Source organism: Canis lupus, chromosome 28, assembly GCF_003254725.2.
Source record: "Canis lupus dingo isolate Sandy chromosome 28, ASM325472v2, whole genome shotgun sequence".
Lineage (NCBI taxonomy): Eukaryota > Metazoa > Chordata > Mammalia > Carnivora > Canidae > Canis > Canis lupus.
Window position 1 is genome coordinate 13,232,828 of NC_064270.1, and position 66,354 is coordinate 13,299,181.

General features: G+C 41.7%; 1 protein-coding gene, 1 long non-coding RNA gene and 2 pseudogenes across 2 annotated transcripts; 2 read left to right on the top strand and 2 right to left on the bottom strand.

The window, feature by feature from the left end:
- Positions 1–292: 292 nt before the first annotated feature.
- On the top strand, positions 293–16,689 carry SCD (stearoyl-CoA desaturase). The gene is made up of 6 exons (XM_025466898.3): positions 293–773; positions 1,266–1,551; positions 5,832–5,962; positions 7,831–8,036; positions 9,487–9,719; positions 12,622–16,689. The coding sequence occupies exons 1-6, from the start codon at positions 747–749 to the stop codon at positions 12,819–12,821; spliced, it is 1,083 nt and encodes a 360-aa protein (XP_025322683.1). The 5' UTR covers positions 293–746; the 3' UTR covers positions 12,822–16,689.
- A 12,595-nt stretch (positions 16,690–29,284) lies between these two features.
- On the top strand, positions 29,285–34,314 carry LOC112672196 (uncharacterized). Its single transcript, XR_003144096.3, has 3 exons — positions 29,285–30,186; positions 31,735–31,793; positions 32,520–34,314. It is a non-coding gene; the product is annotated as an uncharacterized LOC112672196 (long non-coding RNA).
- A 1,909-nt stretch (positions 34,315–36,223) lies between these two features.
- Positions 36,224–36,918, bottom strand: LOC112672588 (60S ribosomal protein L23a-like; annotated as a pseudogene).
- Positions 36,919–45,616: 8,698 nt separating this feature from the next.
- On the bottom strand, positions 45,617–45,988 carry LOC112672639 (40S ribosomal protein S25-like; annotated as a pseudogene).
- Between the last annotated feature and the right edge of the window lie 20,366 nt (positions 45,989–66,354).

Consider the following 66,354-nt stretch of genomic DNA (forward strand, 5'->3'; position numbering starts at 1 on the left):
GCGGCCGAGCGCGGCGGCCAGGCCCGGCCGGGGCCCCCCGCCGCCCCGCCTCCCGGCCCCGGCCCCGGCCCTCGCCCGCGCGCGCAGGGACAGCTCCCGAGCGCCCCGAGGCCGCGGGATGCCGGGCACAGGCCCAGCGGCCGGTGGAAGCCGAGCGGAGACGGAGAAAGAGAGGGGAGGGGGAGCGAGCACTCGCGGCTGAGGGAACAGCAGATTGCGCCGAGCCAATGGCAAGGGCTGGACGAGGTGGCACCAAATTCCCTTCGGCCAATGAGGCGCCAGATTCTACAGGAGCCCATTAGCATTTCCCCAGGGGCAGGGGCTGGGGCTGCGGCCGCGGAGCCGCGGGGTGTCTGCAGCATCCTGTTTTCGCGTCCGCAGCCCGCCGCACGCCTCGGCTCTGTCTCCTCCCCTCTCCCGCCCAGGCTGGTCTCCCACGGCGAGCAACTCCGCGCACTTTGCCCCTTGTTGGCAGCGAATAAAAGGGGTCTGAGGAAATAGGGGACTCGGTCACCCACTGCCAGCTCTAGCCTTTAAATCCCCAGCCTGGGCAGGTCCGGGCACGGCGGATCGGATCCCGACACCGAGCCGGCACGCGCGGCGCAGGGAAGGTTCCGAGAGCGGCGCCGCGGGTCACCGCGCAGAAGCGGGCTCGGGAACCGAAGTCTACTCCGCGGGCGGGCTGTCCCGGACTCCGCTGTGCAGTCTCAGCCGCGGGAAGGTGATCCCCGCCTCGGAGAGCCCAGATGCCGGCCCACTTGCTGCAGGAGGAGGTGAGCTCCAAGCAGTTCCCCCCAGACCGCGGCTTCGCGGGCGCTGGGGGGACGAGAGCGTTGCGACCTCGGACTGTTAGCCATCTTTTGCGAGTTGCACTGCCTTCAGTTGGTTGGGAGTGTGCATTGTAATTTGAGCACTTGATTCCTCAACTTTTGTTTCTTAAGCTTTAAAGAAAAACCCGGTCGTACTTTATGTCCGTGTGCATGCGGGATTTCCTTTGTGTGTTTTTAGGAGTGTGAGTATTTTACTCTTCCTTGCTATACTGCGCCTTCACCTTGAGGTTGCACCACCCTTCGCAACCTACCCGCCTAGTTTCCGGGGACTTCCTTCCCTTCCAGCAGAGATACCCGGCTCTCGGTTAAGGAAGGCTTGGGGGGCAGGGTCTGTGTCCACATGCCACCCTTCCCCCAGCGTGATTAGAGAGTGAATTGGCAGGGACTGCTGCACGTGCTCTCCCCTTTCCTGACTCTGCTTCGTCTCCCCTCCAGATCTCTAGCTCCTACACAACCACCACCACCATCACAGCGCCTCCCTCCAGGATCCTGCAGAATGGAGGAGGCAAGTTGGAGAAGCCTTCCCTATACTTGGAAGAAGACATCCGCCCTGAAATCAAAGATGACATCTACGACCCAACCTACAAGGATCCGGAGGGCAGACCAAAGCCCAAGGTTGAGTATGTCTGGAGAAACATCATCCTTATGTCTCTGCTGCACGTGGGAGCCCTGTATGGGATCACACTGATTCCCACCTGCAAGACGTACACCTGGCTCTGGGGTAAGAGATTCCCTTGTGCTTCTTTTTTTTTACTTTTATTTTTTTTAATATTTTATTTATTCATAAGAGACACAGAGAGAGGCAGAGACACAGGCAGAAGGAGAAGCAGGCTCCATGCAGAGAGCCTGATGTGGGACTCAATCCTGGGACTCCAGGATCATGCCCTGGGCCGAAGGCATCGCTAAACCACTGAGCCACCTGGCCTGCCCTCCCTTGTGCTTCTGACCCAGCCCCGGGGGTACTCCCTACTTCTTTAATAGGGTGGGATCTTACATGGAGCAGAGGCAACAGCCTGTCCTGGCCCAGGGTTTCCCAGACATGTCTCTTGGTGACCTGACAATGCTGGGCTGGAAATTGAGCCTGAAGGGGGTGGGGGGAAGAATGGAGATGCAGGAATGACAATTCTGGGGTCCTTCAGTATGGATGTTGGGGAGGGAGCCCTGAGACCATGTGCTGCAGGCCTTGAAGTGAGTAGACCTGTGCCAGAGAGTCAGCTTTCCCTGAAAGAGCATTTCTGTTTCAAATCATTTGCTTGGCCGTCTGTCCCAGCCCTGCCAGCCACAAAAGAATCGAGGCCAGACCTGGGAGGCAAGGGAACGGGGTGCGGTGGGGGGGCTAGAGCAGCAGTCTTAAGGAGAATATACTGAGCACAGTCAGAGCATAGCACCACAAACTGCTCAGGGAAAGAGTTAGTAGAAGAGGGAGGAACAGAGAAGGGGTTATCCACAAAATTATTTTGCCCTGGCCCTTGGCCCAGCCGGCTCCTTTGTTAAACAGACAGACGAGAAAGGCTCCTGTATAACCCAGGTTACACAGATGTGTTGCCCTGTGACTCCATTAAGTCTCCAGGGAACTAGACATGCCAACGAATGAGAATGTTCCGAGACTAAAATGAGCTGGAGGAAATAGTTCATATTCTTATCTAGCCTGCTCCAGCCCCTCTCTCCTAATGTCCTGAAGTCTTCCCCCTTGCCAGGGACCACCAGGCCAGGTCAGAGGAGAGAGCCCTGAGCAGCCCTAGCCTCCAGGCTGCTGCAGTAAGGGAGACAGTTCCCGGTTTGTCCCTGACCTGCCCTTAGCTCAGCTCTTTCAGGGATCCATGGGTGTGGGCTGATGGCAGAGCCCTGCCCCCTGGATACACACATGTGCTTTGCAGGCATTTTCATCTGTGCCACCAAATGCCTGACTTGGGAAGGGGGAAAAGGAGGGCATGGAGCTCCAGCATCCCTGGGAGGGGGGGCGGGGGGCGGGGGAGGGCTCCACGTTGCCACTTTCTGAGGATAGTGAGCCAGAATTCCCCTTCAAAAAACAACTTTAGGGTTTCCAGAGCAGCTTTGGGTATGGGGTGCTTGCCGACAGCTGCACTCTTGGAGAATAGTTGTGTCGAAAGGCTGGTAGGCCAAGCGTTAGCTGATTCCCGCACGACCTCTTTGTTTTTGTTTTGTTTTTAAGATTTTATTTATTTATTCATGAGAGACATAGAGAGAGGCAGAGACATAGGCAGAGGGAGAAGCAGGCTCCATGCAAGAGCCCGATGTGGTACTCGATCCTGGAATTCCAGGATCACAACCTGAGCCAAATGCTCAGCCGCTTGAGCCACCCAGGTGACCTCTTTGACCTAAGGTGGTAGGATCTGGTCACTGGACCCTTGTCTTGGAAAATCTTCTCGATGCCACAGAGAAATGCAACTGGGTAGATCCTGTCTCTTTGGGATCTCAATTTTTCCTGGTACAAACTGGGACAGCAGTACCTTCTTAGGATTGGGAAAATAGTTCTCCTGAGGTTACATGTGTGTCGTTGCCAAGATTGGCCAGGCCTAGGAAGAGCTCTTATATGTGGGAGGGGAGGGGGATGTGTTCTCCACCCCCTCTGAGAAGCCAGCAGAACTTTAGCTGTAGCAGGAGAGGTGGGAGAGGTCTCAGAGCAGGGATAAGGATCCCCCAAGGAGACTGGATTCCTCTCTCCACCCCTTTTGTCACCCACAAGCCCCTTCCAGCCTCAGGACCCCTGTAGGCGTTGTTAAGCCCAGAGTTTGGCCAGACTGCCACCCATAGTTCCTCACCCTTTGCTGCTGGTGGAGGGGGCAGAGTACGAACCCCAAATCCAGGCTTCGCCTACTACCTTTTTGGTGCTATGCCCATAGGTGTGTACCATGCTTTTGGACAGAGAAACATAGCACATGGGAACTGGATGGTGACTTTTTTTTCCTGGCCGTGGGCCACATGGTGGATGACTTAGTTGACCGAAGAACCAGCTGGATAAAGGGAAATCAGAACTTCTCCATCTTAAGGAACAAGTGGGATGGTGGGATGGAAGAGGGTCAGAGATCCACCTTCAGAGTTTAGTAGTTTGGCCTCACCTCTTCTTGTTTTATCCCTAAGGAGAGTGTTACATTAGCAACTGGTTGTGATTCCAGTATTTCTCATGACCATGAGCAATTTTGAGGGCCTCTCAGAAGAGCCCTTGGGGGGGGGGGGCGCTGAAGAGAGATCTCTGGCAACACTGAGGGCCAATGAATAAAACTTCTTAAGTCTCTTTCTTAGAGCCAAAACTATGAGACTTTATTTAGGCTGACAATTTGAACATTAATAGAGATGTGGATCTCCAGCTGACTTGAGGTCTTCTGTTAGATACTGATAGAAAAAGGCACCAGAGTATATGGGCTCTTTTCCCAATGCCCCTGTTAATATGAGGATCTTATGTGCTTTCTGAGTCAACTTGCCAGGGCCCTCTGTGGCATGAAACAACCCCAGTAGCTTCCTTGGTTCTGAGAACCAAGCCCAAAGCTATTTTTCTTCCTCCTTGGTGATTGGTGGCCTGTGGCTCAACTGTCATTTTTCCAAGTGTGGATACAGGTAGATACTATATCTGGAAAGAAGTCACCACATGGCTTAAGGTTAGCAAATCACCTGAGGCTCTAATCCAAGCTCAGAGGGAACATGGGTAGAACTTTCACAGGGACAAACTCTGGCTCCATGGCTCTCTTCTGGATCCTGTAGGAGGAATAGGGGAGTGTGGAGGAAATAGGGTTCAGGGGTGGGAGGAGTGGGAGGGGCGGGAGGAGGGGTTGGTTGTTTAGGAAACTAGTATCTATGGCTGGAGAAGAACACAGAACAATTTGTTACAATGTGCAGTGTCTCCAACTGCAACTAAGTTCTGTGGCCACTGAGGATCCATTGTTTCTAGCTGCTTCCCTAGGAATGAAACATTGTCAACAGTTACAGCTCCACCAAGGCCTCAGCCCCTGCCTGCTAGAGCCAGCAGAGCAAGATGGGTGTACCCAGAAACCCACTTCCCAGTTAGAGTACATGATCTAGAGATTATGTCCTTCAGACTTCCAGGAAGGTGAGGCAGGACAGTGTTGGGGTGTTCTACCGAAAATGTAAGAGAATATCCCACCACTACCTAGAATTAGCCTTGCCAGAGGGAGTATAGGCTGACCAAGGCATGTGGCAAAGGAGAGACATGGGAACCATGTGCGGATCTTGGGGAGGTGGTTGGGATAGTTAGAACACAAAGTGTTTATTGACAGAAGACTTGGTTTCAAATCATGGCTCCATTTCTTACTAGCCACGTGACCACAGATAAACCCTTCAACCGCTTGGCATGTATTTCTTCAACTGCAAAGTAAAGACGCTAAACCCCATTCAAGGTATCCCATGAATCAGAAAGACAGAACAGAATCCTTGGCAAAGCTTAAGATACCACACAGATACAACTTATGTACAGGGCAGATTTCCCCCCCACGTGGGCCATACTGCCTGCTAAAATATTTAAATACTTTCAGACTAGTTGGTAAATAGCCATTGTTCAGAAGCCTGTGAGTGTCCCGAAGAGCCCAGGGTCCCTTGAATTGGCCAGTGCTCAGACCGGACTAGCTTTCAAATCTTTTAATACTACCTGTGCTGCTGGGTACTAAGCTTTTCAAGAGTGGTCTGTGGTCCTTAAAACTTTGGAAGAGGTTCGCTGAAGGTCAGAGGAGACAGGACCTGGGATGAGGTCCCTCAAGACGGAGAATGACAAGTCGCTGGGTGAAAAATGCCCTCTTCTCTGTTCGGCCTTTCTGAAGTGCCTGTTACTCAGCTAATTCCAGAGGGTGGGAGGTGATGGTATTTTTTAGGTGGTAGAAGCAAAGGGATGGAGGAGACCAAGACATCTCTGGAGTTCAGGGTGAAAGCAAGCCTCACTCAGAACCTAAAGAACACACAGACTTGGACAGGAAAATATCACGTGAACGCCTTCCCATATGAGTAACTACCTGCACTGACTTCTCCTGGCAGTGTTCTCCTACTATCTGATCAGCGCTGTGGGCATCACAGCAGGGGCTCATCGGCTGTGGAGTCACCGCACCTACAAAGCTCGGCTGCCCCTGAGGCTTTTCCTGATCATTGCCAACACGATGGCATTCCAGGTGAGAAGCTGGCTCTGCCCAGCTCTTCTCTCTCTGCTCTTCTGATGCTCCAGGGGCGGGATGGAGAAAGAAGCTCAGCATCTGGAGGGGAGCCACAGTGGGCAACATTTCGCTTTTCTCCCCCCTTACTGTCACGTCAAGTACAGGCCCAGGCCCTAAGTCCACTCTGGAAGGGGGCAGTAGGAGATACATAGGCAATAGTGTTGATGTCACGGGATGAGTTTTGATCCTAACATCCCTCTGTTATCTCGCAGTCTTGGCCGTTGTGGTCCTTTATCATCATGGGCCACGGTGCCTAAGCCAGGAACTGACCCTGGTTTCCTGGGCAGACACGGGACACTAAGTTCACTATTTTAGGTGAAAAGCTTAGTTAGGATTCCCCCACAGTGGGATTGAAGTTGATGTTTCATAGACTCTTGAACTCTGTGTTCTCAGATATCAGAGCAAATGATATAGCCCTATAGCACTATGTGCCTGAGTATTTTAAGCCCTTGACATAAACTACCTCATTAGATCCTCACCACAGGGACACCTGGGTGGCTCAGTGGTTGAGCATCTGCCTTCAGCCCAGGGCGTGGTCCTAGAGTCCCGGGATTGAGTTCCACATTGGGCTCCCTGCATGGAGCCTACTTCTCCCTCTGCCTGTGTCTCTGCCTCTCTCTATCTCTGTGTCTCTCATGAATAAATAAATAAAATCTTTAAAAAAAAAAAAAGATCGTCACAACAATCTTAGAAGGTAGGTACTATTACCCCCATTTTACAGATGAGGAAATTGTGTCACTGAGAAGTTAGGTAGACCAACATTATGGTCCTGTTTCAGGCTGCCAGGCTGGCTAAATCAAGTATTGAGTTTTTTTGTTTTTGTTTTTTTTTTGGTTTTGTTGTTGTTGTTTAAATTACTTAATTAATTTGAGAGAGACAGATAGCAAGAGAGAGCAGGAGTGGGGGAGGGGGAGGGGGAGAGGGAGAGCAGGCTTCCCGCTGAGCAGGGAGCCCGATGCAGGGCTCCATCCCAGGACCCTGGAATCATGGCCTGAGCCGAAGACAGACACTTAACAGACTGACACCCAGGCGCCCCATGTATTGAGGTTTGTTGAGGCAGAAAGTTTATAGCGGAGAGAATGCCGAGAATTGGGAGAAGGGAACTCCTAGTTGTTAAGGGCTAGCAATGGACAAAAGATGGCCTGTGGTGTGGGGCTTAGCTGGGAGCAAGAGGAAAAAGAAACCAAGTTGATCCCTTTCTTCATGGCAGTGTCCCAGGTACTTGCCACAGTCCCATAATCCCCTCTGTCACAGCACTTCATACCTTGAGAGGGCTCTTGATGTTGTCTTTATGTGGGGAAAAGGAAGAGATTGAGCACATTCTTTAAGGGATGAAAAGAATCCTAGAGGAGCCCAGAGGTCATTTGGAAATGTGGTCAAGATCAGGATTTCTATACCTGGCCATGATCTATATGCAAGGCATCAGAATGGAGTTCCCTGCAGCTTTACCCATCAACCAGAACCTGGGATGCAAGGCTGCCTGCCTCATGTTCTCCATGCCCAGGGTTTGGCACCCCAGGGTGTGGACCTTTTCCAATGTATTTTCTTGAAGAATTGCAGCATGCTTTTCTAATGAAACTCTGAGCTCTGTATGATCTGCCTCCATTCTGTCTACCATATAACCTTCAAGAAGCTAATCCTATTCGTGTGGCCCTGGGACTTTAAATTGCTTTTCCACTTAAGCTTCAGTAGCAAGTTGGGGGCATAGAGGGGGTATTTTGTGAGTTAGGCTGTGAGCCATGGGCCCTTAGAGTTGCCTGTCCATTGGAATTCCCCTAAGAGAGTACCTCTTCCCTGGCCTTCATTCATCTTCTCTGTCCCTCCAGAATGACGTGTATGAATGGGCCCGAGATCACCGTGCCCACCACAAGTTTTCAGAAACAGATGCTGATCCTCACAATTCCCGGCGTGGCTTTTTCTTCTCTCACGTGGGTTGGCTGCTTGTACGCAAACACCCAGCCGTCAAAGAGAAGGGTGGTTTGCTAGACTTGTCTGACCTAAAAGCTGAGAAGCTGGTGATGTTCCAGAGAAGGTGAGTGAAGCGATAATGGAGCTGAGCATCTAAGTGTTTGGGGAACCCCCTTTTTTCTCCTAGAGCTTATAAACCTAAGCTGAGGAATTTACTGGGTTTGTATGTTCCAAATTAAGTTTAAAACCCTAACATTTAGTAGCCAACATGCCCATGGTTATGGACTATTGTTCTTTCTTTCTCTCAGAGCTCTCTGAATTAAACCAATTTAAATCCAATAAATACTTATTGACTTAGGGACAGTCGCAGATACAAAGATGATTGTGTCACAGTCCTTACCTTCAAGGAGCCTGTAGCCTATTGGGAAGCAGAGGGAAAACTAAGGACCTGAATAACTATGACACGTGGCAACATATTTTCTATGCCAACGAGAGGCACAAAGGAAAGAGATTATGTGGTGAGGGAACATTGGGGAAGGGTTTATGAAGAAGGTAGCTTTGGAATCCACTGATGGATAGAGATTCTCACAGGTGTGTATGGGGAGGGAACATACAAACATAACAGAATGAGCATGAAAGCATGTTCCAACAATAAAGGCCTTTTGCTTGAAGCATAGGGTGTGGTCGAAGTAAGGCCAGAAAGAGGTTGATGCTATTCCTACAGAGGCTTAATAGCAGATTTAGGTTTTAATTCACTAGGCAACAGGAAACCATTACAAGTTTTTTGAGCAGGAAGGTGTGCTTTAGAAAGGTCACTCTCGGGATGGTTGAGAGAAATGGAGCCAAAGAGGTGAGAAGCAGGGCCACAAGGTAGATAGGAGCTAATGGGGATTTGTGCTTGGGAAGCAGCAGCAGGAATGGAAAGTTTGATGCAGAGAATACTAATGATATGAGTATAAGACTTGGCTGTTGAAGAAAAGCAGGAAATCCGTTCCCTAGGAATGTCAATGGCACAGTCTACATTTGAGACAGTGAAGAATGGTGTAGGGCCTCCAGAGGGTCTGCGCGCATCAAGGACACTCTGTGCCTCTCTGAGGAAGGAGAAGAATGATTTTGGGGTGGCTGGTGGAACATAGAGGCAAGGCACAAAACCTAGACTCTGCAAAAAACATGAACGGGAAAGAGAAAGGAACCTAAAGGCAGAATGGAAAAAAAGCCTGCGAAGGAGGACTTGGGTTATAAGTTGATAATTTGGACCTCACCTGTTTCACCAAGGTGGTATTATGCTATAGTCAGAAAGAACAATGGATTCAGAGGCTGGAGACAAGCCTTCTAATCCTTGCTCCACCAGTTCCTACCTGTGTGATCCTAGAAAAATCAGTTAACCCCATGTTACCTCATTTTCTAAAGACTGGGACATTCTTCAAAGGTTCCCACCCCCATTCCCTCTGGCTCTGTCTCCTGCCACACTGTACTTGAGTAGAAGGAAAGATAGCCCCACCAGTGACTGAGGAAAATCAGATGGGACTAAGAGTCCTTTCTACCCTGACACGGAGTCTGGTCTCTTGATGTAGGTACTACAAACCTGGCATCCTGTTGATGTGCTTCATCCTGCCCACCTTTGTGCCCTGGTATTTCTGGGGTGAAACTTTTCTACACAGTGTGTGCGTTGCTACTCTCCTGCGTTACGCCATTGTGCTCAATGCCACATGGCTGGTGAACAGTGCTGCCCACCTCTACGGATATCGCCCTTACGACAAGAATATTAGCCCCCGAGAGAATATCCTGGTTTCCCTGGGAGCTGCAGGTAAGTCAACAGACCACGGCGAGACCCTTTCTGGTGGTCTGCTGGTGAGGGTTTTAGGCGAGGAGCCAGAAAAACCAGATTAACCTGTTTTATGACTTCTTTCTGTCTGGTTTTCCATTACAAAACTAGGGGACAAATTATAAGAAAGTTGGGCAACAGGTCTTATGTAGAAAGGAAAGGGTAAAAAACAACGGGGCATTTGATTATAGATTCCAGAACCTTTGCAAATGCTATGTATAATAAACCCCTTTGGGTGTTCCTTTTTCCAGTCCTTTCTGGGCTGGACTGAAAGTCTTGCGTGGGGCAGGGAATGCATAAATGGAACAACAGGATCATCTGGGTGGGCAGTGAGCCTAGGATCTTATATTTAAATACCCTATATAGGGGCACCTGGGTGGCACAGTCCATTAGGCATCCAACTCTTGGGTTCAGCAAACAGTCATGTTCTCAGAGTCCTGAGACCAAAGAAGTGCTTTGATGTCATTCGTATTGGCACCACCAAGCACTTGTTTGTGGCCCTTAACTGCCACATACCAGTCTTATCTCTTGTCCTTTCTTTTTCTCTCTCCTGCTTCTATTCTGTGCAAGGAGCACCCCCTTCCCCACAACAATGGCTTAGGGAACCACCAGTAAAGCAATTACTTTGCTCACAAGTACCTGCTTCGCTGATCTAATGCTGACTCTTGATGAATTTATTTCTATCTTTCCAGTCCCACTAGCCAGAGCTGAAGACAACAGGCTTTTGCCATCTGTCTCCATTCTTTTTCTGTCACAGTTTTCAACTAAATATAGACCTTGACCAAGGCCTGGAATCTGTTTTCCTTAAGCAGACCCTATGGCCTTTCCTCACCAGTGATCAGTGCCAGTGGTCATCCAGGATATCTAGGCAACCTCACTGTTGCACATGTTTATGCACACCATGGCCTCACACTCACTTTCTCTCTTTAAAATCTTCCTCTAGACTTTCAACCCCAATCATCTCTACTATCTGGACTAAGGCATTTTTTTTCTCCTTTACACCTTCATGCATCTCACCTTCCCCCATTGTGCCTGTCCTTACTTTGAACCACATTTGAAATCAATCTCCTCAACTCTGTCAACGTGAGATTTTCAGAGACATGGAAGTTTCTGGAATGAGATTTGTCCTGTGCCACCACGGGATCTAGAGCAAGCTTCCCGGACTCCAGCCTCTTTGTGAGCATCAGCACTGAGAGGCTGCCAACACCTTCATCTCAGTTACCATTCAGCTGTGCTCCCTGTCATCTCCCTTATCACCTCCACCTTCATTCTCCTGGAGCTTGTTTCTCTGCCACTCCCATCTTTTCTTCTCAAGTTCCCTGCCCCATGGTCACATGATCATTTTCTCTCTGCCAAAGCTGACCTCCCTTGAGCCTTTATTGGACTCTATCTTGCTGCCCCAGTTGCAAAGTCTTGTCCTTCTTCCATCCGTGGACCTTCCTCTTTTTTCTCTTCTGGCTCTGTGTGTATCTGATTGTAGTTTAAATCTGATAAGTAGAGGCCTGGTTAGTGCTTCTATGAAGCCCTGGTACAAAGCCACTTATGGAAATTAGTAATCCTGTCAGTACCTTTGGCCTTGTGGTTATCCCAACCTCCTACTCAGTTCACACTGAATAATCAGGTGTCACAGAGAGAGAACATACCTTGACTTGCCCTGGATGGTGTCATTTACTCTGTAGGACGTCCTTCACTTGCTTGTTATTAATATCATTACTACTCTCCTGGGGTTCTTTGATCTTCAAAGGGTTCCCCCTGCTCTTCTTTGAGCTATTCTTAATCCAGCTTTTCTCCTGGCTTTTGAAGGGTCGGTATTGTTAATTGTTGTATTGTTAATTGTTGAATATGATACAGAAAGAAGAGTCCTGCCAAGGGTTGGAGAATTCACTGTCTGTGGAGTTTCTAAAGTTTTACCTCTTACTGAAATTCTCTTGAGACCAGGATTTCTTTGTTTTCCCCCAGTCCAGCAAAGTGAGCTGCTCATCTCAGAACCTCAGAGGTTAGAGGGAATCGCTAAGCCTCTTACTTCTTATTCTGTCAGAGATTCTGGGTTTTTTTTGTTGTTGTTGTTGTTTTGTTTTTTAAGATTTCATTTATTTATTTATGAGAGAGGCAGAGACCCAAGCAGAGGGGGGAAGCAGGCCCCATACAGGGAGCCCGACTCAATCCTGGGACTCCAGGATCATGCCCTGATCCGAAGGCAGGCGCCCAACCGCTGAGCCATCCAGGCGTCCTGAGATTCAGTTTTATTAGCATTCTTGCCTCCCCCGCCCCCAACCAGAGTCAAAGTTCAAAGAATTAGAAGCTGGAACAGTCCATTCTGAACCAGTAGTAGCTTTCTGAGGAAATACAGGACCCTGCACTGGGCTTTTTTCCTTCTGACTTTGGGTTCTTACTATCCAGTTCTGTCCATATTGTTCCCCCTTAGGTGTGGTACTAGTGCAGTGGTAAAAGATGTTCTCCTTTGCTCATCATAGTAAGGAGCATGGCAAAAGTCCTCTATTCTGGACTCTCTTCTCCCTGCCCGGACCTCAGGGTTTCAGATCAATATTTAGTGAAATTTCCTATCTGAAATCCATCCCCAGCCTTGGCAATTTCTCTGTAGTTAGCTTATCCTCTGGAAGAAATTGCCAGTCCTCCTCTGACAAAGGCTCCTAGAAAGGCTTGGTGGCCAGGTCTACTCAGTCATTTCTTAAGATGCCTCAGGGGACCAACCTGACTCAGAGTCATAGAGATTCAGAGAGATTCATTCGTTCGTTCAACAGCAGCAAGTTTCTGCTAGGTTGGAGGTCCTCTGCTAGGTAATCAGTGTGCCAACGTGCCGAGACTGAAAAGACTGCAACCCACTGCGTAGCTCCATAACTTTTATCCTTGCTTTTTGTTCCAGGGGAGGGCTTCCACAACTACCACCACTCCTTTCCCTATGACTACTCTGCCAGTGAGTACCGCTGGCACATCAACTTCACCACCTTCTTTATCGATTGCATGGCTGCCCTCGGTCTGGCTTACGACCGGAAGAAAGTATCCAAGGCTGCCATCTTGGCCAGGATTAAAAGAACTGGAGACGGAAGCTACAAGAGTGGCTGAGTTTTGGGCCCTTGGGTTCCTTTTCCAAAAGCCAGCCAGGCAGAAGTTTAATGTTCTGTTTATTAACTACTGAATAATGCTACCAGGATGCTAAAGATGATGATGTTAACCCATTCCAGTACAGTATTCTTTTAAAATTGAAAGCCAACAATTCTGCCTTCATGATGCTAAGCTGATATTCTTATTTCTTCTCTTATCTTCTCTCTCTCCTAGTCCATTGTCCTTTTCTTTGCTTTGTTCTTATCACCTTCCTTTCTCTCCTCGCTCATTGCCTCCCAGGCAAACAGCTGGTCATTCAGTGGTGGGTGTCCAGCTTCCAAAGCCTAGACAACCTTTTCTATAATCCAAAATTAATGGTCTTTGTCCCACATAACTCTTTCCTTGAGCTGTCCTGAGCTTTAGGGTGGGTGGCTCATGCTAGAGGTATGATAAAATCTTCTGGGAAGGCCCCTGTTAATGATCTTCAACTCAGGCTTTTGTGAGTTGGAGTGGAAAATAACTTTATTTGGCACAAAGCTTCTAAAGCAGGTAAACTGTCAGGGGAGAGAGCGTGCATGGTATGATTGAGAAGTAAAGATGGGGTGAGATGGGAAACAAGGCAGAAGTTCAGGCTGTGATTGGACACACAGTTGGTGCCTAGTGAGGACCTCAAGCCCCATCAGACAGCATGCCTCCTTTCTCTCCTGACTCTGACTAGGGAATGGCCATAGAGCCTGGCAATGCTAGATTACAAAAGCAAATCTCAATGTCCCAATGTAGTTTAGGTTGGGGATAAAGAAGAAGCATTTAGTTTGTAGTCAAAGTGGTCTTTGCTGGGGAAGGATTTTTTTTTTTTTAAATAACAGGAAGATTTCTTATTCCATATTACAAGAAATCTTGAGGTTGGTTGTTTCCAGAATTGGTGAATCTAGCAGATCATGGAATCATCAAAATTCTTTCATCTTTCTGCTCTGCCATCTTCGGGACATTGGTCAGCTCCATCATAGTAATAACGTGGCTGAAGCATTTCCAGACATCCAAAAAAGGAACATGTTTGTGGCATAGTGGTGAGCATGGCTGTCTTCCAAAAAAGGAAGGATTTTAAGAAGTGGAGTTGGGTCCGACATAAAAATAATATACATTCACTCTGCTTGGAACATTAAAGTAATTCACTTAGGGTATTTCCCTCTGGAGAAGAGGAGAAATTAGGTGGGTTGTCTACTTTCCTCTCACTGCTGGACAGGAGATGGAGAGTTCAGGGGCAGGGTCTGTTGGCAATTCCTAAGAGAAAACTTTATAAAAGAAGGGCTCTGAGAACACATTGCCAGAGGATTCAGAGGGTTACTAAGAAAGTCAATGGGTGTCCTGATTTGGAAGCTGGTTATACAAGCAAGTAAATGTTCAGTTCATTCATTAATTCCATTTCTCCTTGGGATGAGTAAAAACTAGAAGGCTTCTCCCCGCAGTGCTGAACCATTTCTCCCATTCCTTCTCTGCTAACTTTTCACCTAAAGTATAGGACTGCCTGGGGCGGGGGCGAGGTAGGAATCTAACTACTGTGGTTTTTGATTCCTGGCTCTACCCTTTCCGTCCATTTTCTCCTACCGGTTCTATCTCCTTCCTCCCTGATGTGTTCTTCTCTCTCTGGACAGGAAGCCTGCTTTGTATGTATTCCGAGGCAGTGATGATTATTGCCCACCGGGCAGCTCCCTCTCCTGCAGACAGAATGCTCAGGGTCACTGAACCACTGTTTCTCTTTATAAAGTTGAGTTAGCTGCCACTTTCACTTGGCCTCCAGAGTCTCTCCACCTACACCCCTGTGCGCCCCTGCCACACTGATGACTCAAGATGAGGCTGGCAAACGTTACTAGAAACATCCCTGGCTCAGGCACTCTCTCTCTCAGGAGGCACAGCCAGGCCACATGCTCGTGTTGTGCCAGTGAGCCAGCCACGGAGCAAAAAACGGTTTGTTTTTAACCTCCTCTGTCTGGATCACAACATGAGAGTATGCTAGATGCCCCCTGCTTGCTCAGTAAGCCTGCCCAGCCCTAGTCCGTGCTCCCAGCGGACAGTGCAATGCTTGTAGAAGTAGGAGGGAGCCTAGTCTTCACTGGGAAGCACAAGAAGCAAAGGAAAGTCCCAAAGTGCCTCATGCAAAAGGAGGCCCTGTTCCCTGGAGCCAGGGTGTATTACGAAGCCGAGACTTGGGATCTGAGATGCCATGAACTTTGCTGAACAGCATCTCTGTTTGGCAAACTAACCAGCATTCCCCACCACCCAGCCTAGGGCAAATGGTAGTGTAGAAGAGGTCTGAAAAAAAGCACCAGTGTTTTGAGAACCTTGGACTACTCATGTCCCTGTACCTCAGTCATCAATGCAAAGGCCTGGCTTTACTCTATGAAAGATTGGAAATCTACAATACCAAATGTCCTGTGCATTGTTGAGGAATAGTGGAAAGAAAGAAGGCCTTTCTTCCTGTATTAATTGAATAGACAGAGGCTACAGGGGTTCCCTGGACTAAAGGCATCCTTGTCTTTTGAGCTGTTCCTCTCAGTAGAAACAAATCTAATGGAAGATCACGGCGTAGTGTAGATCTGCTGACTTGTGTACCTATCTCTTGGAGATCCCTGTTGGGTAGTTTTAATTCCACAGGTTAGCAGATGCCTGCTTTCTAATTTTGGACCAAAAACAAGCTTATCTTTCTATTCTAATCACGTCCCAGGGATCTGACCCATACCATGACCCTTCACAAGACTGGACAAGGGCCTCAGGCTGAGGGCTCCTATGACTATGACAATGTGGAGGTGGAGGGGTGTCTACTGAGTAAGGAACACTTATTTCAAGATTCTAAAGCTGAGTTCAATTGACACATTAATGATCCAGAAACTCAAGTCTGAATTTCTAACAGTCCTCACTTCGTGGGTATGCTGACAACTTATTTGGGTGCCTTACATCTGTTCTAATCAGTGTTGTATATGAGCCTACTTCCGCTCCCTCCTCGCTCCCCCTGTGGAGTTCCTTTGCACCTGCGACCCTACAGAAGTGGTTGGTAGAAAAGGGGGCCTGGCTGGAGAATTATCAGTATAGCTATTCACAAGATTTCCTTCTGGGCTTTTTTTTTAGGGCTGTTTTTCTTAAGTGCCCACATTTGATGGAGGGTGGAAGTAATTTGAATGTATTTGATTTATAATTCTTTTTAGGTTAAAAGATGGTGTAGCATTTAAAATGGAAACTTTCTCTCCTTGGTTTGCTAGTATCCTGAGTGTATTCTCTGTAAGTATAGCTCAAATGGGTCAGTGTGAAAGGTTAACAAAAGCAAGATGTCAATGTTACGTGGGTGGTTAAGGCCAGGGCCTCCCCTACCACTGTGCCACTGACTTGCTGTGTGACCCTGGGCAAGTCACTTAACTATAATGTGCCTCAGTTTTCCTTCTGTTAAAATGGGATAATAATACTGACCTACCTCAAAGGGCAGTTTTGAGGCGTGACTAATGCTTTTTATAAAGCATTTTGGGATCCTTCAGCAGAGGAATTCTTTTAAGTCCTGAGTATTTTTATAGTAGCAGTATCCACCGTGAACTTATGTCCACCGTAAACCACGTGTCCTATCATTAATCGATATTCTCTCTGAGAGATTGGATAAATCCATTGGATAAGTGGTGGATAACTAGCCAGACAAAATTTGAGAATGCATAAACTCATTGCCATGGAAACAATACACAGGATACCTTTTCCTTAATTGGGTGGGATTTTTTCCCTTTTATGTGGGATAGTAGTTATTTGTGACCTAAGAATAATTTTGGAATAATTTCTATTAATATCAACTCTGAAGCTTAGTTGTACTGATCTGAAATTGTGTTTGTTCATAATAAAAGTGAAGTGAATCTGATTGCACTGTGTCTGGGTGATTTTTGGCTGCGATTCAAAATTTCCTGGAACTTATCTCTATGATCTGCCACACTGTTGATGCCCTGTTCCTGTACCTTTAAGGATAAAAAAGAAGTAGATGCTACACTAGTTGACTCATACCCCAGTAACCCGCCCTGCCCTTCCTAAGGGTAACTTTAGGTTAAACGCAGCCTTGGCAGCAGGAAATCAGGAGTCTGCTGCCATTAAGTCCAACACATTTACACCAGTTGGCACTTTGGCCCTGGGGAAATGCCAGGTGTCTGGTGTGTCACATGGTCACATGGACCCAAGACAGAGAGGAAGAGAACAGCAGGAGAGGCACTCTCTGGGAAAGCAAATCTCTGCCTTGCAATCCAGGCTGGGCAGTCCAGGTTATTCATCCAAAGAAATGTGAAGAAATGGGGGAATTAAGTGGCTTCCTGAAAATGCTGATTAACAGCAGCAGGAAGAGAGGAAAAAACAATCCAAGGGAAGGTTTATAAATTCCCACAAAAAAGAGGGCCCCCTGATCCTAAAGTGGGAAAGCCTTTAGCCTTTACCACTTACCTGAGAATCACCAGGTAGAAAAGAGAATGTGGACATTTTACAGTTTGAAGAAGCTCCATCTTCCCAGTAGGAACTACCTTGACCATACCCAGACCTCTTAAGAGTTCCAGAGAACCAGCTCCCCTTGCTTGCTAATGTAGGTTGCCCTCACCTTGGACAAGAAGCAAGATTCAGAGTAGTTCTGAGCATGCAAAATCAAGTCTATGTCATTGACGCCATTTCAGACCTTTATGTATATAACTCGAGTTATATAAGAACTTCTCTTCACCAGTATCTGGCTTTCCACCCCTCTCCCTCTATGTTGTTTAAAATGTTCAGGCAGGACTATTGTTTCAGTTACTCTATAAATGTACTGTTCCTTCTAAGTATCAGCTTTTTTTCTGATTAACTGGCATCCAATCTAAACAATTTGTCCTTACTGAACTCTGCTGTTTTCTTTTCCTTTCTTCCTCTCTGCTACCTGGCTGTCCTAATTAAACATGCTTCTCTGCTTCCTCCAGGCAGTCTGTATTTTGTATATTTGCTAATTCACCCTGTGGCAGTCTTCTGATTCCTATCTGCAAAAGTTCTAAGAAGGGGAAAGGGGAGAGTTCTTAGAGCTTGATCAGTATGTTCAGTTGAATTCAAGATTGAGAGAAAAGGAATATATAATGAACTTACCTATAAGGGTGAGTTGTAAAATGAGAGCTCCCAGGGGCAAGGTAATGAACTCTTTCTTCTTGACATGTTTTGTGTGGGGATGAATAAAGAGGTTAAGACTCTATATAATAACCAAGGTTTAACCATGGGACAGGATGAAATAATTTAAGATAATGGAGAAGAGCATAGAGATAAGATTTCTGATGCCCAGTGGCCACCAAGTTTTCTCTCTTCCCTAAAGGAAGAACCAAGATAGTCTGTCCCTAAAAGCATATGCCAGGGCAGAAAAAGAAAGGACATCCAGATTGGAAAGGAAAAAGTAAATCCATCTCTGTATGCAAATGACATGATTTGGTGTATAAGAAAATCCTAAAGAATCCATACAGAAAAAACTATTAGCTAATAAATTCAGCAAGGTAGCAGAATACAAGATCATACCTAAAAATCAATTGTATTTCTATAAACTAGGAATGAATAATAAATGAAGAAAAGAATTCCACTTATAATAGCATCAAAAGGAGTAAGATAAATAGATATAATTCTAACAAAAGAAGCCCACAAGAATGGTACATTGTTAACTACAAAATGTCATTGAAAGAAATTAAAGAAGGGGTGCCTGGCAGGCTCAGTAGAGCATGTGACTCTTGATCTCACGGTTGTGAGTTCGAGCCCCATATTGAGTGTAAAAATTACTTAAAAATATAATCTTAAAAAGAAAGGCTTAAAAAGATCTAAATAAATGGAAAGAAATTTCATGTTCATGAATTGGAAGATGGAAGTTGATAATACTCCCCAAATTTATCTACAGATTGAATGCAATTCTTACCAAAATTCCAATTGCCTTTTTTAGCAGAAATTGGCAAGCTGATCCTAAAATTCATATGGAAATTCAAGTGACCCAGAATAGTCCAAACAAACTTGAAAAAGAAGCACACGCTGGAGGACTGACTTCAAAATTACTTCAGAGGCTCAATAATCAAGACAATGTAGTACCAGCATAAGGAGAGATATATACATCAATGGAGTAAAATTGAGAATATAGAAATATACCTATATATTCATAGTCAATTGACCTTTGACAAAAATACTTAGACAATTTCAATGAAGAAAGAATAGTTTTTTTCAACAAATGGTATTGGGACACCTGAATATCCACATGCAAAAGAATGTGGTTGGCCTACTACCTCACATCATATATAAATATTAACTCAAAATGGGTGAGCCAAAACTATAAGACTCTTAAGAGAAAACAAATGTGTAAATCTCTATTACCTTGGTTTAGGCAATGGTTTCTTAGATAAAATACCAAAAGCCTAAGCAACAAAAGAAAAAAAAAATTGGACTTGATCAAAATTTAAAAATAAAAAAAAGGTACTATCAAGAAAGTAAAAAAGACAGTCCACAGAATTAGAAGAAATATTTGCAAATCTATATCTGATAAGAGACTAGTACCCAGAATATAAAAGGAAGTCTTACAGGAACACCTGGCTAGCTTAGTAGGTAGAACATGTGACTTGATTTCCAGGTTGTGAGTTTAAGCCCCACATTGGGTATAGAGCTTACTTTAAAACAAAACAAAAAGGAACAATTTAACAATAAAAAGACAACCCGATTTTAAAATAAGCAAAGTATTTGAACAGACATTTCTCCAAAGAAGATACACAAATGACCAATCAGCACATGAAAAGCTGCTCAGTATCAGCTCTCAAAGAAATGCCAATCATTACCACGATGGGATACCATTCACACTCACTAGGATGGCTATAATGAAAAAGACAGTTAATACCAAGTGTTGATGAGGATGTAGAGAAACTGGAACCCTCATTTACTGCTGGAAGGGAATCTAAAATTATGCAGCTGCTTCAGAAAACAGTTTGGCAGTTCCTCAGAAGGTTAAATAAAACATAGTCACCGTATGATCCAGCAATTTTATGCTTAGTTATATACCCCCAAAAATTGAAAAGATGCCCACACAAAAACTTGTACATGAAAGTTCATGGCAACATTATATACTATACGATAGCTAAAAAGTAGAAACAATCCAAATGTCCATCAAGAGATGAATGAGCACAATGTGGCATAGCCATTTTATAGGATAGGATTCGGACACACACACACACACACACACACACACACGAATTACTGATGCCTCTACAACATGAGTAAACCTTGACAACATTATTCTAAGGGAAAGAAGCCAGACACAAAGGACCATGTACTATATGGTTCCATTTATGTGAAATGCAGCACAGGCAAATCCAGAAACAGAAACAGACTGGTGGTTGCCAGGGGTTAAGGGTAGAAATGAGGCATAGGTTTTGGTGGGGGGGGAATGATGAAATGATCTAAAGTTAGGTTGTGATGGTGGTTGCACAACTCTATGGATATGCTAAAAACCACTGAATCATACCCTTAAAGGGCAATTTTTATGGTCTATGATTATATCTCAATAAAAAAAGTATGAGAAAAAGTTCTGTTTTAATGTTTTTACCATTAATTATAAATGGCTGAGATTCAAACTCATGTATACTCAAAAAAGGCACTCCATATTTTATTAATTATATAGTGATGTGGTCTCTATTCTCAAACTGCAAGGAGACAGAGACACCACCAGTCACACAAGAAAAGACATACATTATAAACTAAAGAGTCTAGGATGATATTCTTGCTAAACCAAAGTACTTGAGAAAATTCATATACCATATTTAAAGGGGTTGAGGCCAGTGCATAAACACAAATCTAACAACCTTTTGATGCAGGAAATCCAAATTCTGAGTCCACCAGACTTACACACACAACGATACAACATTTACCGTATAGCTAGGCATGGTGCTGAGTGCCTGATAATGCATTACCTCCCTGTATCGAGAGTACATGCTATTTTTACCCCAATTTTACTGATGAGGTAATTGAATTTATTTGGAAAGAAGTTTAGCTGTGAGAGAGTGATTAATGGTGCTGTGATCCAGCTCCAGAACTGTGGTCATTAATTACTCTCTATTGGGTGTGGAGTAGATGACAAACCAAAGCCCAAAAGCATAAATTGCATATATTCAAGAGTACGCCCTGTAATATTCACTTATATTCAGAAGCAAATCTTGGTTTTAATGGCAGGGAGCTCAATTTAGGCAAAATCAAACTGCAGATGCATCTTTGTTCCAGAAGAACCCAACTCACTCCACTTCATGACCCATTTCAACCACACCTGAGTTAAGCTCACCTCTCAAATCACAGAAACATATGTGACATTTCCTTTACACTTTTCCAAACCGTACTCCACCCTCCTGTCAAGGTTTGAGATCCTTAAGGGCATCTTCTTGTTTTAGAATATCTCCTGCACCTAAGCCGTCAGTGGTTGATAAACTTACTGAAAGATCACATGTCTTGTTTTAAATTCTGCCTCTGCCACAAACTGTTGACATGTCCCGGGAGTAGGAGCTGTATTCTGTGACCTGTAGTTAACTTTGTGTGCCGCGGGCAGGCAGGCAAAGTGCTGATTCTTGTATACCAACTTTGAGGCAAATACCACAGCCTTAATTGCAGGCTCCAGGGAGCTGAGATTCTATACTGGGTTGCTGGAGGCAGCCCTCCCCCCTACTTTTCAGGACCAGGCCTGCTGGCCCTCCCTGGCCTGCTACACCCAGGCCACAGATAGCGCACAAAGGCCAAGTGTCTGCTGTGCTGACTCATGGCTGTTCTCCGTCCAGGCTAGGACAGTCTCAGGGGGGCCAGGGGCCTTCTCCCTCCCGGCCATTTCCCACAGAAGCAGTTAGTAGCCAGGACCATATCAAGCCTTAAAAAACTGGGACCAACCAGAAGAAATAAACACCACGGAGAAGTGAAAGTGAAAGGTGGGGGGGGGCGGGTGCCAAGCTGCTCATTAACAGTCCCATATCTTAGGGAATTCTGGAAAGCAGTAAGGATTCACCCTGTATTCTTTTTGTTTGTTGGTCTTATGTGTCCATATTTTTAAATTGAAGTAAAATTCACATGTCATTAAATTAACCGTTTTAAAGGAAACAATTCAGTAGCATTTAGCCCACTCACAGTATCGTGCAACCACTACCTCTAACTAGTTCCAAAGCATTTTCATTACTGAAAAAGAAGACTTTGTACCTGTGAAACAATCACTCTCCATTGTCTCCCTTCCCCCCAGTCCCTGGCAGCCACCAGTCTGCTTTCTCTATCAATATACCTATTCAGGATATTTCATATAAAGGAAATCCTACAATATGGGACTTTCTGGGTCTGGCTTCCTTCTCTTAGCATAATGCTTCCAGGGTTCGTGCACACTGCGGCCTGTGTCAGGACCTCATCCCTCTTTATTGCCAAATAATATTCCATTGTACATAATCAGTACGACTGGTTTCTCTGTTCAGCTCTTGAAGAACATTTGAGTTGTTTCCACCTTTGGGCTATTAAGTGCTGGAGTACCTGCCTTGCATTCATATGCGTATATTCCTCGGAGTGGAGTTGCTGGCCATAGGGCAATTGTGTGTGTGTGTTTAAGATTTTATTTATTTATTCATGACGCATAGAGAAAGGCAGAGACATAAGCAGAGGGAGAAGCAGACTCCCTGCAGGGAGCCTGAGGTGGGACCCGATCCCAAGATCCCAAGACCCCGAGATCGCAACCTGAGCCAAAGGTAGACCCTCAACCACTGAGCCACCCAGGTGTCCCACGGCAATGCCATGTTCAACTTTTTGTGGAACCACCAAATTGTTTTCCATAGTGACTGCAGCATTTGGCATTTCCACAAGCAAGGTGTCAGGGTCACCCTTTATTCTTAACATCTGTTCCTTTCCTCTTCCGTACTTCCCACCAAGCCAGTGTCCACAGACTTTCCTTTCCTCTAGATGGGGGGGAGGGGGGGAGGGAGTTGCACCTCTAATGGCAAGGCTATCATCAGGGAGCACTGCGCAACAGGGACCTCCCTTGCCTTAAGCTATGATCCTACTCTTGTCTTTTCCACAAACAGGACACTGTGACCAGGAACAGGCAAGGACAGGCTCCCATCACCCAGAGGCACACCCACGAGAGCCATTTAAGTAATCTCATAAAACCACCCTCCTGCGCCCTCCAACACCTCCCATCCCCGCACAGAACATTCCATCAAATCGTCTGCGTCGTCAAAGCTGAGCGCAGAAAGGACGCGTCCCGGTGTGGAAGCTGCCCGCCCTGGCCCCGACCTGCAGGCAGCTCTGGACCGTCGGCTCCAGCGCGCAGATCTGGGCAGACGCAGCGCCTCGGCCGCGTCCCGCCCGCCCAGCCCCCTCAGCCAACGAGCCTGCCCGGCCCGGCCCGGCGGTGGCAGACGTGAATGGAGAGGAAGAGCCTCCTTCCACCCCCTCCCTCCGGGGTTACTGCCGGTCACAGAGCTATTTACATTTACAACAGCCCGACAGCGCCTGATCAGGCCGCGGCCAATCGGCGGCCCCCAAGCTTGTCTGATCGGTCTGCGCCAATCAGGAGGCGCTGTGCTTGCGGCCACTCCGAGTCCAGGCCCGCGTCGCCTCTTTTGGGGAGGGGAGGCTGACTCAGAGCTCGGCTCTCCTAGGCCTCAGTCTGCCGTTCTCAGGAATGGGGAAAAAGACCGAAAGAGCGAGCGTAGCTGGCAAGACGTCTTGCCCTATAGAGCTCCCGGGGAGTTTTACACAGGGATGGAGAACACCGCTCTGTTCCTTACCAGCCAGGCCCGTGCCTCTCCGCTGCGAGGGGATGCGAGGACAGATTTGAACCTCCCTCACTGCCAGCCCCTCCCTAATTTAGGGCTACCCTTATGGGCTCTTAAACCCACGGCTGGTTTTGGAGGTGGTGTGAGCCCTCGTTAACCGGGACCGACCGGTAGGCAGAGCTAGGTTTGATCTCGTCTGCAATCGTGCAAACACCTGCCGTGTATGAAGCAGGGCGCAAAGACTCAGCAAGTCAGGCTGAGGATTGGGTAGTCACAGGGTAAAGCGGGAGCGCGAACGTGTTCGGGGTACAGTTCCTGGCTGATGTAACCCGAGCATAAGGGAGGAGTGGGAGAGTGGGAGGGGAAGACCAGAAATCCGGCCCCGAGAGCTTAGGCTTGCTTCTGCAAGAGATTGGGAGCCATCGGGTACTTTCAAGCAGAAGAGGAAAATCCTCTCTGTTTCAGAAACTTAACTGGTGGGAACATAAAGAGCAGATCCAAAGAGGACCAGATTAGGGCCTGGAAGATTAGTTAGCAGGTCATGGAACCTAAAATCCAGGATAGTCCTAGCAGAAATAGGTAAGAAGGGCACAGGCTGGGAGGCATTTTGGAGTCAAATCAGTAGCACTTAATTGATTGGAAATGTGAGATGAGAGAGGACTCAAAGAGGACTTTCAGGTTCCTCTCTTCAGTGACTGCAAGAGTTAGCACCTCCAACTCACTGACATTTACAGAGGTGGGGGTGGGGAAAGGGCAGAAGGGGATCTAGGGGGAGAGAGAGAAAAGAAACAGATTTGAAAAAGGAACAGGAATTCAATTTTTGACATGTGAAGTTTGAGTTACCAGAAGAACATCCACCTGGAAATAGTTCCCAGGAGATGGTAGGGAATAACCATCTTGGTCTTCAGAAAAGAAACAGAGATGAGATCCAAAGAGTGTACCGGTGAAACTAGAAAGGAAATGATCACCCAGGAAGGGATTACAGGTAAGAAGATTCAAGGACAGAATCTTGGGAAGTACCAACACTTAACAGGTAGAAAGAGGACACAGAGTTAGCAAAACAAGAAATATCAGATATGAAGAAAACTAGATTAGTATAATAGAAATTTAAAAAAATAATAGTTCTAGGGTGTCTGGGTGACTCAGTTGGCAGAGTATCTGCCTTTGGCTCAGGTCATGATCCTAGGGTGCTGGGATCCTGCCCCACTTCGGGCTCCCTGCTCAGCAGAGAGCCTGCTTCTCCCTCTCCCTCTGCTGTTCCCCCTGCTTGTGTTCTCTCTGTCAAATAAATAAATAAAATCTTTTATTATTTTTTTTAAAGATTTTATTTATTTATTCATGAGAGACACAGAGAGAGAGGCAGAGAGATAGAGGGAGAAGCAGGCTCCTCACAGGGAGCCTGATGCGGGATCACACCCTGAGCCAAAGGCGGACGCTCAACCGCTGAGCCACCCAGGTGTCCCAAATAAAATATTAAAAAAAAAATCTAGGACGAGGGAGCTTGGACATTGTAAGAAATAGATATCTGACAAAAGGACTTTGGTTAAATAAATTATGAAACAGTAATTTAATGGACTATGATACAGACATTAAAATCATGTTGTAAAACTATGAATTGCTATCAAAAGATGTTTAACACATCATGTTAAGAGAAACATTCAAGTTAAGAAAATAGTATATACAAAATTATCCAATTAAAAAAATACATAGGTGACTACAAAAGGGCATAAGGACACTTAGGGTGAAGAAGCTGTTCTGGATCACAACCCTAAGTGTGAGGCTGTATACAATTACCGAAATCCTCAAACCACAATGCCTTACAAAGGATTTGGGGTGGGGACTGTTGATGGTATCACTTCATGAGTTTGTTCTGGGAATTAAATGGTACAGTGCCTGGAATACAAGAAGGACTCAATCAAGAGAAAAGGAAGGGTAACCCAGACCACTGCATGGAGGAAGAAACACTGGACCCAAGGCCTGGAAGGATGACTACAGTGGCCCTCCAAAGCAAAACCCAGAATAAACACACACACATCTCCTGGAGTAGGTCCAGACAAAAAAGTGGAAGAAACTGAGTGCTTTTAGTAGTACTGTTAGACTGAAGAAAAGGAAGAGGGACATGGTATAGATGAGAGGACTTGGTGACTTAATATATGCACAGAAGAGAGAAACCTATTGATTCTTGCTCTGGAGGGTGGGATAAAGGAGGGAAACTATGCTGCAATGAGTGTAGCCTGTGTTATTATGAAGGATACTGCTATGAATACTCATATATAAGTTTTTGTGTGTATGTATGTTTTCAATTATTTTGGATATAGATCTAGGAGAGTTGCTGGGTCATACAGTAACTCTATGTTTAACCCCAAGGAACCCGATATAGTTTTCCAAAATCACCATCTTATATTCCTACCAGCAGTGTGTGAGGGTTCCAATTTCTCTGCATCCTTGCCAACACTTACTATTATCTTCCTTTTGATTATGGCCATTCTAATGAGTACGAAGTGGTATCTCATCATGGTTTTGATTGGCATTTTGCTAATGACTAATGATATTGAGCATCTTTTCATGTGCTTATTGGTAATTTACATATCTTCTTTGGAGAAATGTCTTCAAATCTTTTGCCCATTTTAAAATTGGATTATTGGGAAGCCCGGGTGGCTCTGCGGTTTGGCACCTGCCTTATGCCTGGGGTTCCTGGAGTTCCGGGGTCGGGTCCCGCCTCCGGCTCCCTGTGTGGAGCCTGCTTCTCCCTCTGCCTGTGTCTCTGCCCCCCGCCTCTCATGAATAAATAAATAAAATCTTTAAAAATAATAATAAAAATTTAAAAAATAAAATTGGATTATTTTTTAAAAACTGTTGCATCATGAGTTCTTTATATATTCTTGATGCTAGTCTCTTATCAGATATATATTATGCAGATACTTCTCTCTTTTTGTGCTTTGTGTTTTTACTTTCTAGGTAGTATCTTTTGAAGCACAGCTTTTAAATTTTTGATGATGTCCAATTTACTTTTTTTTATTACTTATACTTTTGATGTCAAATCTATGAAATCATCACCTGATTCAAGGTCCCAAGGATTTACATTTAACTTTTCTTTTAAGAGTTTTATAGTTTTAGCTCTTACATTTAGGTCTTTGATCATTTTTGATTTAATCTTTGTCCATGGTGTGAGGTATCTCCATAATTTTAAGAGCGTAAACAGGTCCTGAGAGCAAAATGTTTGAGATTCAGTGATTTACTTCTTTGAGCCTCAGTTTCGCATCTTTAAAATGGTGACTATATTTGACTTACCATCTCCTAATGCAACTATGTCAAAGGAAATGATAGAAATGATTGGACATGATAAGCACTCTTCAAATATAAGCCATCATTACTGCCAACATTTATGTTGTCTGTCAACCTGTTGAAAATCCTTGAGCCCTTCTTAATCTCTTCCTGTCACAGCACTTTGCTCATACTAGACACATAGCAGATCCTCAGTAAATATTTGTTGGTGAACAGACTGATATAGCATAAACAATCTTGCCTGTGTTCTCAGGGAGGTAGAAAGAGAAGAATTTACTTTTTTGGCAGTCACTCCTCAGCCACTTCCTGCTATCAACTGGTTAAGCTTGCAGTTAACTTATAGTCGTTTTCACTTGAACTGTTATGCTAAATCTTCTATATGTTATATTTATGAAATTTAGTTTTTTGAAAAGAACTATGGGACTTTAAAATTATTTCTGGTAAGTTTCATTTATTTGCTAATCCTAAATTTGGAACCTATTGAGAGCATTTTGAATCCTAATTCTTTCTTCTGAGATATTAAATATCTGTTCTAGCTTTAATTGAAGATAGAATAAGCACTCCTCCCCTCAAATAAGAGGGATGTCTAGGTCAGAGCCAAGGACAGCATAAAATGTTTTGTCTTCTTTTCAATTAATCTAAAATGAGACTTTCTTCTCTCTTGAGTACTGTGCAATGAATGGATGAGCCCACCTGATCTACCACATTCACTCCATCCTCCAACCAGTTCCCTTATTTATGTCATAGACTGGCCTTAGACTCAGAGCCAATAGAATAGTCAGTGATGAGAAAGGAAAAATAAAATATTTGAGAATTTTGTAGATTAAGGGTAATATTCTGTACAAAAATTAACTATTGCTGATAGGACCTGTCTTTTTTTTCTTTTGGATATTAGTTTCTATTGGTTGAGCAGATTATACTGTAATCGGCTTTATTTAATTTATTTTTTAAAATTTTATTTAAATTCAATTACTTAACATTCAATGTATTACTGATTTCAGAGGTAGAGGTCAGTGATTCATCAGTCTTATATAATAGTGCTCATAACATCACGTGCCCTCCTTAATGTCTATCACTCAATTACCCCATCCCTCCACCCACCTCCCCTCCAGGAACCCTCAGTTTGTTTCCTATGATTGAGAGTCTTTTATGGTTTGTCTCTCTTTCTGAATTTTTCCTCTCTTCCTGTCTTTTATCCATGGTGAAGGCAACACAGTGAGGTGAAAAGGTAACAAAAATAGTTACCCACGTGTTGAAGAGTTATCAGGTGTGGGTGTTTGCCAAAAGCAGACAGACCCTGAGGCCATTCTTGACTCTAAAGGAGGAGATCTTAGAGAAAGAAGGAGAAGGTACATTTAGAATCAAGGGTTTTGAAATCAAGACACTCAGTGAAATGTAAGGAATGAAATGCATGAGGAGAGACAATCTAGTTTTGATGTTTGTAACTTTAGTAGAAAACCTTTAAATTGCCTAGAGTTGTACACCAATAATAGATTAAAAATGACCCAGGGCTCCTAACAAGATCCTGAGACAACAGATCCCAGACTCAACCAGTGTCTCCCTTTCTTCTCTTCGTGCCCTGGTTTAGGTGTTGAGGTGTGGCAGTTTTGGGGAGAGGTTGGTGAGATATAAGATAAGGCAATAATCGTGATTGTAGATGTGGTGGTGTAGGGGGGAATGTCCCAATGGGCTTTGTTCACTTGAAAAGTCTCTATACTATAGTCTCTTTACATTTTGTTTTTATTTTTTTTTTGTTTTTATTTTATATGTAAGTTACACGTATACATAGTTTAAAGGGTCAAATCATTTTATAAGGCTTATTTTGAAAATAGCAATACCCCATCCACTTCTCTTTACCATGCTTATAAGGCTACTTATGGATTTAACTTTTTTATACATTATTTAGTGACTCCCACCATGGAAGATGAGACTTTCACCTTCTTCACAACCACTGCTACTCCCACCACCACTGCCACTCCCACCACCACCACATACTACTCGTTCACATAGGTATGTGCATGCTTCACTTTTCCTGTCCTCCCAGTACAGTTGTGTTTTAATTTTTGATTGTATCAATATTCAGTGTTGATATTACCATGACTGTGTAAATACTGTTCATACATGAGCCACATAATACATCCATGATGATTTCTCTCCTGCACGCTTTTTTTCTCTGAACCTAATGTTTGCCTATTTTTTTTCTTTTAGTTTTTCTAGGCACTTATCATTAATTCAATCCAAACTCCCTACCAGTGGTCTATATCTGTTATTACATTTGGTTACATTGGGAATTCTATCAATCTCATCTTCTAAAAGAGATATCTCCTGGAACCTTCTCACCAGCTCCACCCTGGACTGGCTGCTCTCCAAGCCTGCTGCCTAGCTTTCATTTGGCCAGTTCTCTTCAGCATCTTTCTAGAGTCTCTTTTCTTCTCTTCTACTTTGGATTTCCTGCTCCTGGATCCTTTGTGTTTCTCTTTCTTGGTTTCTTTTGATCTTGGAGAAGCCCCTGCTCTAATAGTCTCATGGAAAAGATTGTTCTTAAGATATTCCCTTTGTCTTCCATTTTCCAAAATGTCGTGATAATATGCCTTTGTATGGATCCATTTTCATTCAGTATCAAGGCCTTGGAGGACTCTTTCAATCTAGAAATGCTTGTCCTTCCATTCTGAGAATTTTTAAAAATTATTTCCTCCCTTTTCATCCCCCTCTTTCTGTCTCAGCTCCAGAATTGATCCTCCATTTTTAAAAAAACTTTCTCTTTTATTTTCCATGTCTTTTTCTTTTGCTTGGTTTTCTAGGAGGTTTCCTCAATTTCATCTTACAAACCTTGTATTGAGTTTTTAAGATCTGCTATCATACTTTAATTGGCAAAAGTTCTTTTGGATTTTCCTTTTTATTGCATCTTATCTTGTTCCATGGATGGAATGGTTTCTTTTTTACCTTTGAGATTATTAATGATAGTTTGAGGGAATATTTTTCTTCTCACTGCATAGTCTCTTGTCCTCTGAGTTTTTTGTTCCTGTTTTCTTGTTTTGGCAAATCTGTTTCTGCAGATAACTGATGACCCTTGGCTGTCTATTCATGTATCTAGTAAGGCACCAAAAAGACAATCAGAGGCTCTGAGCATGTGATAGGGCACATTCGAAGCAAGCAGATCTTTGTGTTCCTGACTAGACTGTTTCTTTGTGTCATTCCAATACTATATCATAATTTTTTTTTTCTGTAGGCTGTCAGAATCTGCAAAGAAGCTTCTCTCAGTCTCCTGCTTGAATATTTCAGCCTGGCTGCCAGCATTTTAGAAGCTGAAAGAAGAGAAGAGACTGAGGAATGTAAGCTTCAGTGTATATTCTACTTAACCGTCACTTTTAAAATATAATACTGTGTAGTTTCTGTCTCCTAGTTAGATCTGGACTGATACAGCACTCTGCCCTTAGAAGGATCTGGTGTTCCCCAGTCAAGAGATTCTTGATTACAATCCTACCAGTGAATAAAGCTCCAGTGTTTTGCCTGGAGTCTGGGGAATCTCGTCACAACAGAACAATTACCCTGACCTTAGCCATACCTTTACATCATTCCTTGCCCACTCCCCAATTCCAAAGGTAGCTGGTACCACCAAATCTTGACTCATTTTGGATTCTTCAGTGTAAATCACATTGCTTCTTGGGTATCCCCACTGCCTGCTTAAGCTTTAGCTTTCTGGGTTCTACTAAGGCAGTTAATCCCTCAACTGCCTGTTTTCCAGTTTCCAAAGTCTTGTCATGATCCTTTTTCCCATTTTGACCTTCTGGGATTATGCCTTAGAAAAAAAAATCCCCTTCCTGTTGATTTACTAGGGTTTGGAAAGGGAGCAAAGGCATGTGTTCAAAACTTCTTCCTTGTCTTGAAACTCTGCTGCAGCTTCTCAGAACCTATTTATTGGGTGCCTCATATAGATTAGGTACTTTTTAAACACTTGGGATACATCAATGAACAAAACAGAATATCCCTGAACTTGTGGAATTTGTATTCTACTGTGTGTGTGGAGGGAGAGATAATAAAAATTAAACCTAAATATATATATTACATAATAGGTATTATATAGGTAAACTAAAATGTGCAGGAAGCAATGGAGAATTAAAAGTAATGGACAGGGGAACAGACTGAAGAATTTAGAGTGATCAAGGTAGGTGGCACTGAGAAAGTATAATTTGAGCAAAGGCTTAAGGGAATTACAGTCATAAATATGTATATTCCTTTTTTTAAAATTTTTATTTATTTATGATAGTCACAGAGAGAGAGAGAGAGAGAGAGGCAGAGACAGAGGGAGAAGCAGGCTCCATGCACCGGGAGCCCGACGTGGGATTCGATCCCGGGTCTCCAGGATCGTGCCCTGGGCCAAAGGCAGGCACCAAACTGCTGCACCACCCAGGGATCCCCTAAATATGTATATTCCTAATAGGATGTGTTTCTACATATTTTCCACAAGTTTTACCCTCTCTTTATTCTTAGGCTGAAGGTAGACTGATGTCTTCTCTTTATTTTGCACCCTCACTGCACCTGGCATATAATTTTGCAAAGGATGTAACATCACTGTCTTCCTAAGTGCCTGGAGAGACATTTGAACCTAGGGGCTGACTTGCCATATTCCTTTAGTTAAGACACTATCGAAATCTCAGTATCTTCATTGTATGTGGAATAATAATAAACTGCTGGATCTCCTTCTCTTCCTGGAAGCTAGTATCTGCAAGCTTCTAAGATTAGTAAAGGAAACATACAATGAAAATAGAGGTATTATAATAACATTTTATTTTATTTTATTATATAATAACATTTTAAGTGATGAACAAATGACAGCCCACGTTTTTTGTTTGTTTGTTTGTTTGTTTTTCTTTTGGCAGGGAGAAAATATTCAACTTATCCTGGACATTAGATTAGATTTACGTCAGGGTACATTGAGGTAAGTTTGACCTTACCATTCCCATTCACCCATCCTCAAGCCTCAACCCACTTTTTTACAGGATGACTTCACAATCAAATGGCCAAGTAATGTTCTTCTGTTAAGAGTCACAATACAAGGAAATCTTAAGTGAATATTTACATGCCTGGCACTATGCTGGTGCTGTTGATACTCATATGCCTGATGAGACATAAGTTATTAGCCCTATTTTCTTTTCTCTTCTTTTATTTTTTTTTAAGTAGGCTCCATACCCAGCATGGAGCCCAACTTGGGGCTTGAACTCACAACCCTGAGATCGAGACCTGAGCTGAGATCAGGAGTCGGGCACTTAACTAAGCCACCTACACACCCCCAAGTCCTATTTTCGAATAAGGACTTTGAATCTCAGGAGATAAAATAACTTGTCTAAAGTCACACTGCTAATAAGTGGCATAACCAGAAATCAACTCATGTCAGTGATTTCTGAGCACAAGCCCTTTTTGCACACGACATTGTCTTCTTAGGACAGACTCCCAGAATTGCATTTTAGAACATTTTATGATTCATCAAATGCAGATACTAAATTGAAGAATTTTTGAAATGTGAGCAAACTAAGCTTACAAAAATAAACCAAATGCTACTTTATTTAGTAGGTGTTTTAATATGGGTTCTCCAGAGAAAGAACCAATGGAATATCCATCTTTCTCCTCTCTCTCTCTCTCTCTCTCTCTCTCTCTCTCTCAATAGATAGATTTACTATAAGGAATTGGCTCACATGATTATGGAGGCTGAATAGTCAAGATCTACAAAAGTCAAGACCTGCAGTAAAGAAACTAGAGACCCAGGAGAGCTGATGGTATACTTCCAGAGTCCAAAGAAGGGAAGACCCATGTCCCAGCTTGAAGACAGTCAGGAAAAAAAAAAAGACTTCTTTCTTACTCAGCCTTCTATTCTATTCAGGCTTTCAGCAGATTGGATGGAGGCCCACCCACACTGGAGAGAGCATTCTTTCTTACTCAGTGTACTGAGTCGAATGTTAATCTCACTCAAAAAAATCTTCACAGAGACATCCAGAATAATGTTTAACCATATATCTGGGTGCCCTGTGACCCAACCAAGTTGACACAAAATTAGCTATCACAGTAGGTAATAAATTTAGAAAATTTGTTTCTCTAAGATAAACTATGGGAAAAGAAATAGACATGGTTTTTTTAATACATGGTGTAAATACTTTATTTGTTGCATTGATGTATCTGTTGAATATTGTGTGTTTTTTACATACATTTTTAAATGGTTTGGAAAAATTCATTGGCAAAAGCATAAATATCTCTTCAGAGCATGTGGGATGAGGTTGGGGGGCTGAGGGTAATCCTGATTTCTTCCCGTCATTTTGAGTGCTGTCAAAATAGTATTTTCAACTCCAATGATTTTCATTTTACCCTCTAATACACTAAAACAAATAATATAATTTCAACTTAGAGCCTCCAAGTCCAGGTTCCTTACATTCCTCATTTTCAAATCAATTTAATTAAATTTGTCTTTCCTATTGGTCTAACATGCAAGTGCTACATGAATTATGAATATACAAAATCTGCCCCAATAGAGTCAAGGCCCTTATAAAAACTCCCTGGATTACATCTCCTTCCCTACCTTCCTGAATTTAATATTCATTCTTCCCAAGCATTAAAAAGAATGCTGTTTTACAGTATTTTAATCTTTATATAAAAGACAACATAGCAATTCTCCTGCAGCCTTGGGTTCTTTTTCTCCATTCAATACTAAATTTATCATATTCACCCATATTGATATACCTGTAATAATTCACTATATGTAACTGATATTAATATAATACAACTAATGTTATTCATTATTGATCTATAGTTAACTATCTATAGTTATCCATTCTCCTCCTGATGGACATTGATTTGATTCCAACTTTTAGCAATGAACATTCTATATCTGTCTCATTGTGTAAATGAGCAAAAGTTTCTCTAGAATTAGAATTTCTGGGTCACAAAATATGAGCATCTTTCATTTTATTAGATGTTGATAAATTGGTTCCCCCAAAATGGTTGTACCAATGTATAGCCTCAGCAGCAGCACAGAAGAGTTTCCACTGCTCCACTTAACTCACCAACACTTGATAGTGTTGGACCCATTTTCCAACTTAACTTTTGTAGCTTTAACTCCCACTGCTCTCCTTCATGCATCTTTGATTTCAGCCAAATTGTAGCGTTCACTCACTCACTCACTCACTGTTCATATCCCTGAATGTATTCTGTAATTTATTTCCCTTCTCCCTCCAATAATTACTGAGTAGGTATCCTGTGTCAGAAACCCTGCTAAATGATAGGAAAACAAACGTGAAAAGACATGGTTCCTGCCCTAAGGAACTTTACAGTTTCCTGGAGACTTGTAAACAACAATTAGAATATAATTGTCACAATGAAAGTTGGTACAAATTACAGTATGCAATAAGGCAGAATGAGCACACAAATCTACCTTTGTTTGGGGCAGGGGAGGGAAGAGGGACAGAGAGATAGAGGAGAAGGGGGAGGAGATAGTTTGGCCACGTTTTTACCAAGGCCTATGTCTTCCCAGAAGATCTCATCCGGTACCTGGCCAGCTCAAAAGTCAGCTCCCTACAAAATGTCCCAAACATTACATCGTCTTGCAGTGTAGATATTTGTATATGTATTGCTTATCTCCTCTGCTACATTATAAACTCATTCGCAGATGTTATTGACCTCTTAGGAATCTATGTATCTCCCATACAGACTAGACTATTGCTGACACACACTGTGTATTCAGTAAATGCTTGCTGAGTGAAAGACTGAAACAAAGGAGTAGAGGCTACATCATTTGGCTCCCATTTGCACAGATACTTGACCCTTCAAACATTTTAGGTAATTGCTAAATCAGACTACTTATTGCTATTGTCAAAGGAAGACTTCAAAACAACCAAACAAACAAATTCTTTTTAAGGTCATCTGCCCTATTCCATGGTGCAAAAAACATGTTATGTAACATTATACAATCTGGCCAACCAAGAGGGCTTTCTCTAGTCTTCTGTTTCTTGCTTCCTTAATAAACTCTACATTCTCCTTTCAAAAGATTTTGCCAACACTAATTCATTACCACTGTACCCATCAGCAGAATGAAAAATATTTGCATATCTCTTTGGTATAGCAAGGGAAAAGAGGTCAGAAGCAATTCAGGACTTGGAAGCTATTGGCTTTTATATTCTCTGTATTAGGAGTCTCCTTCTTTCTTTTCCAAACTGCGCCCCCACTTTGAAATAGAGAATTTGACTGTGCTCCAGGATTTTGTGAGAAATATATCCTGGCTATTATCCAACAGATCTGTATGAAATATTTCTCCCCAGAGCTTTTATACATGTCTTCTTAATGATACTATCTGTATAGATAAACCAGAAAGCTATGAAAACATAGGTGAAAATATTTGTGAATAGGTGTAAAATTATATAGTCCTCTATGTTAAAAACCAACCAGCAGAGCAATGTACAGAATTGTCTTATCACAGTATATTATACACCTGAAACTAACACATTGTATGTTAATTATACTGTAATGAAATTTAAAAACAACAACAACAACAACAACAAAAACTAACCTGCAACCTTCTGAGATTTTAGGTTGGCAGAGTGACCCCAAAGAGCAAACATCAAAGTTCCTTAGATTCTTTTGCCACCTGAGCCACGCTTGTCACTTGGACATATCTGTGGAAGCCAGGTTTGGAATCAAAATCTACTATCAGGTCTACATTTATTTATTTATTTATTTATTTATTTATTTATTTATTTATGATAGTCACAGAGAGAGAGAGAGAGAGAGGCAGAGACACAGGCAGAGGGAGAAGCAGGCTCCATGCACCGAGAGCCCAATGTGGGATTCGATCCCAGGTCTCCAGGATCGCACCCTGGGCCAAAGGCAGGCACTAAACTGCTGCGCCACCCAGGGATCCCCAGGTCTACCTTTATAAAGAATTGCAATGGGAAATCTTTCATTAAGGAAGATAAAAGGCAAGTGCTTGCATATCATAGTAAGAATCTTTAGATTTCCTTCATGAGGGAAATGCCTTTTGAATCTTGTCTTAGGAGACAAGATAGGCGATTCGGGGGGCAGGGGGAGGATTCTTTTCATGAAGACATTTTCAATAACAATCACAATACTTTTTATTTTCTTAAAACATTTTATAGAAAAGGCTATTTTTTTGGGATCCCTGGGTGGCGCAGTGGTTTAGCGCCTGCCTTTGGCCCAGGGCGCGATCCTGGAGACCCGGGATCGAATCCCACGTCAGGCTCCCGGTGCATGGAGCCTGCTTCTCCCTCTGCCTGTGTCTCTGCCTCTCTCTCTCTCTCTCTGTGACTATCATAAATAAATAAAAAATTTAAAAAAAAAAAAAAAAAAAAAAAAGAAAAGGCTATTTTTGCAATGATTTAGTTACCACAAGAATCAGGAAGAAACATACAGGAATCCACTGGTTTCACTCTGGTAATGGAGGACCAGTATACACGATCTATGAAAGTTTCCAAACTTCAAGATGAGTATAATCTTTCTTTTTCTTTTTTTTATGGTGAAAAAATTTATATTTAGATTTATCACCAGCTGGACTCAGTTTAGATGGTCCCAATTTTGTTGGCAACATCCAAAGCATCATAGTCAGGAGCCAGTCGAACATATGCTTTCTTCTCTCCATCAGGCCTGATCAAGGTGTTGATCTTGGCCACATCAATGTCATAAGGCTTCTTCACAGCCTGTTTGATCTGGTGCTTATTGGCCTTGACATCCACAATGAACACAAGTGTGTTGTTGTCTTCTGTTTTCTTCATGGCTGACTCAGTAGTCAGGGGGAACTTGATGATGGCATAGTGATCAAGCTTGTTTCTCCTGGGGGCACTCTTTCAAGGATAGTTGGGCTGCCTTCGGAGACGCAGGGTCTCGGGTTGTCGGAATGTAGGTGACGTGTGGATCTTCTTTTTTTTTTTTTGGTGACTGTGCACGCCTTTCAGCACCGCTTTCTTAGCTTTCAAAGCCTTTGCTTTGGCTTCCGCTTTGGGAAGGGCAGGGGCTTCCTTCTTCGCCTTCGGCACCATCTTCGTGAAAGGCGAGTATAATCTTTCTATCGTTACTAGACTTATATGAAGAAAGTGAACCTCTTCATAGTTATCCAATAAGGGACCTTATAAGGATGTAGTGTGGGATAAAGAGGATGGTGAGTCTCTTCAGCCGGGTATGGGCTCTGATTCAGTGGTAATAGGCTGGTGCTGGCCAAAGGTAGATGACTGCTTGGGGCAGGAATGAATGGAAACTGCCTCTGCTCCTTCTGTCACTACTTCTTACTTTCCATCTTTTTTTTTTTTTTTTTTTTTTTTTTTTTTAATGTATTCATGAAAGAAACAGAGAGAGGCAGAGACATAGAGTGAGAAGCAGGCTCCTCGCAGGGAGCCCAATGTGAGACTTGATGCCAGGACCCCGGGATCACTGACCTGAGCCAAAAGCATATGCTCAACCCCTGAGCCACCCAGGTGCCCCTCTTCCTTTCCATTTTGTGAGCATATGCTTCTCTGTTCGTGATCAGTATATTTATCCCACTCCACCTTTTGTCTGGAAAAAATAGACACCAGCCCCTCAGACCCCTGAATTTAACACTGAAGAGTTTGCTTTCAATTATCTCTGGCTTTGGAAATCTATACTTCTTTCTCCTCAGCCTGGTAATTAAATGAGTGACTCAATAAAAGTAAAAGGAATAGGTCAGGCTTTTTTTGATGCCAGTAAAGGGTATACTTTCTTATCTTTTGTATTCACCAGGCAAAGCCAATAAATTGTTAAAAATCCTGTATTTGTAATCCTGTGAGGCTACAACTGACTTAAGCCCAGATTAAGATAAAGTGTCAAATTCAACCTCAGACAGACTAGGCTATGCCAGAATTTTGACACTAACATAGAAAAGTAGAACGCTTCTCTGGTTCAGCTAAGCACCCCTGCTCCCAAACTCTCAACAAAATTAAAATTCTAGAATCTTAGAACTGGATGGGACCTTTGTCCTTGTGATTACCCTTCAGTCTTGGTACCCATGAGTCTTGCCTCCAAAAATGTCCCTTTATGTGAAGTGGGACTCTGGTGAACCAGAGTTTTTTGTCTGTTAACCTCTTTGTAATCAGAGAAAACACAACTAACTGGCTGAGATTGTTGTCAGTACGTGGGTGTGGCTGGAAAAAAATACCCTCTGTGACCAATAGTTCTTTCTTCACTGTACTCTGCTTTCATACTGTTTCTCATGAATAAAACATATTCACATGACATTTTGTACTTTTCTTTCCTGATTCAGTCGATGCAGATAGCCACTTCCTCCTGGGCTGTACGAGAGAGGTATCAGCTCTGTGTAGCTAGAGATTAAGTAAAAGATGTATGAAAAAGCTACAGAATTTACTTAAGACCGCATGATGGGATCCACTTAGAAATGAGGTGAAAAGTCAAAAGTCCTGGACTCTGGTTGATAAGTTGGTCTGCTTTCTTCCCTACAAAAAGCTCATTCACTTTCCAGGACAAAAGAAATCCCTTCCTCTTCCTTTTAAGTTAAAAAATATCATTACTTATTGATGCCTGTTCCAATGGCAGGCACTGGGTACACAGCATATACAATACAGTTCCTGCTTTCACAGAGCTCAAGGTCTCACAGAGCTCAAGATAGGAAGCAAAGACTAACCACCTTAAATGTATCATAGTGTTAGGAGAGAAAAAAGAGCATCACGAGAGACAATAAGAGAAGAAAGGACAGAAGGAAAGAAGGAAGGAAAGGAGAGAGAGAACCAGAGCCATTTCAAACCTAAACTTTTTACAAAAATACAAACTTGTGGGTTAGTTTGAAAACAAGAGCCTTCATATTTGATCCTACTAAGGTGAACATGATAGTTGTTGTTTTATAAGGTACATCATTTGGAAGGTCACATACAACAGGATCAGTGAAGTTCAATCTGAATAAAGTCAAGACAGAGACGTGCTCCTCCTAAAATGTCAAGAGAGAGTCGTGGCTCATCTAACCAGGTCATGCCACCTCCAGTCACTGACCTCTCTGTTCTCTAGAGTGGTTGCTTGGCACGTACTGTTTTTTCCCATAGCTGAATTATTCCTCTGCCAACTTGGCTTATGAAATGTTTACAAGCAGTTTAAAATATTGTGTTGAAAGGCACAGATAGGTTCAGAGGGCTTTTAAATCACACTTTCCTAATTTCTTTTCTTTTCTTTCTTTCTTTCTTTTTTAAATGAATAGGTAGAAACAAAGGTTACTGGGAGGATTTTTAATAGGTTCACCTCTAACATTTGCAGAGTAACCTGTGAGAGAATAAACAAAGGTCCATCTACTGTGTTTAAATATTGAAAATGTATAAATCAAGCTAACAAACTTAAATAAAATCGGATAAAGAGATATTTTTTCCTTTTATCTTTACATGTGCCTTTATCCTCTAGAAGGCTGGATTTCGGTTTGAAGTTCCATATGAGGAAGTGATGGTATGGAAAGAGCTGCCCCCAGGCCCCAACCTCTGGCGCCTTTCTTTCCCTACCCCCAACCTGTCCCTGCCCCATTCAGGTGAACCCTGTAACTCACCTAATTCTGTTCCAGTCATACAACCTTCAAACAGCCATCTGTGAGGTCTGGCAATGTGTGCACAGGTGGTGCGGTCCACTCTGAGAGGGAAGACATGGGCAAGTGGCCCATGCAGGCTCCAGAAGTGGGTTTAGGGCTATCTGGACAAGAAAAGCTAGGGTTCTAGGTCCCCAGAGCTTAGTCTAGAAGAAGGTGAACATAGATCCATAGTGGACACATCCTCTCAGTCCCATGGATGCCTCCACATGTTGATAAAAGGATCAAATGCCACTCTCCCCCCCAAATCTGGGACTCAGGATGGGGATTCCTCTTGTCTGGGTCCAAGTACACACCAACTTTCAAATATTTCATTTACTTTTATTAAAGTAATAAAGTTTATTTTCATTTAAATAATACATGTACATCAAGCAGATCAAATAATAGACTCGTTTATAATGGAAACCAACTCTCTCTCTCTTCTCTGCAGCCACTCTTCAGAGGCAACTGCTTTGAACCACCAGCAATTCTAGCACTTCCCTCAAGATTGTCAGATTACATTTTCACCTCTACTTACTAAGTTATCAACTGTAGGCATTCTTGTTTTTACATAAATAATCTTAAAACTCCACAAAAGTTGCAAATACATCACAAAGAATTTTTTTTTTTTTCTGAACCACTTGAAAATAAGTTGCCAGTATGATACCCCATTGCCCCTGGATTTTTTTTTTTTTTTTGTATTTCTAACAAGCAAAGGCATTCTTCAATATAACCACATTACAATGATCAGAAATCATGCATTGCATATAGTTATCATGTCTCTATAGTTTCCTTCAATCTAGAATAGTCTTTGGATTTTCATGATCTTAACTCTTTTGAAGATTAGAGGTCACCTTTATTTTGGAATATCCTTCAGTTTGGGTTTGTCTAATATTTCTTCATGATTAGATTCAGGCTGTGTGTCTGGTTAGAGTAACACATGAATGCACATGAATGCATATGTGCACATTCAAGTGGCACATTATTTAGATTCATCTCATTATAAAGGATATTAATTTTGTTCATGCTATTAAGGTGATGAAGGAAGGGTAATATTTAATAATTATTCTGTGGAGAAATACTTGAGACTATTTCAATATCCCATTCCTCAGCAAATGAACACCCTCCTAACCATACTTGAGGTCCAACATCCAGTGTCATGTGGCCCTTGCATGGATACCCCCTCACCTCCTTAGACTCCAGCTCCCCACTTCAGACACCACTGACTCTCCCTTCCCCTAAACACTCCCACCATGAAGACATCTATCTTGCTTTCCTAATGGCTTTTGGATTGAAATGTTCATGAAAGGAAAGAAGGGAAGGAAAGGGAATACAAAGAAAGGAAAAAGGACAAGAAAAGTAGAGGAGGAAAAAGAGAAAGAGCAATTCTGATTTATTCTCATTATGGAGAATATGGGAATAATCTGAATTAATGTTAATTCAACATTAGAAAACTCTTCTTTTGCATCTGAAAATAAGTTTGCCTCTTACACTAACCTTTAATTATTCTTCTTTTGTCTCATTGGCAAGATTAACTCATACTGTGATACTCATTTAAGTGGAAAAACTGAGAAAGAGATATGTCTAGGTCATATGGCAAATGATTTGCTGAGCTAGAATAAAAAATTTGTGGGCCAAGTATATCACCATCTCACCTCCATTATTTCACCTGCCTATTTCCTGCCTTTTGTTTAGAAAGTATAGTTAGAGTTAATGGCTATACACTGTGTCTTGAGGGCTACTTCAAGGTCCCAAATGTCTCCTGGAAAAAAGTGTTCCCCATTGATCTGTAATATCTCCATTCTCCTTTTCTATCACATTTTGTCACACATTTTGGGAAGTTAAAAAAAATTGGGATATAGCCTTCAGGTAGTCTTTATTTAAATGTACATTTATTGCTTAAAAGACAGCAAGCTTTAAAGAAAGAATCCTTTACATACTGTATTTGTGGTTTATGTAACAAGTTCAGTCAACAAATGCCTATTGAATATACCTCTTGGGCCAGGTACCGAAATGGATCTGGCGATAAATGAGACAGACATGGTCCTTGTCCTCATGGAACATCATAGTACAAATATGATGAATGTCACAAAACCAGAAACCACAGGGACCTTGGAGAGGGCACAATGTGAAGAGCTAATCTGGATAAACTTTCTGGCAACCTGAAGAAAACAGGAACTATTTAAATGAAACGTTAGTGGGAGAAGGGACAGCAGAATGCTCTATGCAGAGTGAAAGAAATGTGTTAATGGTCAAAAAGGTAGAGTAGAGAGCAAGGAGGAAGCTTGGCCAGAGATAAGGTAAATTTATAAGGAAGGAAGGAGTAGGCATAGAGGGCCTTGGTAAGACATATAGACTATTCCATTGAAGGGCTTTAAACAGGGAAAGACATGAAGATTTGCATGTTCAAAAGACCACTGTGGATATAGTGTAGTGAGTAGATTCTGGGCATAAGGATATACACAAGAAACCTGTTCAGAAGCTATTTCAGTAGCCTAAGAAAGACAGTTTAGTGGTGGTGGCACAGAGAAAGGAAGGCAAACTGAAGAGATATTTAATAGTTGGAACTGGTAGGATAGATAGAATTGATGAGTGATACAATGTTTAAGGAAGGAAGAGTCAAAGATGACTCTTTGTCTTTCCCATGGTGGTGTTCATAATGATTATGACTAGTTATTTGTGCAATTGTTTATTTAATATCTGCCTTCCTCACTGGATTAGAAGCAACCCAAGGACAGGGACCAATCATACTGAATGTCTTATTCCCTTGTATGCATGGTCTACATAGTATGTGGCACATAACCGTATTTAAAAGCTGTTTATTTGTTAAATTATATTTTTACTTATGAGCAAATGGGTTTCTGGTGGTATCATTCACTGAGTTAGGGACATGGAGGACGAAGAAGTTTAGAGAATGAGCTTTGGCTCTGCCGAGTTTCAGGCACCTGTAAAACATTCAAGGAGAACTGTCCTCTAAGCATTTGGAAATAGAAGTCTAAACCTCAGGAGGGAGAGACGGGCTGGACATATATAGGAGTCATGAGTGTAGGGAAAGCAGTCAAAGCCAGAGTATAGGAGATAGCCTAGTTAGCAAGTTTGGAATAAGAAAAGAGACCAGAGGAGAACACTGTGGACAGTAATATTTAAGGGCTCTGCAGAGGAGGAGCAGCCAACAAAGGAGATTGAGGAATAGCCAGAGTGTTCTGGTGCCTGGAGGTAGGAGGGAATTCAGAAGAAAATGGAGTCTCAGGGTTAGGGGAAGAACATCTAAGAAAGAAGGAAGAGTCAAGAGTCTCTGATGCCTCTGAGAACTCAAACACGGGAGGCACTTGGTAACCAGCTTTAGTAGAGTGGTAGACAAAAGCCAGAGTGATTTAAGTGGAAATGGGGGGGGGGCGGGGAATGGATTTAGCCAACACAACCAGAGCCATAATACATTTATCTGATTAGTTGTCATCTTTCAAAAACAATTATGCTCCAGAGAGGATAAAATGAAGAACCTGAATTTTTAAGAAAGGAGTGTGGAACATGAGTGGACTCAGGTCCCTGATGAGGCAATCACATGGTGGTTCAGGGGAACAAGGAGGTCTCCAGAGTGAGTGCCTACAAGTGGGAGGGGAATGGGATAGATAACAAATTTCATCATTTTGCCTGAGGTCAGCCCTAATCCTCACCTTCAAAGAATGTCAAGGGATTTACTGTCAGGACTTGGTTAGCCAATGGAACTCCACCTCTCACAGAGATTTCACTAAGGCCCTCACTCAAATAGCAAGATAAAGTTCTATTGAGAAACTTTAGGACATTTCTCTAAGCTTTTCAACTTCTTTTCTGCAAAGAAGCTATCTAATGGAGAGCATGAAACATTTAAAAAACAGCAACAGCAAAATCTCTTTTAGCTGAGAAACTGAAATTAAAATTTGGCTAACTTCTGGCCCAGGGATTTGATTTGTTGTGTATCATCATTCTTGCCCTTTATCTAGTTATAAGGATGTTAACAGGACTAATAAAACCATTTGTGTGAAATGCTTAAAACAAAGTCAATGATAGAAATACAAGGTGACATTTCCTTTCCTAAGGGCTTATAAATTAAATATTAACCTAAAGTGTCATTTATTACTAGAGGGTTATACATTCGGTCCAATTGCTAACTAGAAAAATGGAAAGATAAATGACATTCTGCCTCCAATTTTGAAATTTCTAGGATTATAAGGTCATGAAAAGTTGGCATGAAAAACAGCTTTCCAATCCTTAAGTACAGAAAACCAGACCCTTGGACAGCCCTGGTGGCTCAGCGGTTTGGCACTGCCTTCGGCCCCGGGTGTGATCCTGGGGACCCGAGATCGAGTCCCACATCGGGCTCCCTGCGTGGAGCCTGCTTCTCCCTCTGCCTTGTGTCTCTGTCTCTGTCTGTCTGTCTCTCTCTCTCTCTGTGTCTCTCATGAATAAATAAATAAAATATTAAAAAGAAAAAAAAGAAAAAAACAGACCCTCACCACAGCCCTGATCTCGGCAGACCCCAAGTGACCTTGAATCCTAATGCACTTTAGTTGGGAGAGTGTGCAGTCCACCGACTGCCTGAGCCAGCTCTCAGTTCTCTGCTCCCTAAAGGCCATCGCTTCCCAGCTTAAGGGGTCAGGAAGAGTCTCCTCTTCCCTGTGTTCTCCACATCCAGTTGTTTTGCCACCTTGTAATCTCTCCTACCATAGAACTTCTTGTTCGGAAGAGGTTTAAATTGATATGAATAGAATTTGAGTGCAGAGGGGCGCCTGAGTGGCTCAGTTGGTTAAGCGGCCAACTCTTGATTTCAGCTCAGGTCATGATCTCAGAGTCATGGGATCTGCTGGTGTCGGGGGTCTGTGCTCAGTGTGGAGTCTGCTGGAGAGTCTCTCCCTCTCCCTCTGCTCCTCCCCCCACTCTCTCACATAGTTACTCACACACACACACACACACTCAAATAAATAAATCCTAAAAAAAAAAAAAAAAAGAAGAAGAAGAAAAAGAAAAGAAATCTGAGTGCAGAAAGTTCAGGAAGTCAAATTTCTAACGAAAGCAACATATCTATGGCATATATAAGACATTAATAGGAGTGCTAATTCAGAAATTAGGCAAAATTGGGAATAAAGAAGTTATAGGAAAGCTGTCCTTTCAATGTACTTTGGTAATGGCAAATGTGTTTTTGTGTGTATGTGTTTCTTCCCAAGCTCTGTCCCCAGGGCTCACTAGTGATAATGAGGATTAAGGGGCTTAGAAGCAAACTCCAAAATACCCAAGGTGGGAGTTTCAAAAAGACAAGTCTACATTTCCTTTTATTTTCACCTCTCTCTTTTTCTCCAGTTAAGTGTTTCTAGATACCATAAACTCCTTTCTATTATTGCTTCCATCTCTCATTACAATTTAGAAAAGGGCCCTTAATTAAGTCTGTCCCTAATATTCATTCATTTGACAAAGACTTGAGTTTCTTTTGTTTTTCACCATTGTGCCAAGGGCTGCAGCTACAATTGTGAATTATAATTGATCCTCAACTTTAAGGAACTTATGGTATAAATCCAATCAAGTGACTTTTCGAAAAGAAATTCGAAGATTTCTGGTAACCTAAAGCATTTTCTAGAATATAAAGGTGATAATACCTGGATCTATTTTTGTAGCTATGTACATCTTCTGATTTTGTATTAATGAAACCATAACTCCAAGTCTAAATACACCTGTGTATTCAAATAACCTTACACTGTTTACACTGTTAAATTTTAAACCGGTCCTTAAGTAGAGGGCTTTTGCAATTCGTTCATTCTTGGATTCGTTTCTGAGGTATTTCTTAATACACTTACACTGACGCACTTATCAGAAGATTTAAGCATACCACCAATTTTGAGAGTCAAGGGCAGATCTGTTAATAAGCACAGGATTTGGTGTCCATGAATGTTCTCTTTTCCCTAGTTCCTTTTTTATTTTTATTTTTTTAATTTTTATTTATTTATGATAGTCACAGAGAGAGAGAGAGAGAGGCAGAGACACAGGCAGAGGGAGAAGCAGGCTCCATGCACCGGGAGCCCGACGTGGGATTCGATCCCGGGTCTCCAGGATCGCGCCCTGGGCCAAAGGCAGGCGCTAAACCGCTGCACCACCCAGGGATCCCCCTAGTTCCTTTTTAAAAACAAAATAAAGTTTTTTTTTTCAAAATGTGCAGTTGGTATGGGATCTGTTCATGCCTCTTCACCAGGAGCTAGGATATCTCCAGGTTTGGTGTTTCTGGCATAAATGACTGGAAGTCTGTGCTTTGAAACCAGTTTAAGAAGTCCTTTTACTAAAGAGCTTCTGAAGGGCTGCCGTGGCTGGGGGACCATGAATCTCCCATCTCTGAGACAACAGCCAGGCTTATAAGCTTAGAGTTGGGAACTTCCTTGCAAAATTTGTCATATGTCGCTTTGTCAAACAAGAACTTTGCTTTTAGACCATTTCTTTTTGGCCTTCCCCCCGGATTTGTTCACTAGGTCTTTGTCTTTCTTGGCTGACTTTCTGGCATCTCTCTTCTTCTTGGGCTGCATGGTGAAGAGAGAGCAGCTGCTACCCCCCATGGCCTCACTAAGATGCTGGAGGGAAAAGGACTCTTCTCTCTAGTTGGGATGGCTTTGTTTGTCTTGAGAGATGTGTTGAATTATAATATAGAATTCCCATTTAACAAACAGCTTTGCAGAGCTGAGTTGTGATGTCTTCTACTTTGTTAACTAATTTGACTATCTGAAAAGTGTTTTTACAATTTAACATCTGGCTACTTACTTCTCCCATGCTGGCTGTTTAAAACTGAGAAACAAAGTGAGACAAAAGTTTACAATGTCATACCATGACAGTTTGACAATATTTATCTTTTCCTTTCATTTTCGCATTATAACTCAGTAATTAATCTGTAAGCTTCCTACCACCAGTCTTAGTGATGCTGAGTAGATGAAGAAAGAATTTGAAATCAAGTTATCTTCTGTAGAATAAACATTGCAATTTCATTTCATTCTTTAATCCTTCAAACATTTATCGAAGGCCTTCTCAGGGACAGGTACTGTTGTTCGAGATGTTGAGAATACATAAGTGAACAAAACAGACAAAATTCTCTGCCCCTAAGGAGCTACCATGTTAGTGGAGCTTGCATTCATTTAACCAAAACTCCTAAATAACCAATTTTGAGACTGGACTCTGCACTTTTAGGAGCAAGGGAATCAAATGACAGGAATCACAAATCGTTTGAATGGTGAAGTCAAAGGGCCACTGGATTTGCAATCAAGTGACATTGATTGTAGTCTAGCTGTACTAATCCTCTTTGCTATTTTCTGGGTCTTAGCTTTCTCATTTCTTAAATAATGGCATCGAATTTCATAATCTCAAAAGTCTCCTCTGGATTGAATAGTCTATTATTTTGCAACAGGTAACATGGATTTACTTACATAAGGTGAATGGACATACAGTGATTTGCACAGCTCATAGAGATTTATTTTTTTCAAGTATAGCAATATCCGGGAGTCATCTTAAACTTTTATTCCTTCTGTAGCTACAATTCAGTATAGAATTATAAATTATGTTCAGAGTAATGATCCTGAGGTATTGCAGGATGCTGAATCAGTAAGAGAAGATTTAATTATGTTCATTAGACTACTTATTAAAGCAAGAAAATACCCCGAGGCAATTTAGAGATATTTCAAACAAAAAGTGTCTTTTCATCAACCCATAGTTAATCAGAAACCCAATTACCCTGTATTCTGTATTCTAAGATTTTACTGGTTTTAGACTTATTTATTTTTCTTTACAACTGTGACCAAATCACTGATTCAGATCTCAGTCTTCACATTTATACCACTAAAATCAATGGATCACTCTTCCCTCAAACAATATAAAAAGCTACCAAAATAATCACTTCAGAGACAGAAAAAAACAATTATTTAAACAAGAAATAGATATGAATAAAGTAATAAAATTCTGAGTTTTGCTTTAGAACACTCCAGATGTACTCTATAAGGTATACATGCAATTAAAAAGCAAGGAAAAAAAAAAGAAATAAAGCAACAATTTTCCAAGTATGCTGATATTTTGATAAATCTTAATGCTTTCTAAATTCCAAATATCTATTAAGTATTAAAATAGAATAAGGTTCTCTGGAAAATGTAATTCACGGGTGAGAGTGTCAGCAAGACTACTTGTCATTTGAGGCTGTCTGTTTTTCTTTTCTTTTCTTTTTTTAAGCTTTATGCCCAACATTGGGCTTGAACTCAAGACCCTAAGATCCAGAATTATTTGCTGTACTGACTGACCCAGCCAAGTGCCCCAAGGTATTTCTCTTTCATTCGCTATATTTAAGAAGCTAAAGCAAAAGCAGAAATCTTTCAAATCTTAGTGGACACTAACCTAGCTCAACTGTTTTTTGTTTTTGTTTTTAAGATTTTATTTATTTGAAAGAGAGAGAGAGCACTAGCAGGGAGAGGGGCAGAGGGACAAGAAGACTCCCCACTGATGGGGAGCCAGATGACCCGGGGCTCCATCCCAGGACCCTGAGATCATGACCTGAGCTGAAATCAAGAGTTGGCCCCTTAACCAACTGAGCCACCCAGGCGCCCTAAACCGGCTCAACTTTACAAAATAATAAAGCAAGATTAAAATGATTTTGGTATTCAATATTTGATTGTAACATTCAGGAAGAATTTTAAATGTGGCCTATTAAATCTGCAGACTCATCCACCAATCTGAACCCATCCTGGAAATTACAACTTTCTTTTACAGGATATTCCTTGTACCGTTCCACGTGGTCTTCAACTGGTGAGGAAGTCTTACTTCTCCCTATACTGACCATGAACATCTTCTCATGGTATGTATAGTATAGTATAAATTACTATCATTTATAATCCCATTTTCACTTAAAAAAAAATCAACAACTAGACTCTAATTTCCTCTTTATTTCCATTTTTCTTTTCCTCAACTACTTCCTTTCACTGGCCAGTTAAGTCAGTCTTTTAGAAACATTACTTTTCTCTTTCTCTCTTTCTCCTGGTTCTCCTTTACTTCTTGCTCTGTCAACACACCTTTCCTCATCATCCAACCTAAACATTTATATTGAGCAAGTAGAGCACGTCTAACAATGTGTGAAGCGAGAATTTGAGGGATATCAGAGATCTAGGCTTTGAGCCTGCAGTCAAAGGCTTACATTCTAGGTAGGAAGACAGCAAACTGTCAGAGCAAACAAAACTATGAGGAAACCATTACACTAAGCCATGCTATCCTGGCTACCAGGATAACTTTAGAAACCCTTGGTTGAGAAAACCTAGAGGCTGAAGACTCAGTCATAGAGAAACAAAGTCATGCCACCATCTACCAGGAAATCTTATGCAAATCTGCAGAGGTCTGAAGACTTCTAGAGTTACCTCTGAACTCTGTAGCCTATGTACAGCTATTAGAAAACAAGCAGGTAATGCAATCAGGTAGACTGGTGGATTTATATAAACTTTAGCACATCTTTTTCTTATGGTATTAATGTAGCTAGATGTCACTAAACATGACTAAGCCTTGGAAAAACATGTCTGAATATAAGTATCAGAAAAATGTGAGTGTATGTGTGTGAAAGAAAGAGACAGACAGAAAGAGACTTAGCCTGGTAAGAATCAGTCAAAAGATGCATGATCAGTGATCCAACCTGTTCCACCAATATAAACCCATGTGTCATTGGGTGGAAATATCACCTAACAAGAGGCTTGATCTATTAATGCCTGACTTATATGTACCATTTTAAAATATAACTACGAGACATATCTTATATCAGGTACTACCCCACATATACATGTTCTTATATATTTTTAAAATATTTTATTTATTTATTTGAGAGAGAGAGAAAGAAAGAGCACGAGTAGGGGGAGGGGCAGAGGGAGAAGCAGGTTCTCCTCTGAGCAGGGAGCCTGACATGGGGCTCCATCCCAGGACCCTGGGATCATGACCTGAGTGGAAGACAGATGCTCAACCGACTGAGCCGCTCAGGCACCCAGACAGTTCTTATAAAGTCACACATTGACTTGGGGATTACCATAGTCTCATCCCTACCAAGACTGTCATTGAGGTTGACTTTTAACCTCAGCAGAAGGCCTGTGCATGCCTGTGCACTGAGTGTCTCCCAAGTTTATTCTAGTTTCACAGCATGGAGGGTTTTGATTTCTGATCTGGCAAGGATGTTCCACTCCATGCCTTCTAGGGGATGTTTACTGAGATCCACCCACAGGTAAGGGAAAGAAACTTCCTCACCTAAAAACATAAGGAAGTGGTGCACTCTGCAGGACAAAGTGGCAATTGCAGCCCTAGCGATTTTTTTTTTTTTTTTTTTTTTTTTTTTTTTTTTACGACAGCGACCTGCACTTTTTGTAGCACTAGATTATTTTTCTCCACCATGTGGCGCTGCTGTTCTCAGTGTCACTTTCCAGCTAGTTTAGGGTAGAAAAATCCGGGGACAGGGAAGAGAAAGTACAGGGTGGGGGCACAAGGGATTAGGAAGTGGGAGAGGTTAAGAAAGGAAGCCAGTTCTTTCTGCCAGACAGAACTTCCCTAGCACCTCAAATAAGATCCATTGCAGTAAAGAAAGTCATTCCCTAACCCGAGTATCTCATTTTGGATCATTTAATTCAATAGTTCTCAAAGCTGGCTGCCCAACAGAATCACCAGGGGGAACACTTTAAAAGATTCCAATTCCCAGATTCAATCCTACCCAGAGAAACTCTGACTCATAAATTTGAGGAAGGGTCCAGTCATCTGTCTTTAAAAAGCTCTCCTGAAGATCAGTGGTGGTTCGTCTACACAAAATTTGGAAGAGAAAAAATAGTCTAAGAGGAATCAGTTCTTGCAGGACTCTGCAAATAGCACTTCTATTTTTCAGTTCAATAACAGCAAATGGTGAGAATCTATTCCATGCCAGTGATTTCTCTAAGAAATAAGAGCACTGTTTAATGAGTAAACTCATCTGTATCTTTTAGACGCTTACTAAGCAGACCTCTGTTTGGCATTTTCTCTTGCCCAATTTTGGCAAAAACTCTGACTCCGCAGATTCATAGTTCCCTAGCACCAGCCCCCCACTGTCTTCCTTTTATGTACCAATCATCCCAGTTAGGGAACAGGGGCGATCTGGCTATTTTTGGCATCATTCAGAACTGAGTTTGATTCCTCATTTAACAAGTCATCAATGATGGGACATTTAAAAAGGTAATCTAACCTTTCTGAACCTTTATTTATAATAGGAGGTGGTCATACCTGCCTCTGACATCTGTTATAAAATTCCAATGAGATTAAAGTCCTTAGCAACCTGCCTGGTACATGGTATTTAATAAATATAATTTATTAATAGTAGCAGTAACCTGCCACCTTGATCTCTAGAACTTGTCTTAAGCACCTGTGTCATCTAATGACTCTCCATGTTCATGGTTTTTCCACATCCCAAAGCGCTGTTTTAAAGAGAACTGCTGGCCTTGTCTCTAAGAACCTGTGAAGAAAGTACAGTAGGGGAAGTGTGCTTCCCACCCCAGAACTGGCACAGGTAGACACAATAACTATATTCATCTATCCTAATTCCTTTTCTTTCTTCTTTCTTTCTTTCTTTCTTCTTTCTTTCTTTCTTTCTTTCTTTCTTTCTTTCTTTCTTCTTTCTTTCTTTCTTTCTTTCTTTCTTTCTTTCTTTCTTTCTTTCTTTCTTTCTTCCTTCCTTCCTTCCTTCCTTCCTTCCTTCCTTCCTTCCTTTCTTCCTTTCTTCCTAAGATTTTACTAATTTAGGGCAGCCCCAGTGGCTTAGAGGTTTAGCGCCGCCTTCAGCCCAGGGTGTGATCCTGGAAACCCAGGATCAAGTCCCACGTCAGGCTCCCAGCATGGAGCCTGCTTCTCTCTCTCTCTCTCTCTCTCTCTATCTCTCTCTCTAATAAATAAATAAATAATATTTTTTAAAAAAAGATTTTACTCATTTATTTGACAGAGAGAGAGCAAGCACAAGCAGAGGGAGTGGCAGAGGGAAAGGGAGAAGCAGGCTCCCTAAAGAGCAGGGAGCCCAACGTGGGGCTCAATTCCAGGACCCCAGGATCACAACCTGAGCCAAAGACAGATGCTCAACCGACTGAGCCACCCAGGTGCCCCTCTAATTCCCTTCGCCCCCTTCTCTCTAGCTGTTAGAATGATATAGATGGAACTTACCTGAGCATGAGTTTTCAGACTTTGGTGAGCAATAGGATAATCAGGAGCATATATAAAAAGTGCAGTTTCCTAGGCTACTCGGCAGGATCCTGATGTGGAGCACAGGGGTCTTCACTTTAACCCCTAGCTCACATGACAAGATATATGTGTATATATATAGCCCTTCGGGAGTGGGGCCTTAGCGCTTCCTCTGCAGAATACAGGTCTCAGGGAGGATGGACTGTGGTGGAAATCAGTCCCAAGATGCTAACACACCTCTGAGTTGGTATTGCCCCTTGGGTCCAGGTACAATCATTAGAATTGCCTGGAGCAAGTTTAAATATACACAGCTTGTCACGAAAGCTGCTGGGCTACATTGCTTTGTATCTAGCAGCATCCAGGCCTGAGGCTGTGGCCACTTGACACCAGGAGCCACTTAGTGCTGGTTTGGATCTTGAGCAGAGAAGCAAGTCCTCAGGGAGCGGGGTTTGGGAACTGATACTGAGTGCCTGCAGCATCTACTCTGTCTTCACCATTTAGAACTTGTAACTAAAATATTTAAATAAACTGATTTTAAATGCAAATTAAGGACAAATATTCTCAAAAGGAAAAATAATCACAAATCAAATCACCTGGTGTGCCTTAAATGTAAACAATGTTTATATCAATTATATCTCAATAAAACAGGCGGGGGGCCTAAGAATTACTTAGTCCCACTACAAATTGAAAAGCTCTCAGAGACCATGGAGATCGCACACATGTTTGAAGAGGCAGAGTGTAGGGTAAAAAGGTGTGATGCTGACCCAACAGAATTGGAAAGTACGAGTTTCTTTCTTTTTAGAAATTAAATTATAATGCACTAACTGAAATAATTTTCTAGATAGAGAAAATCTGTCTTGAAGCACAGAAAAGTGAAAGGACTTGCTCAATGATACTTGAGTGGTGGTAGTGTTGGGCCCAGAGCCTCACTCTGTGATTACTCTGGTCGCCATGCATATTATTTCACAAGTGGACTCAATAGCCTCCTTCTTCTTTGGCCCACTAAAGCTCATACCCAGTTAGAGAAAAAAAAAAAAAATAGCATTGAGGAAGTCCAGCTCAGAGGATTACTCTAGCCTAGACTATTCGACCAAACAGAATTTTCTTAGAGAAAAGCAGTAAAAGCTCATGGAGGGGGCATTCACCCTGGGGCCCTGAGCGCCCAGCTTTGTCAAACTACAGACAGGTACTATCAATTACTTTGTGATAGGTCTTAACACTCCTTAAATGTTTATTTTCAAGGCAACCAAAAGCAGTTTGTATCCTTCCTGAGAGAACTATCCACCTGGTAATGGTGATCAATAACAAAACGATCAGACTCTATTAGTTCTTAAAGATGTCTCCAACATATCATTAAGTGGAAAAACCAAATTGCAATAAAAATGTAGACTGTAGGGGATCCCTGGGTGGCTCAGCGGTTTAGCACCTGCCTTTGGCCCAGGGTGTGATCCTGGAGACCCAGGATTGAGTCCCACATCGGGCTCCCTGCATGGAGCCTGCTTCTCCCTCTGCCTGTGTCTCTGCCTTTCTCTCTCTGTATCTCTCATGAGTAAATAAATAAAATATTTTTTAAAAATGTAGACTGTAAAGCAGTGGGGGGAAATACATATAAACATATGGTGATGGGAGAGAAAAATGTTTGGAAGGATATATACCTCGTAACAGTAAATACCTCCAGAGAATGGGACTGGGGGAGAGCATTCTCTTTTTATTTTATATATCTCTAAATTTTTAAAAAAATAATTGGAATGTCTCATTTTGTACATCTTCTCAAAAATCAAATATAGATATTAGATAAGTAGCAGTGATGACAACATAGTTATTTAATCTCGCTAAATCCCCACATAAAAACTGAGAGCAACAGAAGGCAAAACCAAAATCCATGGACTACATTTTGCAAAGCTAGGTGACAAGGTACCTCCATGAAAGCCAAGCAGGGGAGAGCAAATTAACAATAGTCACAATATTTGCATAATTTCAGCATCTGTGTGAGAAAGCACCAAGACATCTGATAGACACCCCAAAATGGAAAACCCCAAAATAGCCAAGAGGAAAGGGAGGTGAGTCAATTTGAGAACAGGAGATTGAATTGAGAATTTGGCCTAATCCTATTAGTGGATGAGTGCATGGGACCCAAAGTAAAATCTGAAGTGGTTAGAGCAATCTAACTGACCAACCAGGTTTCCATTCCAAGACATGGCCACACACTTAGAAAAACTTCTGAGGGTAGAATAAAATTTAAGCAAGACTAGGATAACAGACTCAAGGAAGGGAAGGTCCAGACCAACTGGGGGAGGGAATGATGTCAGGAAGCTGCAGTCAGCAAGCCACCATACTTTTAAACTATACTTGTATCTCCTAAAATTTTAGGAAATCAAACAGCACATAAAAATAAACAAGAGAGGGGCACCTGGGTCGTTCAGTTGGTTAGGCATCTGACTCTTGATTTCAGCTCAGGTCATGGTCTCCGGTCTCATGGTTATGAGATTGAGCCCCCATCGGGCTCCTTGCTCAGCATGGAGTCTGCTTGAGATTCTCTCTTCCTCTGCCCTTCCCCCAGCTCAAATGCCCCATGCACACATTCTATTTCTAAAAATAAATAAATCAACCTTTAAAAAAATTAATAACAGGAAAGTATCAAGGTTAAATCTAATAAAAGAAGGTATTCCCTTGGAAAGGAAAATAAGAAGCAGAATAACATTTCTACAGATAATGTAAGCACACCAGAAAGACTACAACTGTTAAACTCCACTTCAAAACAAAAGAAAACCATTTAAAAATAATATAAGACATAAAAGAATAATAGAAACCAAAAACAGAAAAACTCAGAAATAAAGTGATAAAACCCGTGGAAGAATTAGAAATAAAAGAAAAATTCCACAAAGATTAAACAACCAGGAACATCACAGCAAAAAATACCACCGATGATGCCTTAATATAAAGAAAAGTTGAAAAGGAGGGAAATTAACCCCCCCCCCAAAAAAATCAGGGCATCTGATTGGGTGGTTCGGTCAGTTAAGTGCCTGACTCTTGATCTCAGCTCAGGTCTTGATCTCAGGGTCAGGAGTTCAAGCCAGCACTGGGTTTCATGCTGGGTATGGAACCTACTTTTAAAAATTAATTAATTAAAAAAAAAGAAATAAACATAAAAGAGAAAGTGACACATACCAAAGGTAAAATAAGAACATTCAATGTAGGGATAACGAGATAACCACACTCTTATAATTGGGAGAGACTCCAAGTATATTGGGAGCATAAATGTTTAGAAATTCTTAACGTTTTAGCTTAAACTAAAAAAGAGTAAATGTTTGTTTAATGTTATTGAAGTTGTTTCACTAATTAGAATGCAAACCCCCTTTTCTAGAGAAGGTATCCTTCAGCTAATTATAAAAATGAACACTCAGGTCTGAAGAGTAAAATGGGTCAGGATCTCTTCCATCCAGATTTTATGGGTCCTTATGCAATGTGGGGAGCCCTCTTTAAGAAAAAAAGTACAAAAAAGCCTTCTCTTCTGAAAATTTTACAAAAACATGGCAGTTGAACTGGGCTCTAACTTAGCATGGGAAGCTCTAATTTAGCATGGGAAGTCCACCTCTGCCCATGCCTACTTCTAATACCAGAATAGGATGTCATCTAGCTTTTTTGAATGAATTTTTTTCAAAAATACTTTATTTTTCCAGAGCAGTTTTAGGTTCACAGCAAAATTACAAGCAAAATACAGAAAATTTCCATATACCCCTGTCCCCACACATGCGCAGCTCCTCCCATTATCAACATCTCCCAGCAGAGTGGTACATTTGTTACAATCAAGAGCCTACACTGACACATCAAAATCACCTGAAGTCCATAGTTTACATTAGGGTTTATTCTAGGTGCTGAATAGTCTATGGATTTGCACAAACATATAATGATACGTGTTTATCATTATGGCATTGTGCAGAGTAGTTTCACCGGCCCCCAAATCTCTGTGCTCCACCTGTTCATCCCTCCCCTCCTTCCCACCAACCTCTAGCAATCACGTATACTCGTCTCCATAGTTTTGCCTTTTACAGCATTTCCTTTATTTCCTTTTTTATTTTTTAAAAGATTTATTTATTTATTTATTTATTCATGATAGACACAGAGCGAGAAAGAGAGAGGCAGAGACACAGGCTCCATGCCGGGAGCCCGACGCGGGACTCGATCCCAGGACTCGATCTCAGGACTCCAGGACCGCCCCTGGGCTAAAGGCAGGCGCCAAACCTCTGAGCCACCCAGGGATCCCCCTACAGCATGTCCTTTAGCAGATTGCTGTTGCTGACACAGAATAGCTTGCCTTTATTTTAAACTTTATCTTATTTTCATTTTTTTATTGTGGTAAAAAATATATAACACAATATTTACTATCTTAACTTTAAAAAAAAAGATTTATTTATTTGAGATAGAGAGAGCATACTCACAAGAGAGCACAAGTAGAGTGGGGGGGGGGGACAAAGGGAGAGGGAGAAGCAGGCTCACTACTGAGCAGGGAGCCTGATACACAGCTCATTCCCAGGACCCTGGGATCATGACCTGAGCCAAAGGCAGACACTCCACCAACTTGAGCCACCCAGATGCCCCCATCTTAACTATTTTTAAGGATATAGCTTAGTAGTGTTAATCACATTCACATTTTTGTGAAATAGATCTATTCTCTTTCCTCTTGCCCCAAACTATCTCCTTTTTTGTACTCTTTCTCTTAACAGCATCCTCATCATTCAGATGCAAAAATCTCAGAACCAATGAACAATCTCTGACAACTTCTAGTCCGCTTACTCCAATCAGTTCCACCTGTAAATTCAGTTGATTGAGTCAGCCTCCAAGATGTTTCTCATCTCATCAGTCTCTTCCTTTCCAAGGTAATAATTGCAAGGGTTTTATAAGTGATTCTCCTATCTTTAGGATCTCTCCCCAGAAACATTTTTTTTACCCAAATGAACATTTTTATAAAAGTTTTTAGTCATATTATTCCTCTGTTCAAAAAAGCAAAACAAAACAAAACTTCAGTGACTCCCCCTACAAAATAAAATGTTGTCCTTAGCCTATCATACCAGGTTCTGCATAATGTATCATAACTTCTCTTTTTAGCTTCATATCCAATAAGCATGGTGTGATTTCAGGCAACTGGCAAGAGGAAAAGAGCCATTTTAAATGTACAAAACAGACAATACATCTCCATTGAGATCATTCCATAACACTACTGTGACACCGATTTTATCAGTGCTTTCATTTCAAAGAAGGCCTTTCCTATCCCCAAACAATGTAAGAGTACATACCATTGTGAAATCACAGGCAATAAAAGTAAAATGTTCATATACGTCTTGCATGTCTGCATTATTTTTCTTTTGGAAATAATAGAAATACAACTCCTTTGGAAAAATCATGGAACCAAAGTACTGAGAAAAAGTCTTCTGATCTGTCCGTTTCTCTTTATGTCCGCTGGACCATCCTTGGTCAAACCCCATCATCTCTCACCTGGACTACCACAGTAGCCTCCTAAATTGTTCTCTCTGCTTCTATTCTACACCCCTTGAGTCCATTTTTCACACAACAACCAGAATACATTTTCCTTCAATATAAGCCATACATGATACTTCCCTGACTTCCCATTGCCCTTCAAATAAAATCCAATCACTTTGAAAGCCCTTTCTGATTTAGTTTTTTCTACCTCTATGACCTCATCTCAAACTATTCTGCCCTTTTTGCTTACTATGGTTCAACCATACAGGTCTTCCTTGTGCTCTGTACACCTGCCTAACCTGTTCCTAACTCTTTCACTGGAATGCTCTTCCCTGATTTATGCCAGATGGCCCCTTCTTATCTTTCAGATCTCATTTCATAAATCGCCTTCTCTGAAATGCCTTCTATGACCACACCATCCAAATATGCCTTTTGGGGCACCTGGGTGGCTCCGTCAGTTAAGTATCCAACTCTTGATTTCAGCCGAGATTGTGATGTCAGAGTCCTGGGATAGAGCTCCAAGTAGAGCTCTGTGCTCAGCAGGGAGCCTGCTTGAGATTCTCTCTCTCTTCCTCTCCCTCTGCTCTTTCCCCACTTGTGTGCATGAGTGTGCATATGCATTCTCTCTCTCTAAAATAAATAAATAAATAAATAAATAAATAAATAAATAAATAATAAATAAATAAATAAATCTTAATAAATAAATAGGCTTCTGGTAATTTCCTATTAATTACCTTGTGTCATAGCATGTATCATCTGAAATTATTTTGCCATTTGTCCATTATCTATCTCCTCCTCCACCTCTGTAATAGAAGTTCCATGACATGAGTTGGTCTCTGTTTTCTTTACAACTGTATCCCTGTCCATAGACCATTTCTAGCATAACACAGGCACTCATTAAATACATGTTGAATGAATGAATGAATTACCTTCAAGCAATCTGAAAGCAGAGCAGCCTGTTCTCTCCTTAAATATCTCCAGAGAGGATTCCACCACTTTCTGAAAATTAATTCCAGGATCCAATAACTTTTAGACCTAAGTCCTTCCTAAGGCAATTGCTGTCTCTTCTCATTTGGTCCTCAATGAAATCATTAAATTGCCTTTTTATAGTCGTAGTAGATTTGTTATTGGCCCTCTTTTTTTTTTATGATAGCCACACACACACACACAGAGAGAGAGGTAGAGACATAGGCAGAGGGAGAAGCAGGCTCCATGCACCGGGAGCCCGACGTGGGATTCCATCCCGGGTCTCCAGGATCGCGCCCTGGGCCAAAGGCAGGCGCCAAACCGCTGCGCCACTCAGGGATCCCCTGTTATTGGCCCTCTTAACACTAGTGCTACTTCTCACACTTTCTAACACTGTTTTCTTCTGTCCTTGTCAAAATTCCCTGTCTCAAGTTTCATTTGTGAGCCCAATACTGAATATGAATATTACTGCTTGAACATGCCTATGTAAGGAAATCTCAACTTAAAAAGAGTAGTCCTTACATCACCCCACCTCTTTCTTGATCTCTTTTTCTACAGATTCTGCATATGAATTCATAAGGGTCTTTTGTGAGGATGCTTGGACCTTCTCAAGAATCTGTAGGTGCAAATGAGAAGTCGCAAAATAGCTAAAGGACATAGATCCTAGAAAAGCTCCTCAAAATGACTGGCCCACATGTGTTTTGGCCACCTTCATAAAGCAGGTCACAGGTACAAGATCTGAAATCCCAACAATCCAGAGGATGGTTGAATGGGTAACTGTAAAAAAAAAAGGGGGGTAACTGTTAAATCACACTTTAGTGGGAAGATTAAAAAAGGGCTTTGGGGGTAAATCTCAAAGTTGAGATGCAGGAAAAGGAAAAGCAAGGATCTCGTCTTGGCTGAACTAAAGGGAGAACGGACTTTTTCATACTTGGGTCAAGATGACTAGGGGTACTGGAGGATATCGAGACATCAGATGTGATGATAGCATCAGCCATCCATGCTTGCATAGCCCTCTGGGACAATTCAAACTCATGTATGAGGAAAAAGGCAACCAAAATTATTGGTTGCACAATAGATTCCAGTAAGTCTTTGTATGAATATAGACAAATGTATATAGAAATATCAGTTACAGAATATGGCCTGAAATGAACAGAAGTCATAATGATAAAACAAAACAAAAAAATCATCACCTCTTGGAATGTGTTCACAAATTTTCTCACAGTATCCAGGTGAGTGACAATCCTACTGGTAAATGAAGAAGACAAAAAGGATAAATACCCTAGCCTAGTGTATAAGACCAAGACAAAAGGTGGACATGTAGTCTACTGAGAGGTAACAGTACTTACCTAAAGATGTATCTCGAGTCTCAACTTATTCTGCAAGAAGCAAGGTTGACACTTAAAAATCTCATGAAGTGACGAGGAGTGGGGAGAGAGACTAAATCCATATCAGCATGAAGAAACAAGAAAGAACATCACTCTTCCATGAGAAATGTTAGGGTGATTTGCAAAGATAAAAAGCAGCCAAGAGGGCAGCCCAGGTGGCTCAGAGGTTTAGCGCTGCCTTCAGCCCAGGGCGCGATCCTGGAGTCCCGGGATCAAGTCCCATGTTGGGCTCCCTACATGGAGCCTGCTTCTTCCTCTGCCTGTGTCTCTGCCTCTCTCTCTGTGTGTGTCTCTCATTAATAAATAAATAAAATATTAAGAAAAAAAGCAACCAAGATAGTCACATTTAGATGGGTGAGGTAGCAAGGGAAATAAAAACACTCTAAGGCTGTTATCTTGTTTGAGAAAAGGATACAGACACTGATACCCTGATATGTCAGTAGAAAAATATAAATTAGGGGGCACCTAAAACCACCAAGGGATCCTTGGAAAAAGAAATGGCTGTTCTTTTTTTTTTTCCTTTTCTTTTTTTAACGGTTGTTTTAAGACTGGGACAGAAAGTACACAAGATAAGCCTGCAGCTTCTTGTAGTTATGGGAAGTAAGACAGTGCTCAAAACAAACAAGCAAACAATAACAACAAATCCACAATGATGGATGTATGTCAAAGGGACACAAGAGCCAAATGAAAGAGCTCCCAGCAGCCAAATGTGAAACAACTTGAGCAGAAAAATAAATAAAGCAATAATGACTTTATAACCCAAGGTATAAAATTCATATCTAACAGTCCTTGCTGATATAAATAAAAATTGATTGAATGAATGAACAAATAAATACATAAATAAATAAATCCCATCCCCCTTGTAGAAGATTTCCATATAATTTATATAACTATTCCACCTTCAAGAAGTAGATGAAAACTCCCCATTCCTTAAGTGCAGACTGCAAATAGTGATTTCTTTCCAAAGATTACAGCATGGAAATGTGGGGCAGGTGATGAAGAACAACCTTACAATTGAACATGAATACTACTAACAAACAGTACCTCAGTCAAGTGATCAAGGTCAACATCAACAGTGATAGTCATGTTGACAGTGTATGTGTTCTTAATATGTGATGAAAATGGCACTTCATCCTCTGTGGTCTTCCTCCTTCAAACCCTTATCTCTAATATAATCATCAGAAAAACATCAGACAAATTGGAACCAAGGGGCATCTTACAAAATACTTGACTACTACTTCTTAAAACTGTCAAGGTCATCAAAAACCAGGAAAGTCTGAGAAACTATTTCAGCCAGGAAGAACCTAAGGAGGCATGAAGACTAAATGTAATGTGGTATCCTGGATGGGATAGTGGAAAAGAAAAGGGATATTAGGTAAAAATTAAGGAAATCTGAATAAAACATGGACTTTAGTTAATAGTAAATATCAGTATTGATTGGCTAATTGTAACAAATGTACTGTACTAATGAAAAATGATATTAGGGGAACCTGAGTATGGAGTGTATAAGAATTCTCCATATTATCTTTGGACTTTTTCTGTAAATCTAAAACTGTTCTAAAAAATAAAATCTAGGGACACCTGGGTGGTTCAGTTGGTTAAGTGTCCACCTTGGGCCCAGGTCATGACTCCAGGGCCCTGGGATTGAGCCCCAAAGCCGAATCACTCCTTGATGGGAAGTCTGCTTCTCCTTGTACCTCTGCTACTCCCCCTGCTTGTGCTCTCTCTTTGTCAAATAATAAGTAAAATCTTTTAAAAAATAAAAATAAAAAATAAAATCTATTCTAAAATTAAAGGAATGATAAGCAGACACAAATACAAGAATGAAAAATTTGAATAATTAAACCATTAAAAAGCTTGATCTAGAACTTCCATTTCTGTTAGTAAGGCAGACTAATACCCTGAACAACTACAGTGAAAGCCTATAAATATGCAAGATAAAATATTTTTAAAAGGGGCACCTAGGTGGCTCAGTCAGTTAAGCATCCAACTCTTGATCTCACTTCAGGTCTTGATCTCAGGGTTGTGAGTTCAAGCCCTGAGTTGGGCTCCACTCTGAGTGTGGAACCTACTTTAAAAAAAAATAAAATAAAATTTAAAAATACATCTTTATAATTATATACATATTTAAAATATCTTTAATAAATGAATTCTATGAGTCAGCAAGATAGTAAGGACCTCTTGAGGGCCAGCTGCTCGGACTGCTCCCACATGAGCAAGGGGCCAGACATGAATCCTAGGAAAAGGCCTAGACTGTACCAAAATTACCCAAGTACCACTTGTATCAGCAAGACCCAGTACCACCAGCTGAAAGCCTGGTATAGTTAACGGTAAGTCCTGAGAACCAGGATATGCTCCAGCCTAGGCTGCAAGGACCTGTCTTGTCTTAGCTTGGCTGTCTCAATAATCCAGCGTGCACTGAGGTGATGACTCCACAGCCCAAAGTTGGGATGCCAGCCCTTCTTTGGCCTAGGACTTGGGCCTCAGAAGGAGCAGGCAGTTGAAAGTTGGCCTCTCCCCTGTAGAACCAAGTTTCGGATATCTTCCCAATTGTATACCCCACAAAGACTTTGTCAGAAGAAAGAAGGAAAGAAAGAAAGGGAGAGAAACAGAGAGACAGAGAGAAGGAAAGGGAAGGGAAGGGAAGGGAAGGGAAGGGAAGGGAAGGGAAGGAAAGGAAAGGAAAGGAAAGGAAAGGAAAGGAAAGGAAAGGAAAGGAAAGGAAAGGAAAGGAAAGGAAAGGAAAAGAAAAGAAAAGAAAAGAAAAGAAAAAAGAAAAGAAAAGAAAAGAAAAGAAAAGAAAAGAAAAGAAAAGAAAAGAAAAGAAAAGAAAAGAAAAGAAAAGAAAATGACTGTTGTTAAAGAAGTTACTGCCTGTGTTTTCTTCTAGGATTTTTATGGTTTCAGGCCTTATATTTAAGTCTTTCATCTATTTTAAATTTATTTTTGTGTATGGTGTAAGAAAGTGGTCTGGTTTCATTCTTTTGCATGTTGCTGTCCAGTTTTTCCAACACCATTTGTTAAAGAGACATTCTCTTTCCCATTGGATGTTCTTTCCTGCTTTGTCAAAGATTAATTGACCATATAGTTGCAGATTCATTTTTGGGTTTTCTATTCTGTTCCATTGATCTCTGTGTCTATTTTTGTGCCAGTATCATACTGTTTTGGTTACTACAGCTTTATAATATAACCTGAAGTCTGGAATTGTGATGCCCCCAGCTTTGTCCTTCTTTTTCAAGGTTGCTTTGGCTATTCAGGGTCTTTTGTTGTCCCATACAAATTTTAGGATTGTTTATACCAGCTCTGTGAAAAAATGTTGGTGGTATTTTGATAGGGATTGCATTAAATGTGTAGATTGCTTTGGGTAGTATACAACTTCTTTATAGCTATGTCTCCTGAGGCAAGAGAAACAAAATAAAAAACTACTGGGACTACATCAAAATGAAAAGCTTAGGTACAGCAAAGGAAACAATCCACAAAACCAAACGGTAACCTACGGAATGGAAGAAGATATTTGCAAATGACATATCTGATAAAGGGTCAGTATCCAAAATATATAAAGAACCTATAAAACTTAACACCCAAAACCCCAAATAATCCAATTAAAAATGGGTAGGAGATATGAATAGACAGTTTTCCAAAGAAGACATACGGATGTCCAACAGAGACATGAAAAGATGGCTCAACATCATTCATCATCAGGGAAATGCAAATCAAAACTATAATGAGATATCACCTCACAGCTGTCAGAATGGCTAAAATAAAAAACACAAGAAACAACAAGTGTTGGCGAGGATATGGAAAAAGGGGAACACCCTTGTACAGCTGATGAGAATACAAACTTGGGCAGCTACTCTGGAAAGCAGTATGAAGGTTCCTCAAAAAGTTAAAAATAGAACTACCCTAAGACCCAGCAATTCCACTACTAGGTATTTACCCAAAGGATACAACAATCCTAATTCAAAGGGATACATGCACCCTGATGTTTATAGTAGCATTATCTATAATAGCCAAATTATGGAAAAAGTCCAAGTGTCCACCAACTAATTAATGGATAAAGAAGAGGTGTTCTTGCACACTTTCTGTGGGTCAGAAATTAGAAGTAGCTTAGCCAGGTGGCTCTAGCTTAGGGTTTCATAAATATCCTAAGAATATTGGTCAGTAAGGCAGTCATCTGAAGGCAGGATGGGGGCTGGAGAATCTTCTGAGGTGGCTTACTCACAGAGCTGGAAATGGATGCTGGCTGCTGGCAGGAGGCCTCTCTGCCACATTGACTCTCCCAGAGGGCTGCATAAGTCAAACTGCCATTTCCTTAGTATCCTATGACACAGGCCCTGTTCAGGAATTGAGCTGTGAACATCCGTAGATAGAGATTGTCTGGGGGCAATCTTGGGAACTGGTTATCACGACACCATGCTGAATATCTTATTTTATGGTAAAACATTCAAACTATCCCCTTTAATTTCATGAACAAGACAAAGGTTGCCACTACCATCACTTCTATTTAACATAGGACTAGAGGACTTAGCTGACATAGAAAAGAAAAAAGAAACAAAAGGAAGAAATAGTCACTATTTTCAGACTATATGGATGTATCAACATAGAAAAAGGCAAAAGATACATATACCACAAAACATGGGAATTAAAATGAATAATGTTTCTGGATACAAAGCCAATGTATTAAAAATCAGCTGAGTTTTTATATATCAGCAACAATCAGTTAGAAAATGAAATTTAGGGGATCCCTGGGTGGCTCAGCGGTTTGGCGCTTGCCTTTGGCCCAGGGCGCGGTCCTGGAGCCCTGGGATCGAGTCCCGCGTCGGGCTCCCGGCATGGAGCCTGCCTCTCCCTCTGCCTGTGTCTCTGCCTCTCTCTCTCTCTCTCTCTCTCTCTCTCTATGTCTATCATAATAATAAATAAAATCTTAACAAAAAATAAAATGAAATTTAAAAAATGATTTCATTTACAATGGCATAAAAAATATGACATACTTAGGAGTAAACCTAACAAAATACATCTATGACCTTGGTGGAAAATATTATAAAACTTCACTGAAAAGCATTATAGAAGACCTGACTAAATGGAGGGCTTTATCATAGTTGTGGACTGGAAGATCAGTGTTGGGAAGATGCCAGTTCTCTCCAAATTGATGTGCAGATCTGATAAATTTCAATCAAAATCCTGAAAATGTTGGGAGGAGAGAAGAATTGACAAGGTGATCTGAAGAACTAGATGGAGGGACTTGCCATACAAAATATAAGGAATTATAAATCCCTAATAATTAAAAATGTATCTTACTGATTCAGAGACAGACAATGTAACTAATGAAATAAAATAGCCCATTCATAAATGGAACCTTGGCTTATGATAGAGCTGATAGTGAAGAGCCATGGGGAAAGGATGATAGCTTTTTGATAAATGGTACTTGGTGACAGATGAAAAATAACTAAATAACTACTTTATCCCATACAAAAAAAATCTAGTCTAAGTGAACCAGGAAGCTAATGTAAAGAGTAAACTATAACATTTTTAGAATACAATATCAAAGGCTATATTTACAACTGATGGGTAGGAAAATATTTCTTAAACAAGACACAAAAGGCACAAGTTAATAATAATAATAAATTTGTTTGACTCTCAGATGCCAACAATTCTATAATACACTTAAGAAAGGAAAAACATTGCCAATTAAATTATGGGGCAATGTTTTCTTACTACTTAGAATTTGTAATGTTACATTATTAAAAACATTTTTAAATTTTATTTTTTTCTAGATTTTATATGCAAGCACAAGAAAGAAAATTTGAGGGCAATAAAATAGTAAAAATATTCCTAAAATGTTTTCATATTCAGAGCCTGATCTTAGAAATAGTTTTTGATTCCATTCTTGATAGATATATTCTCTACACAGTAGCACCCTCTACCATTAAGACCCCTGGTGATAACCACCTTCTTCTTCTTCCTCTCCTCCTCCTCCTCCTCCTCCTCCTCCTTCTTCTTCTTCTTAATTGAAGAGTATTTTGCTATGATATTGGATATTTATTTAATAAGATCTGTTTTCAATGTGCACCCTTCTCTGCGATTAGCTGTGAAGAATTTGTTGTGTCAGTCTTTGGGTCGTTTTCTGCGGGTTATTGACACTGATGGGGTTGTTATCGAGTTGTATCAGTAGGACAGGTGAGCTTTGGGTCATCCTACTCTGCCATCTTCCCTGGAAGTCTGAAGTGCTTCTTCAAGAGTGCTACATACTGTCTTCAGGATTTTCTCCCAAGCCACTGGCACCTATTTTGCAAATTTTGACATAATATTTCCTTGATTTACAAGGTCTTATCAACAGAATATTTCAGACAATAATCAGGACTTGTAGTCATTTTCTGTAGTCTTTAAATAGTCTATTGTTTGATGGAGCGTCTGGATGGCTCAGTTGGTTAAGCATCCAACTCTGGATTTTGGCTCAGGTCAGGATCTCAAGTTCTTGAGATTAAGTCCCATGTCAGATTCCGTGATGGGAGTGGAGCCTGCTTAAGATTCTCTCTCTCCCTTTCCCTCTGCCCCTCCGTCCGCTCCCCCTCTGTCTCTTAAAAAAAGAAAAAAGAAAGAAGAAGAGAAGAGAAAGAAGAGAAGAGAAGAGAAGAGAAGAGAAGAGAAGAGAAGAGAAGAGAAGAGAAGAGAAGAGAAGAGAAGAGAAGAGAAGAAAAGAGAAAATACCTGTTAGAAATGTCAAAGAGCTGCAGTTGTCCAGTATGAGATCAGGAGTCCCACAACCAGGTCCCTGAATGGGCAGGTAAGAACAACTATATCATGACTTACTGCCTGTCTGGCAAGCATGGAAGACCCATCAATTTTAAGAAATGCTGTATTAGTTTCCTATGGCTCCTATCACAAATTGCTGCAGCTGTGGG

What these genes read in the sequence shown, in the direction of transcription:
- SCD (XM_025466898.3), top strand. Translation starts at nt 747, where the DNA reads ATGCCGGCCCACTTGCTGCAGGAGGAG. An exon ending in GACGTACACCTGGCTCTGGG is followed by an intron (nt 1,552 to 5,831) that starts GTAAGAGATTCC and finishes TTCTCCTGGCAG; the next exon opens with TGTTCTCCTACTATCTGATC. An exon ending in CCAACACGATGGCATTCCAG is followed by an intron (nt 5,963 to 7,830) that starts GTGAGAAGCTGG and finishes CTGTCCCTCCAG; the next exon opens with AATGACGTGTATGAATGGGC.